The sequence below is a fragment of the Asparagus officinalis genome, chromosome 2 (genome assembly GCF_001876935.1).
Source record: "Asparagus officinalis chromosome 2, Aspof.V1, whole genome shotgun sequence".
Lineage (NCBI taxonomy): Eukaryota > Viridiplantae > Streptophyta > Magnoliopsida > Asparagales > Asparagaceae > Asparagus > Asparagus officinalis.
The window spans coordinates 80835304-80907392 of NC_033795.1; the positions used below are offsets into that span (position 1 = coordinate 80835304).

General features: G+C 36.7%; 5 protein-coding genes and 1 long non-coding RNA gene across 9 annotated transcripts in view; 4 read left to right on the forward strand and 2 right to left on the reverse strand.

Moving 5' to 3' along the window:
* Positions 1-2167, reverse strand: part of LOC109831791 — a 6029-nt gene extending 3862 nt beyond the window's left edge. For all 3 annotated transcript variants that reach the window (XR_002244555.1, XR_002244556.1, XM_020399225.1), the window contains exons 1-2: positions 1968-2167; positions 762-874 (exon numbers count right to left, since the gene is read on the reverse strand). Coding sequence is in view for 1 of the 3 variants with exons in the window: in XM_020399225.1 (XP_020254814.1) it covers positions 762-874; positions 1968-2148 (294 nt within the window). In the remaining 2 variants the exon portion in view is untranslated. The remainder of the gene's footprint in view (positions 1-761; positions 875-1967) is intronic.
* LOC109831403 (probable serine/threonine-protein kinase At1g54610) lies at positions 26279-41671 on the forward strand. The gene is made up of 9 exons (XM_020398729.1): positions 26279-26317; positions 29650-29934; positions 30016-30333; positions 31638-31813; positions 31943-31964; positions 32149-32265; positions 37323-37423; positions 39325-39442; positions 41001-41671. The coding sequence occupies exons 2-9, from the start codon at positions 29764-29766 to the stop codon at positions 41295-41297; spliced, it is 1320 nt and encodes a 439-aa protein (XP_020254318.1). The 5' UTR covers positions 26279-26317; positions 29650-29763; the 3' UTR covers positions 41298-41671.
* On the forward strand, positions 42560-45820 carry LOC109831792 (GDSL esterase/lipase At2g23540-like). Its single transcript, XM_020399226.1, has 5 exons — positions 42560-42895; positions 43555-43685; positions 43774-44022; positions 44636-44891; positions 45288-45820. Exons 1-5 carry the CDS (start codon positions 42571-42573, stop codon positions 45509-45511), a joined length of 1185 nt encoding a protein of 394 aa, XP_020254815.1. The 5' UTR covers positions 42560-42570; the 3' UTR covers positions 45512-45820.
* Positions 46444-51115, forward strand: LOC109829680 (E3 ubiquitin-protein ligase MIEL1-like). Its single transcript, XM_020396724.1, has 10 exons — positions 46444-46616; positions 46696-46783; positions 46884-46922; positions 47418-47450; positions 47531-47690; positions 48052-48134; positions 48210-48301; positions 48430-48502; positions 50544-50582; positions 50754-51115. Exons 1-10 carry the CDS (start codon positions 46567-46569, stop codon positions 50877-50879), a joined length of 783 nt encoding a protein of 260 aa, XP_020252313.1. The 5' UTR covers positions 46444-46566; the 3' UTR covers positions 50880-51115.
* Positions 53572-55182, forward strand: LOC109829682. Its single transcript, XR_002244116.1, has 3 exons — positions 53572-53684; positions 54788-54930; positions 55048-55182. It is a non-coding gene; the product is annotated as an uncharacterized LOC109829682 (long non-coding RNA).
* LOC109831793 (probable chromatin-remodeling complex ATPase chain) lies at positions 57268-68655 on the reverse strand. Of its 2 annotated transcripts, XM_020399227.1 has the most exons (25): positions 68373-68655; positions 67194-67322; positions 66920-67026; positions 66476-66588; positions 65887-65984; positions 65425-65604; positions 65112-65333; positions 64396-64530; positions 64024-64306; positions 63878-63951; positions 63402-63622; positions 63231-63318; positions 63020-63113; positions 62732-62920; positions 62612-62643; positions 62442-62518; positions 62269-62358; positions 62095-62164; positions 60911-60965; positions 60777-60835; positions 60539-60704; positions 60154-60332; positions 59846-60061; positions 58523-58621; positions 57268-57509 (listed from the first exon to the last, which is right to left on the reverse strand). In XM_020399227.1, the coding sequence occupies exons 1-25, from the start codon at positions 68583-68585 to the stop codon at positions 57489-57491; spliced, it is 3210 nt and encodes a 1069-aa protein (XP_020254816.1). In that variant the 5' UTR covers positions 68586-68655; the 3' UTR covers positions 57268-57488. The 2 variants fall into 2 exon arrangements, with proteins under 2 accessions (XP_020254816.1, XP_020254817.1); XM_020399228.1 differs by lacking the exons at positions 66476-66588; positions 66920-67026; positions 68373-68655 and having other exon boundaries at positions 67194-67281.

Sequence of the window (72089 nt, forward strand, 5' to 3'; positions counted from 1 at the left end):
CAAAATATTTGAAGATTATCAAGCAAGAGTAAGGGTAAAAGCAAAAAAATTGGTAAAACAAAACTTCAGGTTTCAAAGAAAATGGCACATCTGCTAAAGGATAAAACCAAAGCTAACTCGAGCTAAGGTAATAGTTTAGCTATGTCATGCTGATAAACTAAAGTTAAATGCAGAGAATCTCAAGTCGTACGATGAACTCATAACATGTGTTCTTTATCTGAGCAACAAATCTCCAGCCCAAAGCACTCTAAGCATTTAATTACCTGCCAGCTGCTTACTGCCTTAACTTGTAGTCTTAATACAGGACTCCAAGCCGTTTAATTATCAACTAGCCACGGTCTTCAACCTTGATTCTCGCAGATAAAGCCTAGACTTGGATAAGAAGCATCAAAGCAAATATAATAAGACTTTGCTAATCACATTTTTTTCCCTCCTAGTGATCGCCAATGACAGCAAAAAAAACACCAATTTAAAATATATAGATCCTTTCCTTATTTTATAATCATCAACAATGTATCTCTCCTTTCACTGTGGTTTATTTTGTTTATTTGACAATACAATCTTTTATCAGGTTATCAACCAAATAATAATCATTATAGAAGGAGACATACGAAAGGAGAATTGTGAGTATGTTCATCTTGTCATCTCGCTATAGTAATTCAATCAGAAAAGGTACAAAATGGAAGGACCACAAATCTTTAAAGAAAAGAAACTAGATCATGCGTGAATATGTTTATAGTGTTAAGAAACTTGTCACAAACCTGCCTCCACTTTTCAGCAACCATTCGACCAAGAACACCTGGTCCTACAATCAGCAAGTCGCTCTCTCCTGTGACGCCAGGGTTTGGACTTTTCAATTCTGCATCAAATGTACCTGCATATGACATAGTATCATTTTAATCCTCTTGCAAATAATCAATTGAAGAGGGTCATGTTCCAGATTAAAATTAAAAAGAAAAAAATTACACAGTTTGCAGAGCAATTAAATTCTATTAGAAGGACAAAAAATCTATTTCACATGCATGCTACTTTATACTCATGGGTTCTTTTCTATATTGTATGACTTTAATCCTATGAATTTAGATTTTCTGTTATGTCCTCCTTTCAACTTAGGTGGAATATAATATTGCTTTCTCTCGGAATCTTTAAAAGTTCCACATAAATGGAGTTCTTTGTTAGCAAAGGATATGCTTGTGAAGTGGTGTCGCTCACAGGAGTTAAACAGAATTATTGCACTCTGCAAAGTAATGCTTTACGGTTAGATTTCCTTATTGACACCCAATCAAACTTTGATGGTTCTCCAACAATATTCAGTTTAGGCAATTAAAAATATTATCAATGTTGTTGCTCACAATTAAGTAGACCACCAAAAACTAGAGAAAATACATGTAAAACAATATTAATAATAAGTCCACCAGTAAGTAAACACCTAGCACCAACTGGACAAATCTAATATTCTCCTTTACAAGATCCAATCAAGGGATTACATTCTTTGTTCTTTTCCTCTTCCACTTTCTACTTCTTCTTTTTTCCCCTCGTGAAAAATGGAAATTAAGATAGAGAAAAACCAGGAAAAAAAAAACTCGAGAGTAAGTGATATCGAAGGCAATAAAACTGATTCATCATTAATTGACATTCCCCACAATGCATCATCCTCTCAAGGATAAAGCGACAGAGAGTCGACGGAGACGGTTGTTGTTATGTTATTCCAGAGAGGGGCTGCAACTAAAAATTTCAGGATAAAATTTTGCTGTTCCCATAATCCAACGACCCACAAATGGGCGTTCACACAAAATCCTAATCTCTAACACAACCCCACAAAGCCCAAGGCGGGGTTCCCCCAAAATCCAATCTTTAACATGCCCAAGTTCCCAAAATCCAACCTTTGGCCAAAATTCCTCCTAAATAATCAACCACCACATGAAAAATCGTCAAATTGGAGATAAAAAAAAAAGCGGGGCGCTGACCTTTGAGGGAGGGAGAGGAGGAGGAGGGCAGCACCATCGAGGCGAGGCCACGTTGACGCAGCGTCGATCGGAAGCCAACGGGGCCCTTTTCGAAGAATGGAAGGGATCGAGGGTTTCTTGGAGACTGAAGAGAGGGGGAGTGGAAGGGTCTAGGGATTGGTGAGGAGATTACGACTACCATCGAGAGGGATGTGGACGAATGCGGGCGGTTTGAAGATAAAACGGGGATATTTGTACTTGGAATATTTGCACATTGGTACGTACAATGTTATTAAATTAAATTTAAGGGGTGTAATTTTGATTAAACTACCACAATATAAAAAAAAGTTTTCTTTCAATATACACCCCAAAATCCATCGTTTGCAAATTTATCGCTTAATCTACGTAATTTGCTAATATTCTCTACATCTTTCACATTGGTTTTTTTACTACCCTCAGTTTACGGCATCATCAGCTAGGGGGCTGTTTGGTTGGGTTTAAAAAAAATCTATCTAATCTAATCTAATCTAATACTAGTATTTAGACCCGTGCAAAGCACGGTTCCTAAAATTTTTTTTTGTAAATATTGAACATGTTATCAAAATAAAGCATTCTGCTTTAGATATGAAGTATAGTGGTGGAACTAAACCGAATAATTAATAAATAGTTTGATTATTATTTGTCCAGATATTCGATCGAGTTCGATTCGATAACTACTTCAATTAGTATTTAAGGCTAGGGTGTAAATATGGGCCTGAATTTTAGGCCGGTGTAGGGATTTTCATGTTTCTTCAATTAAAGATCAATTAGTGGATTCAATTAAAGATCAAATAACTACTCAAAACTGAAACAAAAATAGCACAATAAGGTCAATTATTTCAATGCATAAAAGTGTGAAAATATTTATCTAAAAATTAAATTTGAAAAGTGAAATAAAGTTACCGTTTCATAACTGTGATGAACTGAATTGACCCTCCGATACGATCCTATCAATCATCATCTCTGACATAATCAATCTCCAATCTCTAACCCACAAACAAACAAAACCCATTAAAACTTAGCAACCAAATCTTCATTAAAAAAGCAAAAAAGATTACCTAAATCAAATTTAAACATAAGGATTAGGGATATGATCAGAGTCAGGCACTATTAAGATTAAATATATCAAATTTAATCATTATAAATAGAAATTATAATCTTTACCATGCTAAAAGAAGTAACTAAATAATCCAAAAACCAACAATCTGAGGCGCAAAAAAATAAAATTTAGATCAAATTCATCACCATGATATATATATATATATATATATCAATCAATTCCTCTAGAAACATTGATATTAAAATATAAGTTTTTAAAGGATTTTTCATGTTGCTATGCCGTAATATTCTACTTTTATGTTTTGACACCTCCCACCCCTTCAAAGACTGAACCTCACACATTCAAGTTGAAATGGGAGGAGAGCATCTCATAAAGTCTTAGCCAGTTTCTCCAACAATTCATCAACCTGCTCATCAGTATACCATCCCTGACTAAAAGGTTCCCTCTGATCTCAGAAGCATTCTTGAAACCTTTTGGCCACAGACAGCATCTTGGGAGGTATATCAGCTCAACCCCCGATATCATCCTCAAGCATCTCAACAGCAGTTCATGATCCTTAATATTGCAGGCCATCGTCATTCGGATGTCTTGGCTCTCAATTTCACGAAATGGGACAGGCTGAAATAATCAAGAAGAGAAAAGATGAGACCTTTCTTAAACCCTAATTCAACGCAAAAAAGCAAAGGTAGGGAGAGACCGAAGAGAGACATGCTTCAATTCTCTAAAGCACTCGAGTCCTCCAGGGAAAGTGAAATCATTTAGAGGTTGAGGAGTGACGGAGAATTCAGTGGGAGAACAGATCTCGGTGACGATGAGGAAGCGAACCGCCACCGCCGGCGGAGGACGGTGAGGAGGATTGGAGTTGTTTATGGGATCAGGATCCTCTTTGGACGATGAGAGGGTAGGGCTGGGGATATTACGACAGCGGAAGAGGCGCCATGGGTCATCGTCGGAGCGCTCGGTCGCTCGCATGTGCTTCTCGAGGGTGGCGAGGCGGTTGGCCTCAGCTCTCTGACGGTGCTCCTCCGTGATTTCCACGAGCGTTCATCGATCTCAATTTTTGATTTTTTTTTTTTTGATTTTCTGAATCTTTATCTGAAGAAATATGGAGAGAGAAAGAGAGAGAATGGTGGAGAGTGTCAAAAAAGTGTACGGTTAAAGAATAGTATAACTTAATTTTTTTTAATTATAGTGCAATTAAATAACTTTGTAAAATGTTTATATATAATTTATTAAATAATCTATACTACATATAAAAGAGGATTCAAGTGTTAAAACTTTTGAATTCCTTTTTTGCCTCTCTGATTTAGATATTTTCCAATCTTATCTTTAATTAATTGCACAAAAAGTCTCAATCCTCATTCAATACATATAAATAACATGCTCAATATAATAAATAAAAATATTATAGTAAATGTAGGACATATGGATAATTGATATGATACATATGTCAAATTAATACTACTACATGTTTCATTTGCAAATAATGTGTCAACTTAAAATGCCATTAGTGCATGCATTATGCATACTTGAATCATGAGTTACATTTAAATTGTAGTCTTTATTTTAGGAGCAGCTAGTGTTATACCCGCGCCATGCTGCAGAAATATTTAAAAAATTAGTCTACTTCCATATTTTTTGAGTTGGATAGACTTTACTTTATTTGCTCTAAATGCTCGAGCAATATGTGAAAAATTAAAGATGCTAAAAAAATAAAAATAATTGAAACATAATTGGACATATCTAAATAATATATATATATATATCATTCTCCCTTTAAAAGAGGGAGTACTAGAAAAACTTTCTCTACCCCAAAATATCCTTCATCTTTCATTAATTTAACAAAGTTATCCTTTCTTTATTTAATTTTATTAAGAAGAATGATTCATGAAGAAATATGTATTTAATTATTAAATTAATTGTACACAATTGTTGGTTATAGGGTTGATTAAATGTGACCATTTATCTTCTCTTATATATACTAATGTACCATCTTTTCTTATTAAATTGCCCGGTTGTAATCATAATTAGATATTAATGTTAAAGTAGAAGGTTGACTATTTATAATAGCTAACAATCAGTTCTTTCACTGCACTTAGCTCCCCCTCTCATTTTTTGTCACCGCTTCAAATTATTTTTCCGCAACGAGCTTTCCATTCTTTCTTCTTTTTTATTAATTCCGCCGCTTCAATTCCTCTTCCAAATGAAAATCATTTCCAACCTTACAACTTCTGTTCAAAATATTAACATAACTCTCACTTCCTTTTTCTATAATAAAACTATGTCCGAAGCCATTGTAGACAATCATATTTCTTGAGAAGAAGCGCCCTGGCATCAACCCTATTTGAAAGCTGTGATAAGGTAATTGACCACCTCCTATTTCATTTGATCTTAAATTTTTTGTTGTTCTTTAGATATGTTTTGATTCGATTGTAATAATTTAGTTTTCTTAAACACTTTAAGTTTTAATTACTCACAATTTGATTTGTATGATGATTGAAATTTTAATGTGAATCCAACATTTTTACTTAATTGAGATTCTCTATTATTTGGTGCATGCTTCCGACTTTTCTCTCTCAAAAAGCATTCAAAAGGTCAGTTCTTTTTCGCTCCTTCCATTTCCATTTCTCTTCTTGCTGAAATTCTTTTTGCTACAGTTTCATTGTTGACTGCGATTCATTTCTTGATAGTAGCAAGTGTTGAACCTATGTTGAAGTTGCCTTACACGGGTGGAAATAACACCTCTAGACCAAGTATAACACAAGATTACATTAAAAAAGCTGTCATCTTGTCATGATTCAGTTGATTTGTAGTGCCTACAGTGGAGTGAGGTTTTGATTTTTTACCTAATGTATTTTCTTTCTTCACTTTTTAGGTGAAATGAAGATTTTTTTTCATGGAGTATAAATGTATTATTATTGGTTTCAAGTTTATTATATGAACACCAAGGGGAGAAATGTTTAGGGATCTATGTTTTTCCTCGAGTATAAATGTACTATTGTTGGCTTTCAAGTGTATTATTTGGCTTTCAAGGTGGATTTTTTTCATGTTAAGTTTCTTGGTAATGTGATAGTACTTTAATTGACTAGGACATATTTGTATATTTATTGAACATTATTAATATTTCCTATAAATAGGGTCACGGTAGGGATTCAAGTGGTAATATTTATATTTGGGAGAGATTATCGTTAACGCTGCTGGCTGAAATGGATGGCCTAGAGCAGACAACAGTAAACCTCATCTCATTTATTTTCTTAATTAGGAAGCAAGAAAATTATTAATTATGAACTGTCTTTGATCAATTTTGTTCTAAAGACCCCGTTGATATGTAGGGAATTATTGTATTGGTTGCTGCACATCATCCATAGGCATTTAAGCATCCTAGACACTTTGATTTGGTATGTATTCATCTTACATGGTCACATGCTAATAGTTGAATTAATGTTAACTAAAAGTATGACTTATGCAATTTAGCCTTTTAGTTCAAAAGTTTCAGAATGTTCTTGGTTTATTTGCTTTCATCAAAGCAGGATCAATTTTTTTAACGAATACCTACGGACACTCATTAGGTAACGACAGATCGATATAGAAAAAAGAATAGCAAGTGAGTCTCCCTTTGATTTCCTCTAATTTCTCTCATTACCTCCTCTCTCTCTCTCTCTCTCTCTCTCTCTCTCTCTCTCATGGTTCTTTATGAATATGCCCCCTATTTACAACACAATAAAGTGTGCACTTCATCCATTTAATTTCCTAAAATCAATGATCTCTTTCCAAATTTGATAGTGTTACTTGTAGATATACACCATATATTATCAGTAAATTTTGGATGGACCCCTTGTAGACTATTGTTGTAGTAGGAATTCTAATGATACTCGCGCAATGTGAGTGTTGCTATGACTTGCATCGTTAGGTCGCCACGTGTGGTGAAGCCCAACCTAACCCCAATTTAAGCCTATTAGAAAAGTAAACCACACCCCACCCTTTTACTTTTAGGGTGAGTGTCCGAAGACAATCCATAAAGGTGAATGTCCTTAGACTTTTTGTTTCTGCAGGTAGACCTCCTAACTAAAACTATTTTTGACGCTTTTACCTTCAAAAATAAGCATTTTTTATTTTTTATTTTTCTTTGGACAAATAGATATTTAGATGGTAAAAGAGTCAAAAATTTACTATAGGATATTTATTTGCGATTAGGCAATAGTACAAGGGATCTAACTACAATTAAATCAATTGAAACATTAGCAAGCTTAATCTATAAAATTGTTGATGTCTAGACTGTACAAATAATTTGTATTTTCAACAAATAACCTATGATGATATACATTTTCATTATGTCTTAGGTGTTGTACGCTGCCACCACCGGACAAAGAAGAACGTTGTGAAATTCTATCCACATAAAGAAAATGAGTTATATATATATTGGCTATTTATGGTTTGTTTTTAAACTATTTTTGCTTAATATTCCTGATCCTTTTTTCCTCAACTTTTACTATTAACAACACACATTTCACTCTTTCGCATTCATATTTGTTGTTAGTTTTTGTTTTCAAAAGTATAATATGGATTTTTCTACTTTCAGTATGTGAAGGTAGGCAAAGAACACTTCTAAGACCCCTTATGGTGTATATATATATATATATATATATATATATATATATATATATATAATCTTGACAACATTGATATACTATCTTCAGGCATTATGTCATGGATATATCCTACATAATTTGCATCCAACTTCCACTACTGCCATTCACTACGTTTTGATGACAAACCTAATTTTTCATAACTTAAAAGAATATTCTGTGACCTTTTTATTCGCGAGGATAAGGTATTTTGGTAACTCATATTGTTCCTGTTGACGAGGAATTTTGTGCTGATGGCTGGTTTAGATATCTGTAATTCTCAAGCAAGACGTTGAATGATATTGAAGTATCATCAATCACAAATTGCTATCACTCCTCCACGACCTCTTGTAAGTCTTGCATATATAGGCTTAATTTCTGGTAGATAGATTTTCATTTGTTTTGATTTCTTTTTTCTCTATCATAACAACACCTTGCTCATTTTTTATCTTCTATATAGGGTTCTGGAGCATGACCTAGACCTGTGTTGGCACCAGCTCTTGGTAATGTCAAAAGACAATTTGGTAGTTGATTTTGCTAACTATTCATTTGGGAGTCTTCTGTTAAGTTTGTTACATCTATTTATGTCGTAGAATACATCCTGTTTCACTTTTTTTATTAAAAAATTTCCTTTTTCATGCTTGCTCCAGTACATGTTCTATCTATTTTCAGACCAAGTGCTTCTGTGCCACTCAGTTATTGTGTTTCATTAACATGGTCATTTGTTCATAGATCTAATATAGATAAAATGTGTTTATAATATCTTTATTTTTTGAACTACTGCCAAAAATACCTTTCCCAGACTAGCAATTACTAAACTTCGTACTTGAAAACTTTAATTTAGGTGGTAAAGAAGGGAGAACAAGTGGCTGCTTAGCATACCCTTCTCGTCGCCGTGCATCGGGACAAGTCGTAAATGCAGGCAGCTTACTAAAAAAACACGGGTAGCAAATGATTCAAAAGAAGCTTTGGTGAGTCGATAGTTCAATATGTTATTGTTTCTTACCTGTGATAAGTCAGCTTCAATGGATCTATGCGACATCTGAATTTTATTCTAATAAGAAACTTATTGGAGCCCAATTTGAGAGTGAACTCTACAGGAGAAATATCAAATAAAGTTGATCCATATCTGTAAAAAAAATATGAAATTCTTTTTAGTTATAGTATTATGGTTTTTCTCCTTTGGTTTCATCTGCAATTGATTTTATTAATGATAGAAGTGTTATCTTAAGAGTATGAATCTTTGGTTCTTTGCTTTCTCAAAAATTCTTGCTCTATACTATCTTCGTAGTTTTTTTAGCATCTTACAATTTACTTTGATTCGATGAATTTCATAGACATGTAATCAAAAAATCTCACGCTCCTAATAGGCATAAGTAGCTTACCGCTCGAAAAAAATTAGAACCATTAAAGCTCAAAATATCCAATGATAAAGAGAGATACTTATAGTATCTCTACTATTTGTTGCATGACTATTATTTGTTTTGAGGAGAGAGAAACAAGTAAGACTAAAGCAAAAAATTGATGCCACTATTTTAGTAACATTTATATTGGATTATTATGATAAAATAGGTCGTCTACTGTCATATGTATATAGATAGCATTGGTTGATTGAAACTCAATGTTGTATATCAAATAAAATTCTTTTATAAAATTATTCATTGTTTTCTATTGTTAAGGATGCAAACAATCTATTATCACCAAGTTGATACATAAATGTAATTTCATTATTCAATCCTTTTGAATTTTTAAATTCTATCCATATGTTTGACACATGGTTTAAATTAAATAAATCTTAATGAAATGAATCAATAATAAAAGAATAAATTAAAAATTTACCACGTGCATTGCACGTGCAATCCAAATAGTACTATTATAAAAGTGGGTTGGGATGTTAAAATATTTCTTCCCAAAGTGCCCTCAAATTTATGTTAAAACATATACATACATAACATAACACATACATAAAACATACAAATTTATGTTAAAACGCATACATACAAAACATAACACATAACACATACATAATAAAACATAATGATAATTATTATTTATAGGTAACACTTAATGACGGTTTCATAGATACATGCCTATGTTACAATTTATTATTCGTAAATTTTTTGCAGTAACGCTTGCCGAATTAATGTCATCATGTTTCAATTAAACCTCCATTTCATGTGTAACCACTTTCATATGTAATAAATGTCATCAATTACAATTGATGTCATAATATAGTGCCCATTTCATGTGTAACCACTTTCATATGTAATAAATGTCATCAATTACAATTGATGTCATAATATAGTGCAACATTAATGTCATAATAAAGTGGACATCAATTACAATTGATGTCATAATATAGTGCAACATTAATGTCATAATAAAGTGGACATTTGATACATGCCAACGGGCCCGTGGGCCCACGGCTTGCACGTGCCAATGGGCCCGTGGGCCCGGGGTGTGACACAGAATCAGCTCGTGGATATCATGACCAAGTCGTTAGCCCGGACCTACTTCGAGTTCCTGTAGTCCAAGCTGCAAACCGTTTCACGCCCTTAGCTTGCGGGGGCGTATTGAAGATATTTATAGGTCATTATGTGGTGATAATTAGTGCATATTAGATAATATCTTTAGATATTTAGATAGATATTAGATACAATCTTTAGAGATTTAGATACATACTTTCCGTATCTTGTAACCTCGATATATATACATACTCTCCATGTATATTGATTAGTTGTGAAATACAAAGATTATTATTCTCTAAAATAAGATAGTATCAAAGCAATCCAAGTTCAAATCCCACTAGCTACGAATATTAATCGGATTTTCTAAAAATTAACACTGCTGCGCGAGTCCAATTTTAGTCCATAAAAAAGGACATTCAACCTGCGGGCGCATATCAGAATTAATATAAAACTATAACTTTTGACCCTCATCATACCTTTAAAATTTTAGTGTAATGATTAGAGGGACTTAATTTAAGAGTCATCACCAAACATGTTTTGTTATGTTTGAGAAAACATATACAGTTGGTGAAGTATTATTAATCTTAAAAATAAGGGTATTATGCACTAAAAATTATGTGTTGTAGGCGTCTAAAAATACTTATAGATATCCAAATACAACTCAAAGCAAAGAGAATACAATGAATGTCATTATCTAAGTTAGAGGGGATTATCCAAAGCCAAAAGAAGCAAAGGAACAGGTGAAACAACATAGAAGAACAAAATGAAGACCCGCAACAGCGAGCACTAACGCGCATAGGCGCGGCATTGGAAGGTGTGGTGCAAGCCATGTTGGATGCTTTGTTCATGAAAATGCAATTTTTGCCTTTCTGAATAGTCCCACATTGGAAAATGAGATGAATAGTATAGGGTATATAATGGTTCTCTCCTTATTGGGCTTTGAATAGTATTTTGGGTTTTGTGGGCTTTGCATATCTACCTCACACAAGCGCGCACGCCTCGCTCGCCCCGCCGCACCGCACACGCACACATTTTTGCTTCTCAAACTTTTATTTTTGCACGTTTTACACGTTTGTAACAGTTGCATGCGGGTAACGGAAGCAAGATTTGTGCGTAACAGTCCCTTAGATTCAGCGGGGGTTACACCTCTCCTCACATATATAAGCAGACTTGGAGCTCATTCAGAGACACACCAAAGAAGAGAAGAACTTCTAAGCTCTCTTCTTTCTCTACTCTCATTTCTCCAAGAAATTTCGGCTACATATTTATATTTATATTTTGGGCAACCATTTTTGTCTGAGCATAAGCTCTGTGACTCACGCCTGAGTGCAGAGGCCGGCCGATTCCGGGGTTTTTACCGCTAGGGGAGAGGGGACAAATTACGTCAGGGCGATAGGTGGGTCCTTAATCTTCTAGGGCAGTGACATCACGACTGCTCACGATCAGGCCTGAATTTTCTAACTCTTTAATTTGGATTTTATATTATTATATTCCTGTTTTGACAGCAATCTAGAAGATTAAACCAAAATTTCTTGCTGTTTATTTTAAACAAAAAAAATTTAAAAAAAAATTACTGTTCATCGGGATTACTGTTCACCCGAATCTTCATTGTAATTACTTGTTGTATTAGTTAATTGTTTTAATTTGTTACATCTAAATTAGTTTAAAATAATAATAATAATAATAATTCTTTGCTGTTTCTGTACTTAATTTCTGCATCTGTCACTTTTCATATATATAGTAAAGAAACAAAAAATCTTTAAGTGAACCGGTTCAAGTTTCTTGGATTAGTTGGTGTCTAAGGCAAGGTTTAAGGGTTGCGTCAAGCGCTCTGCAAGAAACGAGGTACTTAATAGATCTTTGATCAACCTCTAGTACTATCCTTACCTGGCCAAACTACTCGAGTAAAACTTTTATCTTTTCACTTTCAGAGTTTTTTGATTTAAAGCAGGTTTAATTAAGTTTCTGGTCTAGTAATATTGACAAAATCCTTTATTATATCAGATTCCATCTACCTAGACTAGTAAACTTGAATTGGACTTATGGCAATTCCTGATCATTCAAAAAATGTCAAACCTGAGAAGTTCACCGGTGTTAAGTATAAATGGTGGGCTAGTCAGATGAAATACTGGCTCACTATCTTAGGTCTTTTATCTGCTATTGATACTTCTGAGTCATCTACTAGTGGTTCTCAACCTTTGACTCCTGATCCTGCTCAACCTGCTCCTTCCACTTCTGGTTCTGGTGCTAGCTCCTTTTCTAGCTCTATGAAACCAGAAGAAATCAACTATCATTATTGTCATAGGATTCTTAGTGCACTTACGGACAACCTTTATGACATATATTATGAGTTCAAAAGTGCAAAAGACATATGAAATGCTCTTGAAGCAGAATATGGCTATGATGATGCCGGAATTCTGCGTTTCACCTCCTCCTCCTTCAATAAGTTCATGATGGTTGATGACAAGCCCATTGATGAACAAATTCATGAATTCCTAGATTTCCTCCGTCATCTCCAATCAAAAGGAAACACTTTTACTGACGATTATAAAGTTTCCTGTTTGATTGATAAACTCCCTCCCTCATGGTCTAGATTTGCTGGAGATCTCCGACACAAGCAAGGAGATCTAACCTTAACTGAAGCCCTCAAGGCTATTCGTATTGAAGACCAGCATAGGCAAAATTCCACAACCAAGAGTGAATCAAAAGCTAAAGTAAACTTGGTAGAGGATAAGCCTAAATCTAGGAATTTCAAACCCAAATGGAAGAAATTCAAGAAAAACAAACAATCTTTTAACAAATCCTCCTTCAAATCAAATCCCAATTCTTCCAGCCATAAGTCTGATGAGAAGTTCTGCTTTGTCTGTGGTAGAACCAACCACATGGCTCACAACTGTTTCTTTTGGAAGAAGGAACCGGCCAAACCTGCCCCTAAAGGAAATGGATCCAACAAAGTTAATATGATTGAAATGAATCCAACCTCCTTCAGGTTAGCCTCTTCATCTCATCTTGTAAATTCTCTAACTTCTTCCACTGATTAGTATTTGGATTCCGGAGCAAATATCCACGTCTGTAATGACAGCTCTTGGTTTTCAAATTATCAGGAATCACGTGGAGGAAGCATAAGCTTAGCAGATGACTCCACTAAATCAATAATAGAAAGTGGACGTATAGAGCTCACCATGACTTCTGGAAAATCTCTTCATCTGCAAGGCGTTTATCATGTTCCTTCTCTCCGTTGCAATTTGATTAGTGAATCTCTTCTTCTTAGAGCTGGTTATAGGATTGTAAAAGAATCCAACAAATTTGTGATTACAAAGAGTAATGTTTTCATAGGAAAAGGTTTTATCTGTAATGGCATTTTCAAACTCAATGTAATCAATTCCAGTTCTAATGAAATTTTTGAGTCTTCGACTGAATATTGCCAAGAACACAGTATTATTCATGAGGTTACTGCTCCCTATACACCACAGTCTAACGGGGTAGCTGAACGAAAGAATAGAACCCTAATGGACATGATGAACTGTATGTTACTCAGTTCAGGAGCACCTGAAAATCTCTGGGGTGAAGCTCTTCTTTCTGCTTGCTTCATTCTCAATAGGATTCCCCAGAAAAATTATGATACAACTCTTTATGAATATTGGAAGGGGAGATCTCCTAATCTGAATTTCTTCCGGGTTTGGGGTTGCTTGGCTAAAGTAGCTATTCCCAAACCTAAGAAGAGAAAAATTGGTTCTAAGACTGTAGATGCTGCTTTTATTGGATATGAACTAGATAGCAATGTTAACAGATTTCTAGTCATTAACTCTGAAATCAGTGACATATCCAACAATACCATCATTGAAGCAAGAGATGCAGTCTACTTTGAAAACATCTTTCCTTTCAAATCTAAAATCTCAGAAAATCCCCGATCATCTCTTCCTTCTGATCTACCATCTTCCAGTTCTTCTCAACTTTTTGATATTGAACCTCGAAGAAGCAAAAGAGGTAGAATCGAAAAGGATTTTGGAGAAGACTTCCTAACCTTTCTTGTTGAAGGTGATCCAAGCTCATTCCAAGAAGCAATGGATTCACCTGAATCTCCTTTCTGGAAAGAAACCATTGATAATGAGATTAAATCTATCATGGAAAAACATACTTGGATACTCACCGAATTACCTCCAGGTTGTAAACATATTGGTTGTAAGTGGATATTCAAGAAGAAACTCAGAGCTGATGGTTCCACAGATAAATTTAAAGGTAGATTATTAGCTAAAGGCTATACTCAACAAAAGGGCATTGATTATTTTGATACATATTCTCCTGTAGCCCGAATCTCAACTATCCGAGTATTATTAGCCTTTGCTGCTATCCATATGCACCAACCTGAAGGCTTCATTACCAAGACTGCTTTCCTGAATGGTGATTTAGATGAAGAAATCTATATGCACCAACCTGAAGGCCTCATTGCCAAGGGTCAGGAAAACAAAGTCTGTAAGCTTGTTAAATCTTTGTATGGTCTTAAACAAGCTCCTAAACAATGGCACCAGAAATTTGACAACGTCATTGCACAATATGGCTTCACTGTGAATGAATACGATAAATGTGTCTATTCTAAAGTGATAAACAATGACTATGTCATTCTCTGTCTCTATGTTGATGATATCCTTATCTTTGGAACAACACTTGAATTAATTTCAAAGGTTAAGGATTATCTTTCCAAAAACTTTGATATGAAAGACTTAGGTCTTGCAGACATGATACTTGGAATGAAAATCTCTAGAGACACTAGAGGAATATCTTTGAGTCTTTCCCATAGCATTGATAAAATGCTAATCAAATTCAACTTTCATAACTCTAAACTTGTTTCCACACCTTATGATTCTTCTATATCCTTGAAGAAGAATGAAGGTGAACCTGTCTCCCAGCTAAAATATTCTCAGATGATTGGATCTCTTCTTTATATATCCAACCGAACCAGACCAACCTGTCTCCCAGCTAAAATATTCTCAGATGATTGGATCTCTTCTTTATATATCCAACCGAACCAGACCCGATATAGCTTATGCTGTAGGAAGACTGAATCGGTATACTAGCAACCCTAGCAAAGATCATTGGACTGCCTTAGAAAGAGTATTCAAATATCTGAAAGGCACAATTGACTATTGCTTGACTTACACTGGTTATCCTGATGCTATAGAAGGGTATAGTGACGCCAACTGGGTCACAGATTCCAACAGTGTAAAGTCTACATCTGGATATGTATTTCTTTTTGGTGGTGCTGCTGTATCCTGGAAATTATGTAAGCAAACAGTAATTGCCAGGAGCACCATGGAATCTGAGCTGATTGCTCTTGATACTACTTGCACAGAAGCCGAATGGTTAAAAGATCTTCTATCTGAACTTCCTTTGGTCCCTAAACCCTCTCCTCCTATTTCCATTCACTCTGATTCTAGATCTACCATAGAGCTTCTAAAGCAAGTACATGTAAATAAAAAACATAACAGACATATTCAAATAAGATATAAGTCTGTACAACGCCTGTTAGGCAAAGTTGTGATCTTGGACTTTGTAAAGTCTGAGAAAAATCTTGCTGACCCTTTGACTAAGGGATTATCCAGGAATGTGGTTCTGGATTCATCGAGGGAGATTGGGTTAAGCCTATAAATGAGGTCACTGACAGCGGCAACTCAACCCTTATGTGGAGACGTAGTCCCAATGTCGGTTCAATGTGGTAGAAACAAGCTGGACAAGTGACTCTCGTGTGGAGCATCGACCTAGATATATTTATATATCATTATATAGCATTTACTACTACCACTTCTCTATGATGACGATGCTCTTATGATACAGCTGGCTAGGCTGAGTTTTACTCTTAATAAGTCCAACGTGTATATTGTGGGGGGTATTAAATAAACAGCTGTAGTACCCTTTGAGGATTGGGGGGGGGGCAGGGCTGACCCCTGGAAAACTCTCATGAGTCGTTTTTTGTGAGCATGGCCTTTAACGCTCAACCCGCTTAGCTCAATAGATGAAAACGTATTGTGTGTGTGTTTTTATCAATACCTGATCCAAGGGGCCTAATTCAAGGCCTAGTCCATTATGTCCCTCAGGTGGCGATGAACTCACTAAGGAAAGGTTTAAAGCCGAAAGCTACCTCTCCCGAATTCACGATACGAAAGGTTGCTCAACCTACATTTATTTTGTGATTTATTTATTGATTTATTATTTTGAATTTTCAGTCAATATTGCCTTTTGGGGGGGGGGACCGTTGGATGCTTTGTTCATGAAAAGGCAATTTTTACCTTTGTGAATGTTTGCGTCAAAAGTTGGTTTTGTCATGGAATTCATTATATCTTCAGTCGATTACAATAAATTCAAAAGAAATAGCATTTTTATAAGACTTCTTTTACACAACAAAATGAAAATTACAACTCTTGAGAAACAAACGCAGGATCGTTGTTTGGATCACTGCTTGCGTGGGATCTTTGCCTGTGCCGGGGGTGCGTTAGCCCGTGGACCACCAAATCACAGATTCTGATCGAATCGTGAGGGGTTTATGATTCTGACTTCGTTTATCGAAGTGAGAACTTGAAACGATATCTTATCAAGGTAAGATAGTCGTTCTTCTTAAAATCAAGTCAAAGCCTGAATATCAAGGAGTTGCCAGAAGCTCGAGTACTCTGCCCTCTCTGCTCTGGAATCAGCCTATGGATGCTCTTTGATCAGCCTTGGATCTCTGCTGGAAGCCCCCTCAAAGAAATCACCTCGGGGGTATTTATAACCTCTGTATGAATAGTGCTCGCGAGACAGCTGACCAAGATGGGAATTTGAGACGATCCTAACTGTTTAAAGGTTTGATCGTTCAATTTGTGGACCTCTCGTTCATGGAACGAATCGAGAGGGGATTTTGGCTTTGGTCCTAACTGTTTAAAGGTTTGACCAAGATGGGAATTTGAGACGATCCTAACTGTTTAAAGGTTTGATCGTTCAATTTGTGGACCTCTCGTTCATGGAACGAATCGAGAGGGGATTTTGGCTTTGGTCCTAACTGTTTAAAGGTTTGACCAAGATGGGAATTTGAGACGATCCTAACTGTTTAAAGGTTTGATCGTTCAATTTGTGGACCTCTCGTTCATGGAACGAATCGAGAGGGGATTTTGGCTTTGGTCCTAACTGTTTAAAGGTTTGACCAAGATGGGAATTTGAGACGATCCTAACTGTTTAAAGGTTTGATCGTTCAATTTGTGGACCTCTCGTTCATGGAACGAATCGAGAGGGGATTTTGGCTTTGGTCCTAACTGTTTAAAGGTTTGACCAAGATGGGAATTTGAGACGATCCTAACTGTTTAAAGGTTTGATCGTTCAATTTGTGGACCTCTCGTTCATGGAACGAATCGAGAGGGGATTTTGGCTTTGGTCCTAACTGTTTAAAGGTTTGACCAAGATGGGAATTTGAGACGATCCTAACTGTTTAAAGGTTTGATCGTTCAATTTGTGGACCTCTCGTTCATGGAACGAATCGAGAGGGGATTTTGGCTTTGGTCCTAACTGTTTAAAGGTTTGACCAAGATGGGAATTTGAGACGATCCTAACTGTTTAAAGGTTTGATCGTTCAATTTGTGGACCTCTCGTTCATGGAACGAATCGAGAGGGGATTTTGGCTTTGGTCCTAACTGTTTAAAGGTTTGACCAAGATGGGAATTTGAGACGATCCTAACTGTTTAAAGGTTTGATCGTTCAATTTGTGGACCTCTCGTTCATGGAACGAATCGAGAGGGGATTTTGGCTTTGGTCCTAACTGTTTAAAGGTTTGACCAAGATGGGAATTTGAGACGATCCTAACTGTTTAAAGGTTTGATCGTTCAATTTGTGGACCTCTCGTTCATGGAACGAATCGAGAGGGGATTTTGGCTTTGGTCCTAACTGTTTAAAGGTTTGACCAAGATGGGAATTTGAGACGATCCTAACTGTTTAAAGGTTTGATCGTTCAATTTGTGGACCTCTCGTTCATGGAACGAATCGAGAGGGGATTTTGGCTTTGGTCCTAACTGTTTAAAGGTTTGACCAAGATGGGAATTTGAGACGATCCTAACTGTTTAAAGGTTTGATCGTTCAATTTGTGGACCTCTCGTTCATGGAACGAATCGAGAGGGGATTTTGGCTTTGGTCCTAACTGTTTAAAGGTTTGACCAAGATGGGAATTTGAGACGATCCTAACTGTTTAAAGGTTTGATCGTTCAATTTGTGGACCTCTCGTTCATGGAACGAATCGAGAGGGGATTTTGGCTTTGGTCCTAACTGTTTAAAGGTTTGACCAAGATGGGAATTTGAGACGATCCTAACTGTTTAAAGGTTTGATCGTTCAATTTGTGGACCTCTCGTTCATGGAACGAATCGAGAGGGGATTTTGGCTTTGGTCCTAACTGTTTAAAGGTTTGACCAAGATGGGAATTTGAGACGATCCTAACTGTTTAAAGGTTTGATCGTTCAATTTGTGGACCTCTCGTTCATGGAACGAATCGAGAGGGGATTTTGGCTTTGGTCCTAACTGTTTAAAGGTTTGACCAAGATGGGAATTTGAGACGATCCTAACTGTTTAAAGGTTTGATCGTTCAATTTGTGGACCTCTCGTTCATGGAACGAATCGAGAGGGGATTTTGGCTTTGGTCCTAACTGTTTAAAGGTTTGACCAAGATGGGAATTTGAGACGATCCTAACTGTTTAAAGGTTTGATCGTTCAATTTGTGGACCTCTCGTTCATGGAACGAATCGAGAGGGGATTTTGGCTTTGGTCCTAACTGTTTAAAGGTTTGACCAAGATGGGAATTTGAGACGATCCTAACTGTTTAAAGGTTTGATCGTTCAATTTGTGGACCTCTCGTTCATGGAACGAATCGAGAGGGGATTTTGGCTTTGGTCCTAACTGTTTAAAGGTTTGACCAAAATGGGAATTTTGTGAGGGAAGATTGATCTAAAGAGGTGATCGAATCTCATCTCAGCAAAAGAGTATTCGGAAGTCATAGTAGGAGTTTAGTGTTTATCACTTTGTTCATAATGATCGGGGTTATCCCTAAGAATATTACATTTAACATTCTTCCGGGAACTTCCCGTTACATGAATTATCCACCCCCAGCTTTCTTTGCAAAACTGGGTGTAACGAGGAGTACGTTATCCTCAGTCGCATGTTCGGGTTATCCTTAAGAATATAAGATTCTCCAGGAACTTCCCGTTATATAAATCATCCACCCCAGCTTCCCTTGCGAAACCGGGTTTAACATTGTACTCAGTTGGATAATCGAGAAGCAGTTTATACTCATATGCTCTTTGGAGTGTGGGGAAACAGTTTATACTCGTGCACCCACTGGAGTTATATGGTCGTCTTTACTCGACTTCTTTCGCCGTTATGACGCCGGAGGCTTGGATCTTGTTTTTGAGTCCAAAGCAAATCTCGGTGGGATGAAGAACCCTTCTGTGGTACGCACAGTAGTTTGGATCCGTAATCCTCTTAGCTCCATCCTGATCTTTAATAGGTGGTAGTTCGATTTTGTCATTGGCGAGGAGGTATTCCAAGATGGCTGGAGCTTCATCATCTTCGAAAGAATATTCCTTTTGAAACCTCGGATCGAGAGTCGCATTCTCAACGATTGCAGATGTCATTGGTTGGCCTCTCTCAGCTTTCTTTCTTTTAAGAAAGTGTTCAGCTTGTTCACCCCGAGATTTTAACTCCTTCCAAGTTGTGGATGGCACGACCCCCAGAGCTTCCAGGACATCGATGGAGAGGTTATTGTGGCATGTTTGCAGGATGAACTCCTCTGTAATAGGATCTCTGCAATTCATTGCTTTGCCACGGAAGCGCTTGACAAAATCGTCGACTGGCTCTCCGTCTTTTTGCTTCTCATCTAAAAGGGTTCCGACTGACACTTCGGTATCATCATCGAAGAAGTTGCTGAGGAACAAACTTTCCATGTCCTCCCAGCAACTGATGCTCCCTGGCTTGAGCCGTCGGTACCAATCGAAAGCGGACCCACGAAGGGTGCCAACGAATGACCGAACCATTAAAGCCTCGTTTCCAGAAATCATGCCTAAATGAGACTTAAAATAAATCAAGTGTTGAATAGGCGAGCTCTTCCCCTCAAACGGTGTGAAGTTAACCAGATTGAATTTGGCTGGGTATGGTATTGAATCCCATTCTCTTGGATAGGGACACGGAATACCTGTCTTTTTCCCTTCTTGAGCCGTCATCAAAGCGTTGATTTTGTTTTCAAGCTCTTTCATTTTCTCGTCCTCGTCTATGTCTTCATTCGAAGGACGTCGAGGAGAATGAGTTAGACCACCCCCTGTGAGAGGTGCCATTGAACCACTCCCAATATCGTTATTGGGAGAATGTGTTAAACCACCCCCAGCGTTATTGTCATTAGGAGATGTATCAGCCATAATGACTTCATCCACTTCTGGATCACTGTCATCTGGCGACTGGATTCAGCTCGCTGACTGGACTCAGGAGGTTGAGGCCGTTGAGTTAGCACTTCTCTCATTTGTTGGATAGCTAGCTCCATCTCTGTCTTCATCTCAGCTCTGATTTCTTCACGTTGCTTCGCTAGAGCTTCTTGAAGCATTTGAGCAAATTGATCAGAGGTGATCGTGAGTACTTCTCTGGTTTGTCCTGTGCTAGACATTGTATCATCAGAAGCGATTGCAGAACAAGTGTCCGAGAATTCATCCTCCGAGGACATTCCTTCTTGCATTCTCTTGTAGTCTCTGCGTCTGATGGCTCCTAATTGGAGTCGAGACATCCTTTGAGCAATTCTTGGATTGACTCTTCCTCTCGGGGAAAAGTCAGGATTTGAGTCACTTGAATGCCGCTTAGACTTTCTTTTATCAGCCACGTTGATGGTGACTTCAGGGAATTCATCATCTTGGGCAGCTGATTTTCTCTCGCGGAAATGTCTCGGCTTAGGCTTCGACGATACAGAGACTCTTCGTGGGATGGCTTCTCGTTTGAAACAGTCACATTCTGATAATGCTGCTTTAACGAGTCGCGCACAGGAACAACGAGAGTTTATCTCTCGAATAACTCTCTTTCGGAAATTATTCACAACCCTAACTTGATAATACGATTCATCGGTATGATTGCCAAAAAATCGTATCGTCTGTTGGCATGACCTCCCAGGTATGACGATATCATTTATTTTCTTAGGAGCTTTATCAGTGAAGTCATCTTGGAGTTATGGAAAGATCAGTACCCAGTTAAGAGATTCTTAGATTAAAAATCCAAAAGAAGGTAACTTCTATAAAGATTTAAGCAAAATGAACTATTGAAACAGACGGGGGTTTCTAAATGGAAGGTCGGCTAGTGATGTCGGGTTATCCACAACTTAAGAAGGATTTATCGGATGAGGCATATCGTACATCTAGACACATCGAAAATGTACAAAGAGTTGAAAGGACGTGTTAACGGAGCGGCGTGCGTAAGGAGATTTTGAAATATGTAGCTAAATGTTCTACCTTCTAATAAGTGAAGGCAGTACGTCAGAGACCAGCTAGAACCCTACAGCCTTTACCCATTCCAGAGTGAAAGTGGGAAGATATATCTATGAATTTCATTAAAGGGATGCTAAGATCAAAGAAAGAAAATGAATCTTTTGGATGATAATTGATTCGTTGATGTAGTCGGTGAAATTTTGCTGTGAAAACGACTTGTACAGTGGAGATGTATGCAAAGATATTTGTCCAGGAAATAGTATGATTTCATGAAAGTTGGTTTTGTCATGGAATTCATTATATCTTCAGTCGATTACAATAAATTCAAAAGAAATAGCCTTTTTATAAGACTTCTTTTACACAACAAAATGAAAATTATAACTCTTGGGAAACAAACGCAGGATCGTTGTTTGGATCACTGCTTGCGTGGGATCTTTGCCTGTGCCGGGGGTGCGTTAGCCCGTGGACCACCAAATCACAGATTCTGATCGAATCGTGAGGGGTTTATGATTCTGACTTCGTTTATCGAAGTGAGAACTTGAAACGATATCTTATCAAGGTAAGATAGTCGTTCTTCTTGAAATCAAGTCAAAGCCTGAATATCAAGGAGTTGCCAGAAGCTCGAGTACTCTGCCCTCTCTGCTCTGGAATTAGCCTATGGATGCTCTCTGATCAGCCTTGGATCTCTGCTGGAAACCCCCCTCAAAGAAATCACCTCGGGGGTATTTATAACCTCTGTATGAACAGTGCTCGCGAGACAGCGTTTGCTGTCTCGGCGGGCGAGACAGCGTTTGCTGTCTCGCTGGCCGAGACAGTGTTTGCTGTCTCGCCCAGCGAGACAGTAAATTTGCTGTCTCGCCCAGCGAGACAGTAAATACTGTCTGACAGTTTCTCGCTGTAACTGCCTTCCCACGTTTTAAACTCCGTTATTCTGGTGGTTATCAACGTGATTCTCGCCCACGATACTCCCCACGTTCTTGAACAGTTGGTGGCCACGTATCGGCGGTTATAAAGGCGAGACAGTAAATTCTGTCTCGCACGGCGAGACAGTAAATACTGTCTCGCGGGGGCGAGACAGTGAAAACTGTCTCGCGTGGGCGAGACAGTAAAAGTCTGTCTCGCCAGGCGAGACAGTAAAGACTGTCTTGCCTGCGAGACAGTCTATACTTGTGTTCTTTTTTTTGACATTTTGGATGACTTCCTTTTGAACTGTGTTTGGATACCTTTGAGCATTTTTTGACGCCTACAGTGAATAGTCCCACATTAGAAAATAAGATGAATAGTATAGGGTATATAATGGTTCTCTCCTTATTAGGCTTTGAATAGTATTTTGGGTTTTGTGGGCTTTGCATATCTACCTCACACACGCGCGCGCACGCACGCATGCCATGCCTCGCTCGCCCTCACGTCGCACCGCACATATTTTTGCTTCTCAAGCTTTTATTTTTGCACGTTTTACACGTTTGTAACGGCTGCATGCGGGTAACGGAAGCAAGATTTGTGCGTAACGGTCCCTTGGATTCAGTGGGGGTTACACCTCTCCTCACCTATATAAGCAAGCTTGGAGCTCATTCAGAGACACACCAACAAAGAGAAGAACTTCTAAGCTCTCTCTTCTTTCTCTACTCTCATTTCTCCAAGAAATTTTGGCTACATATTTATATTTATATTTTGGGCAACCGTTTTCGTCTGAGCATAAGCTCTGTGACTCACGCCCGAGTGCAGAGGCCGATTGATTCCGGGGGTTTTTACAGCTAGGGGAGATGGGACAAATTGCGCCAGGGCGATAGGCGGGTCCTTAATCTTATAGGGCAGTGACATCACGACTGCTCCCGACCAGGCCTGAATTTTCTAACTCTTTAATTTGGATTTTATATTATTATATTCCTATTTTGACAGAAAACCAACAGAGTGTCTCGCCTATGGGAAGTTGTAGAGATCTTCTCTAGCTTTCCAACGCATCTTGGATCACCTAATTCCGAGATCGGACGATGAAGTTAGAGCCAAAATAACCGAGACAACACAAACTGTCTCGGAGGTGTGCGACAGTCACGAAAATATGAGATAGTTACGACTATCTCACACCAAATCTGAAGAAGGTGAAAAGACAAAAGTTGTATATCTCTTCGTCATCTTTCCAACGCATCTTGGATCATCTGATTCCGAGATCGGACGAGGAAGTTAGAGCCAAAATACCCGAGACAACACAAACTGTCTCGGAGGTGCATGATAGTCGCAGCAATGCGCGACAGTTACGATAGTCTCGCACCAAATATGAAGAAGGTCAAAAGAAAAAAGTTATAGATCTCTTCGTCAGCTTCCTAATGCATCTTGGATCACCTCATTCTGAGATCAGACGAGGAAGTTAGAGCTAAAATACCAAAGACAACACAAACTGTCTCGGAGGTGCGCGATAGTCACGGCAATGCACGACAATTATGAAGGTCTCACACCAAATCTGAAGAAGGTCGAAAGAAAAAAGTTGTATATCTCTTCGTCATCTTTCCAATGCATCTTGGATCACCTGATTCCGAGATCGGATGAGGAAGTTAGTGCCAAAATACCCGAGATAACACAAACTGTCTCAGAGGTGCAGGACAGTCGCGGCAATGCACGACAGTTACAACTGTCTCGCATCAAATCTGAAGAAGGTCAAAAGATAAAAGTTGTATATCTCTTCGTCAGCTTTCTAACGCATCTTGGATCACCTGATTATGAGATCAGACGAGGAAGTTAGAGCCAAAATACCCGAGACAGTACAAATTGTCTCGGAAGTGCGAGACAGTTGCAACTGTCTCGGAACTGCGAGACAGTTACAACTGAAAACGTATTTTTTGATAGTTTCCTTGAGTTTTGTATGGTCCACATGGCTTATTAACTGCTGGGGATCACCTATGAACGTGGGAGAAGCAGTTATAAGTAAGAATCATGCCCATAACCGCAGGAATGATGACATTTAAAAGCGGGAGAAGCGGTTACAAAAAAAAGAGGAAGGGAGCTGAGCATTTTGGAGCAGAGCAATTGGGCAGAGATTTTCAAAAGGCTTGGGCGAATTTCAAGAGTTCATCTCCTTTCAACAATTCGGAGGTTCCTTAAGATCTAAGCTTTGACTTGATCTTGAGAAGAGTGTTCATCTTACTTCGATAAGATATTCACCGAAACTATTCTTGCTTCTAAACGAAGGAAGAATCCCCAAAGCCTTCACGATTCAATCAGAATTCGTGATTCGGTGGTCCACGGGCTAACGCACCCCCGGCACATGCAAAGATCCCGCGCAAGCAGCGATCCAAACAACGATCCTGCGTTTGTTTCTAAGGAGCTTGTAATTTGATTTTTGTTGTAAAGAGTAGTTTTACAAAGTACGAAGCTCACTCTTTTATATTCATTGTAATCGATAAACAATTATAATGAATTCTACATCAGAACTTGTTCCTAACACAAACATGTGCTATAGTGTATTATTGCACGAGGATCCTAGGCTGTAGCCCGAGTTAAATTTCCGACCCCAACCAACTACAAGTTTTAGAGAATTCGAACCATGAACCATTGAGTAAATTTTACCAAATTCATTAATCCACAAAGCCATAATTAATGAAGTAAGCAAACTACGCACGCTTACAAACCAAACCTAGTAACCTAACTTAAAAGTAATCTAAACCAATATGCTGACCTAAACAAGAAAAGAATATGCTTTTGTGATTTCCCCCTGATGACTCGCTTATTACAAAAGTCCAAATAGATATAAACACTATTATGTTTGGTCTATTATTATTTTTATTTGAGCTACCACTCACATCATCAATCTCTAACTAGAAAATGATGTTCCTTCTCTATGTCTTTCTTTATTATTTCTTTATTATTAGTCTATAACATAGTTGAAATTGCATAATGAACCATTAATCAAACAAAGATTCGCACGTCGCACGGAAGCAAGAAGGACTAATTTGTAATGACTTATAAGATTCGGGGATCTAATAGCAAATTTGATATTTGCCACCCACCCCCCCAAAAAAAAACAAAAAAAAATCTCGAGACAAAAGTGAAAAAATAAATAAATCATGATCTTAACCATATCATCACATCGGTCAGCTCGAGTCCAATCCCACTCCACGTTTTGACCACCAAGCTTTGCCACCCAACTCATACTGGGTCCCACGGCCCGTCTCTGGGTGACAAACCGCGCAAATGTCCTCGTCTTTAAATTCCATTCGGCCAAATTCCTCTCTGACGGGCAATGCGGGCCTCGTTCCGCTCCTCGGTCCAACTTATCGCAGAAAATAGCGAGAAAACTTCGATTCAAGCTCCGACGAAACGCTAATCACCTAGGGGTTCGCAACTCGATGACCTCGTCGGAGTAACCTAATGGCTGTGTCCTCGGCAAAGGCGGGGCGGAGGGTCGCGGCCCGGACGTCCCCGTCACGCTGGGGTGGGGCGGAGCGATCGCCACGTGCGTCAGCCGGAGATCGCAAGTCATCGGTTGCGATCATCGAGGCCGGAGGGTGGACTGCCGGATGGCGTTGGCGGTGTGGACGAGGCGGGCGGAGAGCCGGAGGAGGCGCGAGTTGGGGAGGCTACGTGAGGAATATAGCGGCACGTGAGGCGGAGGCAGGGTGGGCGGCGGGGTGGCCGGCGGTGGTTGTCGGCTGTCGCGCGGAGAGGCGATCTAGAGGGGTGGACCCCCGCGTCGAGGCCGATTCCTCGAGAAAGCTGGACAAGGTTAAGAGATCAAGAAACGTTTGGTTATTGATTGAGGAGTTGGAGTCTCTAGAGTGGGAATTAAGTGAGTTTTAGAGGTGAGACCCTGTTTGTTGTAAGTTACGTTGTCATTTTTATTATTCTGATTACTGAAAGAAAGGCCTCAAATGGTTAAGCCACAAAAAAAAAAAGAACAATGATTTTTCATATATGGTCATTGCAGATTGCAAACTTAAAAAAAAACTTTTATTGGGATACCAGGGAATTGGAGTCTATAGAGTGGGAGTTAAGTGAGATTTAGAGTTGAGATATTACTTAGTTTAATTCATTTTGTCATCGTTTATTATTTAAATTAGCAAAGTTGACTGTTAGGAAGTTGGTAGCGCTAATTGGAAGGAAAAGGCCTTAAAATGAAAAGACACAACTTTTGTTTTGTTTTTGTTTTGGGGGTGGGGGGTGGGGGGGGGGGATTCAATGGTTTTGTTATTCACGAATAGATATTGTATTGTCGCTTTTTGTCTTTTTGGAAAAGTTTGTGGATTATTTTTTTATTTTATCTTTGGTTATTTTAGGTTGCAAACCTACCCTAATATGAGTAATTGAGTATTAATCTGTTGAGTGTTTTTGGGTTATCTCTGTGATGTATACTTTATACACTTTATATGAGTGACAGTTCTTTGTTCGATTGGTAGTGTTTTTAAGTAACATTCTCTTGATTTGGAAGCTGTGGGGTTTTTTAGAGTTGAAAGAGGTGAAAATGTCCACATCTTTTTGGTATAGTTGACATTAGTTGCCAATCTTATCCATTTGCGGACAGTAGGATACTTGTATTTTTTAGAAGTTGGTTCGACTTTGGATAGATATTGGCTGTGATTTTCAGTCTTAAATTCAGAAAACCAAACTCTTGAGCTCTCTTACCTACGATCTGCTATCCACCAATGTCAAAAACCGAGGAAGATCACATATACGTACTTAATTGATCCTGAAAGAAGTGGAGTGTTAACAGCTGAAAATAAGTGACTTGACAAGCTCATCGAGGGAACCAAACAAAGTTTGATGCTGTTTTCTATGCATATATGTACTTTTATTTTTCTCAAATTCATAGCGTACATGGAAAGGAAGAAGAAGACAATCGGTGATTGTGGTGAGAGGCATTCTTGTGATTCCTTTTCTAGGCTAACCCTTAAAAAACCCTAAAACTTGGCATTTGAAACTTATGCTCTCTTCATTCCTTCTATCCTTGTTAGATATAAAATTGTATGAAGATCATACCTAATATAGTTACTTGATTATAAAGGGAGATAATTTTGAGCATAAAATTTGATGCGTATAAATTTGATTGTTTGGGAAGCTAAGAACAACAAACAAAATTTATCAGGAATTCGACTCTAATCCGTATGTAACTTATTACTTATGTATTATGAAATTTCACTTGACCACTTGAGATGTTGGGATAGATTGCTAACTTAAGATTATCTATAACTATGGTATTTTAAGTTTGAAAAATAATGTTTAATCTATGCAATTTATCTCTTCTAGACACATAAACTCATGAGTTCATAGAAATTCTTGTTAAATTAGAAAATGTTAACCTTGAAATTTGATTTTTTTTTCAATTTTCTGATTTCCCCCTTCGTTTAGAGTGGAGACCGTATGGAAGTAGAATTTGGATAGGTCATAGTGATGTGGGCTTGAAATAGAACAAGTTCATTATAAGAAAGTAACTAGAATAAGCATGTCAGCATATCTGGAATTCTATTTATAGTTGGAATTTTCAATTTGATGACTTAGGAATTTATAGTTTCTACAGGTCACTGAACTTATAGCTTTTGGAGTCATTTAGGCTCCGTTAGGATACCATGGTGTTTTACTTCTTTTCATGGTGTTTTTGCCAAAAACAAAACACCATGCGTTTGAAAACCATGATGTTTTTAGAGCTAAATCATCCTCAAACCAAAATACAACACTTATTTCAAAACACATTTTAGTTGTTTTAAGTTTGGTGTTTTAGTTTTGAGTTTGAGAATGTGTTAATATAATATCTAACATAATATATTAAATATAATTAATATAGATTTATTATCAACATGCTTATTATATTGTACTATACTATACTATATTATAGTTAATTTAATATATTAGTAATATTTATTAAATAATATAAAAATATAATAATAAAATATCTTATATAATAATATAATAACATATTAAATACCATGGGGTTTTAGAATATGTAGATCAAGTTCATCGCAGCGGATCATCCACAATGTAGCTCAATCATGTGATTTTAGGCCGTGTCCTTAGATGATCATCTAAGGCGTCACCTTAGCAACACTTTTCCCTTATTTATATCATAAATACTAATATATTATTAAAGTACTATTAATAAACTCTAATATATTAAAAACTATATTATATTATATATTAAAATATTTATGATATATTAATTTATTAATAACATACTAGTAATAACATAATTTATTAATAATATTATATATTATATTATATGAATAATAGTATAATATTATATGAATAATAGTATAATATAATATTATATTATAATAGTATAATATTATATTAATAATAAAATAACATTATTATAAAAATATTAATATAATATACAACAATAACAAATTGATATACCAAAATAATTAAATATATAATTATTTAAAAATAATATGTAATAATATAACTCATTAAAGTACAATATAATATTATAATACATTATACAATATTATATTGCATTACATTTAATACTTACATTTAATACTTATAATACTATAATAATGTAAACTAAATATTATAACATTTTATTTACAATATATTTTATTGTAATTAATATATAATATATTAATAATATGTTTAATACTAATGTTATAATGGGTCAAACTAGTGTTGACAAAAAATACTTAACATGGTGATTTTAAAACATTTTAAGGGAAAAACACAACACCATGGTGTTTTTTTACAAAAACACAACAAGCAAAACACCATGGTATCCAAACGAAGCCAGTTTTTCCTTCAAAACAAGTTAGTAATACAAATATCAAGGTTTTACTTGACAAACAAAAGCAGTTTAAGCTAGCTTTAAGTACATATTAGCAACTTTTTTTCCTGCCCAGCCTTTTAGGAAAGTTTTTTCAGGACAAGGTGTCTGTATGAGTTGACAAGATTCAAATATGAATTAAATCATAATTTTCTAAATTTGTCTTAAAAGTGTTATAATGGAAATATTTCAACTGTAAGTTCTAGATAAATAAACACCAATAACTAGTTATTGTAGCTTCTGCTCTGTGCAGCTAAATAGTCACTTGTGCATATTATTTGTTAAATTAAGTGTTTCTGCTGTATAGATTGGACAAGGAACTTATAGCAACGTCTACAAAGCGAGGGACTCATTAACAGGAAAAATTGTGGCACTGAAGAAGGTCCGGTTTGATAACTTGGAACCTGAAAGTGTGAAATTCATGGCACGAGAAATCCTCATATTGAGACGGTTAGATCATCCCAATGTGATAAAATTAGAGGGGTTAGTCACATCAAGAATGTCTTGTAGCTTGTACTTGGTGTTTGAGTACATGGAACATGATCTTGCTGGTCTTGCAGCCAGCCCAGCAATCAAGTTCACTGAGCCTCAGGTTGAATTTAAATGTATCAAACTTTTTTTTGTTTTGGAGAAATGCAGCTTGTATTAATATTTCAAATTACGTCTTGAACAGGTCAAATGCTATATGAACCAGTTGTTATCGGGCCTTGAGCACTGTCATAATAGAGGGGTGCTGCACCGTGACATCAAGGGATCAAATCTTTTAATCGACAATAGTGGAATGCTTAAGATTGGAGATTTTGGGTTGGCTTCGTTCTTTGATCCGAACCACAAGCATCCAATGACTAGTCGGGTAGTCACACTTTGGTACCGACCCCCTGAACTTTTGTTGGGGGCCACTGATTATGGTGTTGGCGTGGATCTTTGGAGTGCAGGGTGTATTCTGGCAGAACTTTTGGCTGGAAAACCTATCATGCCTGGCCGGACTGAGGTGACTGCAAATTCTTGTTTTTTTTGCTGTGACATGGACATGATGTTTCTATTTTTAAATGTCTGTTTGCTTTCAATAAACTGTTTCTTGTTTCTTTTCTGAGTTCAGCCCATTCCGTGAAGGATTGTAGGTGGGTAGAGGAAAGTAGTATTGGCTACAGCACCGAGAATATTGTTTGTGCAGTTTTAACATCTTGTTTGAGGACTTTCTTTCGTAATACCATTTATATATGTTGTTCCTTAGGGTGTGTTTGTCAACAAAAATGGGACCAAGTTTGAACTTGGTCCTGTTTGGGATGAAATGTGTTTGTGAAAAACTGGGCCACCTAAGCCAAAAAAGGCCACTTCTATTCTTTCTTGATCCAGCTCCCCCGTGGATACAAAAAGAACCAGTTCTTCACAAAACTGGGCCAAGACTGATCCTGGCCCAGTTTTGAGAAGATTGCCAAACTGACCCTTAGCGTATATGAATTAGTTCCTAGTTTGCCCGAGAAAATTCGGCTTGATCTGATTCTGGGTGGGTCCAACTTGTGCTGATCGAGGCCTTTATCATATGCATCTAAGTTCTGCTGGATTTTTAATCTCTTACATGATTCATAGTTTTGCATATGACTTCAAATGAAAACTTAAACTCCTAGCCATTACAAAGAGGTCAAATGTAAAATTATTAGCAATTGCGTTCTCATCTTTATCAGCCTCTGCAGCCTGTGGAATCTGACTGCTTTAACTATCTTGGGCTTTAGCTTTAACCCACAGCACGAATTGTTTGAGTCAAGATCATACACATGGCCAGTTAGGCAGACCCTGTTCGAGCCCAGTTGGAGCATAACTGCTTAGGGCTTTGTTTATCCATGGCTATTCGATGGTGGTTTATGCCATCAGGCATCAGTAGTGGTTTTATTTCTCTGTGTAAGATGAATGTGGATGATTCTTTCATCTTTGCTTCTCTTGGTTCAACTTTTGCTTAGGGCTTTGTATAATCCATGGTCATTCAATGGTGGTTTATACTATCTGTAGTGGATTTATTTCTTTATTTCTGAGTAAGATGAATGTGGACGATTCATCCGTCTTTATATATGTTGGTTCAACTTCCGCTACTCATATGCATTAGATATATTTCATTTAAAATCAGCTCTTAGGATGTGACCACTTGTTGGTAAGGAAACCAACGCTGTTAGAAGACTATCTTCTGTTTGTGTAGATTGTTGCTGAATGTTTCTTTCTTGCATCAATATAAGATGGAAAGCACATACATGAATACTGCTACATATTAGCTTAGCTCTAATGAGTGTTCTTGTCTAGTAGGTTGAACAGCTGCATAAGATCTTTAAGCTATGTGGTTCTCCTTCAGAGGAGTATTGGAAGAAATCGAAGTTGCCACATGCAACAATATTTAAGCCTCAGCAGCCCTACAAGCGTTGCATAGTGGAGACATTCAAAGATTTTCCACCGTCATCATTGCCATTGATTGAAGGAGTGAAGTAAGTTTTGTGTTGTCAGAACATTTTGATCTTATTACTATTTTACATTTGTTTACTGGAATATATTTATCTTCAGGCTTGACTTTACTTCTAGTATACTTAATATATTTTTGTTAAAGTTTCATATAGGTTTCCCTTAAATTCATGTCGGGTTTGTGTTTCCATTTATATTTACACCTAATGATTATATTGCAACCAAGGCATATCCGCACCTGCTGATCTACAGTAGGTTCTGCATTACTTTAGGTGAATGCCTCCAGCTTACCTCAGTCTATGAAGCATTTGATCCCTGAACATGATTGTGACTGGCGAGGTGTGGGCTCACCATGTCATAGAGTTTCCGAGGGAATGTTGCTGAGCTTGGACTTTTGCGTCTCATAAATGCTCTTATCACCAATTTTGGGATATTTCTGGAAAGAAAAACAAGTGTCCTACGTTGGGTTGCAAATAATGTAATTATGGATGCATTTGTTATTTCTTGTTTATTCTCTTATCTTCCACTTTTATATGATGGGGCTTCCTGGTATACTTTTGTAAGAGTAGGACAACATAACCCTTTTCCGCTTCAATTTCATAAGAAATAGATTGAGTCATTTTGTAAGATATAACTTTTAAATAATTTATCCTTGTGAATGTAGTTGCATTTATTTATCACTTTTTTTAGATGTTAGTCCCTAAAATCATTAGTGTTTTGATATTAACCCCTCAAATTTTCGTATTTTGATATTAGTCCCCAAACTACCTTAATATGCTAATATTAGTCCCTCTAGTTAGTTGGTGTTAAAATGGGTGCCCCCCCTCATCCTCTTCCTTCTCCCCAAGGCCTGCTCCACTCACGATGAATCCTCTTCTCCACTGGGCCCGCTCCATCACGGCCCTCCCTGTCGCCATTGGCGTCATTGCCCTCAATAACCGCCTCCTCGATGCCGTCTCCCTCGTGCATGCCCTCAAACACCTCAGTTCGAGAGGTAGAGAGGGAGGGTTTATTTGTAGGCCTTATTTATTTTCTGCCAAAGTGATGAGCTTTTTAATCTATGAATTATAGGTTTATAATATTCAGGGGAAAAAAAGAAAAAAAGAAAAAAAAGAAAAAGGAAAAAGAAAAAAAAGAAAAAGGAAAAAGAAAAAAAGAAAAAAAAGAAGGAACTTAAATAAAATACACAGAAGTTGTTTACCTAAAGTTTTTTCAGATGGTGCAAATAGTATCTACCGCGGCTCAATTGATTGCAATCTTGTGGATTGACCATTTTTTATAAGGATTGAAAAATTGTAGAAACAAATGGAATTTGCCATAAAATTTTGAATTTGATAAACAAATGGCGTCTACTGAATGTTATTGAATAAATCATGGAGTCAACCATAACGAGATGGAGAAATTTTTAAAACCAACCATTTTTAAAATTTAATGGGCAAAATGGACCTATATTGAAAATTATTAGCAAAACCGACCCTTTTCTTTTGAAAAGGGTCGGTTTTGCAGCTGAGTGTCTTTTACGAAGTGCACGGGACTAGCAGTCCCGTGCATTTCATTGAGAAACAAAGTGCACGGGACTGCTAGTCCCGTGCACTTGGTGTTCAGCAGCGGCTACCCTCTCTGGCTGCATTTCAAGTATTTCCTGTGCAAAATGGACTCATATTTTGGTGTGTAACGTGTTGTCCAGTCTATGCCATCACCACGCCTTTTGTTGAAGTATGCGTTTAGTCTATAGAATGTTCTCGCAACCAAAGATTATATTGGCATAGCTCGTGCTCCTTTAAGAACGCCGTTAAAGATCTCAGAGCAATTAGTTGTCATCATGCAAAACCGCACACCCTCATCCTTATATAATGCCCACCGATTTTCGAATTAGGGCTTCAAGTTATTTTTAATCCAATTATGTGCATCTAATGACAAAGACTTGATTTTCTCCCTGCAATGTTCGTACACTAATGTGTCGGTTGCACACCCGGCTTGCCACAAAAGATTTTGCAAATTAATCTCACCGTGTTTTTTCTTGAAATTATCTCTTATATGCCTTAAACAGTATCGATGGTGATGTGGTGCACTAAAACCCTCATATAACGCCCTTATAATTCCTTTCATCCTATCCGAAATAAAGGTAATTATTCTTGGTGCACGGACACTTGGAATCCACTTGTATATAAGTTCAAAAAACCACTTCCAACTAGACGTATCCTCCACCTCCACGACTGCAAATGCTAGAGGAAATAACCCGCCATTTGCATCTACACCGGTCGCTACAAGAAGCACGCCTTTGTACTTTTCATATAAATGTGTACCATCAATGCTCAATAACGGACGACAAAAAGTGAAGTCCTTAATAGCAGGACCAAATGCCCAAAACACGCGAGTGAACCTCTCCATACCCGGTGCAATCTCTTCGGATAATATTTCGTATTCAGTACCCGGATTATTTCGTTTGATAGCTTCAAGATACTGTGGAAGTAATTCATATGATTTTTTCCAATCTCCAAAAATTTTAGACAACGCTTTCCTCCTTGCATCATATGCCTTATATTTAGATATCTTAATCCCCCGCATGTCATATACCCTCTGAAATATCTGACCTGCATTCAGATCAAGTTCAGCTCTAACTTCAGGCATAATTAGCTTACATATATAAGAAGAAGATGCAGAATAATCATCGACATCCACCGACGGGTTGCAACATGTATGAAGTCCGCAATATCTACATATTACAAATTGCCCATTTGATGATTTTCTCACAGCGGCATTTAGCAACCAAGGACATTTTTTATTTCTCTCATCTTGCTCATTTGCGTTCTCTACTTCATTCTTATCGTTAAAGAAGCATTTCACATTGTAGTTTGTTGCATTAGTTTTTACCGGCTTGAATTTGACCCGATTCTTGATGGACCATTCTCGGATTGCAAAGATCAGTGCCTCCTTGCTCTCGAATAGATCCCCTTTTTTAAAAGTGAAGTCCTCGGGTCGTTGTAAATTTGGACAAACATCAACAAATCCAGCTTGAGAAGTATTTATCCAATCCTCATTATGAAACTCGTCGGACAACGGATCTTCAGCTTCCACATAATCATTGTTATCGTTAAATTGCTTCATCCAACGGGCATCATCATCGATTCCAGCTGCCACATGCATGCTATCAATTTGCACGCCATCTTCTTCAATATGATCTGAATCATCATCTGCTTCATCTTCTATAATTGCTCCGACTGGTGGGTAACCCGTAACATGACCTGAAGCGTCGTTAAATATATTAGTTGACGTCCCACCGATAGAATACTCACTTAAATGTTGTGGTTGAGACCATGGCTCTTGACTTGGAGATGTCATAAAACCAATCGACTCGTTGTCTAAGTCAAGCATCCGAGAAAACTCTCCTTGAGGTCGTGAAACTTGGGCAAATTCCTAAATCAGATACTTCTCAATAAACAACTCAATTGACGTTTGCTTCTCGACTAATTGTTTCATGTCATTCAATTCCTCATCTTTGGTAATCTCCACGGCAATAGTTCTACTCTCATTTATCGGACAGTTGAAGAACACCCTAATTGTATATTCTTCTTTCTTAATTTTAGTAACTCTGTGTATTTCCCTAGTCATTCCATCAAAATTACACGACTTATATAGCATGAACATTTTCCGAGAACCTCCATCATACATAGACAAATTATTCACTCCGACGCCGAGGCTCCCATTAAAGAAACAAATAATGGGTATGGAGTTCGTCATCGAAACTGAAAATACACAGTCCATCATATGCAAATAATCTATTAATATCTGAATAAATCAACATTAAATTTATTACCTTAATCAATCCCAAATAATGGCTAAACCCTAATTATTATTCATCATATGTAAATAATTGTTAAACCCTAACTCCCAAATCACATTATTCATCCTATTGCACAAAATAAAATCTAATTCTACCCAATTCTAGCAAAATTAACAGCAAAATTAACAGCCAAAACATTATTTCCCCAATTCTAGCAAAATTTGATGAATATCCCTCTAAAAAATAATTGCTAAACCCTCTCATATGTAAATAATTGCTAAACTAAACCCTAACTCCCAAATCACACATTATTCACCCAATTCTAGCAAAATTTGATGAATATCCCTCTCAAAAATTAACAGCAAAATTAAAAAAAAAACACACCTGAGCGGCGACTGCAAATGGCGGGGGTCGATAGTGTCGGCGGCGCGACGAGGTCGGAGGGCTAGGGGTAGGCGGCGACTGCAAATGGCGGAGGTCGAAGTCGAAGGCTAGGGTTTTTGGGAGGGGGGTCGAGGTTAGGTTTTTTTTTTTTCGGGGGAGAGCTCACGAAAAGAGAACGACAGAACGAAAGAAAGAACGAAAGAAATGGGGGGCTGGTGGGGTAGGCGGACTGCACGGGACTACTAGTCCCGTGCAGCTCCAAAAATTGCAAAACCAACCTTTTTCGGTCGGTTTTGCTAATTATTTTATGAAACGGTCGATTTTGCCCAATAAAGTTGAAAAAAGGGCTTTTTTAAAAATTTGTCCTAACGAGATTGCATGGAAGTCTTACCTTCTTCTCATTCTTCCCCTCAAATATTATTACAAAGGCCTGTTTCAGGCATCTCACTTCCAACATTTATTTGGTAATTCTCTTTGCAATATTTGAATTTTGATGATAAAGTTTAGTTTGCTACAGATTTAAAAGAGGTTGCCCAAGATGTGTAGGGCCTCAAATAAGATATTCATTGCTATTTTAAAAGGGCAAAAGCAGAATACGAACATAATGGATAGAGTGAAAATATGTGATGGATGCATGTCAACTTTTAGTTTTCAGGAGGATGAATATAGAGAAATCAAATGATGGAGAACACTATGAAAGTTGGAATGGCCATACCTGATTCACAGTTATTGGCCATACAAGCTATCTTGACGTGTAGCATTTGTTGTTCAGATCATCACTTTAGTAGTAATGAAAATAAAAATAGTGGCCGGGTATATTAAATATAAAAGATCTTTTTTCCCTGTACACGGGGATAGAAATGAATCATACAGAAGCATATAGTGCTGTGATAGTGGTCTTATTGCCATTATTCGTTGAGGAAAAACAATATTGTATTCTGTTCTGATAGAAAATTCGTAAGCATTCTGCATTCTACACCTGCTTTTCATGGTCATCTCTTTTTATCTGCTCTATATTCTCACAGGTAAATCATACTCTAAAACTTGAGTTACCTTGTCTACATTTTCAATAATGCTACACAAAACTACGTCAGATTTTTTTGGAAACTATAGTTTGGCTGCTTATGTAGGCCATTCTTGCTTCTGAATCACATTAAATTTAAGAGTAAATCGCTCACCTAATATTGCATTCATATTCTGTTACATCATAGTTGAGATAAAGTGCACATAAATGTCAATCGGTATAGACCGAAACAAGTTCTGCTGTCATATATTCTGTTTGGGTATATTGATTTGTCATATCTAGCTGTCTTCATGTTCAAGTCCAAATATGGTACCTTCATGACATATTACTTTTTCTTTTGAAGTTTTTTACCACTCCACCTTATGCATGTGAGCCCTCAAGTCTTCCGCAATATCCACCAAGCAAGGAGATGGATGCTAAATTGAGGGATGAAGAGGCTAGAAGGTTTGTGATTGTAACTTTTTGATATCTTTTATATACATGATTTTGTTCTATTTCATTGATGCTGATGGCTTTGAACTTTCTCATGGCATACAAAGTTGTTCTCTATGCAATTAGGGTTCCTTTGTCTTTCTGTTTAGTATGATCTTACTGCAGAATTTGATGTTTCGTTGTATCAAATGCGAAATGTTGTTTTGTCCTTAAGAAGAGTATATATTGTTACCGTCTCTGTGGACTCATTGTGACATTTTGTAGCATGAAGATAGGCATCCTTAATAATTTTAAATTCAGTGAGAATGCCATGAGAATCTACCGGTTGATGCATAAAGTTACTTGACACATAGTCATCAAGGCGTTTTTAAACTTCTACCAGTTCTGGTCACTTTATTCTGTAAGTCCTGTCACAATTGTTAGCCAACAAAGTAACAATTAACAGAGAACTGGATACCTGCATTTGGCAATTGCTAATTATTTTTATGTGGGGAACTAGTGGTAACTTGAGCAATTGACTCATTATGTTGTGCCTCATTCTAGCTAAAGAAGTTTCAACTTTTTGTTCAACTTCTGACTTACTATATTGAGGTACAATGATCAGTTGGTAGTCGTTTGCTGACAAAGCTGCTGTCAGCAAGTTTCATCTTGGAATCACTGATTATTGTGAGCTAGCTATCTTCCGCTGAGGTTTTAGCCTATTCTCCAACTTAATAGCCGTATAATCCTATGCTGTTGACTATACATGTTTGGAGAGAATAGTCAAGCAGTTTGAAGATCAGCTAAATAATAGTTGTGTAAAATTACTGGTAAGCTGGTTGAATGAAAGACTGACAATTATCGCTAGTTGCCATGCATCACACCCAGCAAATGGTTCAGCCTAAGTTTGGGCATTAGGCATTGTTGTAAGAAGCCTGCTAAACCGCAGATTAAGCCCCTGCTTCGGTATAGCGCTTTTGCGAAGTTTTAGCCCTTGCTTCAAGAATTAGAAGTTTTTGACACTGTAATATAATCTTCATTTGCTAATATTTATTGTTCTCATTAAACTTGTAGAACCAATTACTTTTTTGACTTCTTATGCTTCTTAATTTCTGATATTGGTCCAATTTGCTTCTTTTTTTTTATTGCCTTATTTTTTTTTGTTACGGAAAAAAGCCTTGGCCCTTTTTTCGCTTAAGCTTCCTAAAGCTGCCCTGTCCTGACGCTTCACTCCCATTTCCGCTTTCCACAACTTGCAAATTACTTAAAAGCATTCCTACGTATTATGGCATTTTTTGTAATTTGTATAGTTACATAGTTAGAGGGATGGTTCTTATGCAAAAGTGGTAAGGAAGAAGGCGGAGTTACATAGATAAATGTTCCCCCACGAGCATTCACACCATTCTGCATTTTTTTACCTGTATCCCTTAAGCCTCTGTAGAAACTTAACCGTTCTAATCCTTTGAAGTTAGGTAAATCACGTTAGTGGACTGCTATTACTGCCGCATTGGTTAACCAAATGACAGCTATCCGACTGAAAGAAATTGGTTGAACTCTCAATCTGCTAGAATAACTTTAATCTATTCTCACTTTGTCAGCGATAAGAGAAAGACAAAGGTTAATATATGTCTTTGTTCCTGATAAAGAATATCATAGTGTTTCTAGTATCCTAGCTGACCCATTCTACTTCTTTCAACCCTTCCATCTCATGGCTCAATGACCTTTTTGAAAAGATATTTCTCTTACAGAAAGTAGGGGCATTTAGTTTGTGGGCAAGTGCTGTCATTTGTACCCGTTGGGATTCATTTCACTTCCTAAGCTCTTCTTTTATGCGGGTGCCATGGTGCTTACCATAGATGTACTGGTTTTCTTATTAAGACTAATTCATATATTTACATGTGTTGGCTTATCTAGATCAATATTTGCGAGTGTAGGTTGAGAACTGCGGGCAGAGCCCATGGTGATGGAACAAAGAAGACACGCACACGTGATCGAGCTCCTAGGGCAGTTCCTGCTCCTGTAGCTAATGCAGAACTCCAAGCAAACCTTGATGTAAGTAGACCACTCTCTCATCAACTGTACCTTCATTAAGATTGTTTCTTATAGAAATCAGGCTACGTTATCGTGCAACTGCAGCAGAACCATTACACGTAGTATATTTTTCCTGTGTGACTGGAGCCTTTATTAATCATCTGCAGAATGACAGAAAGTTTAACAAATTCACTCCATATTGTTATCAACTCAAGATTTGACGGAGAGTCACCTAGTAAATCCATGTTCAACTTGAGTGGGGTATCTGATCTACAGTCCATAGACATCACTTGCACTGTGCTCACATTTAATATAATGCAACTATATTTAGTATGAATTTACAAAGCTATGGTATACAACGTGCATACCATTTCTGCAGAAACCATGTGAATAAACACATCATTAATTCCATGCTGGAGAAATCTGCTGTTGCTTCAAAACAGAATACTAGTGCATACTTATGCTCTTATAATGCTGGTGTGCTTCAGGCTCTACCTGTAATAATAAGTTTAGAAACTACTACTGTCACGCCCCTAGCCTGTGAGCCCGTTGGCACGATATAATTCATAGGACCCACTAAGTGCAACGCGTTGTTTGGCTCAAACCACTGCCAGATGGTCAATGTTACACTTGACTCTCAGGAACCATCATTTAAAGCATTCAAAATTTCACATTCCCACCGCTGTGGGACTAAAGCTAGTAGGATATCACAATGACCCTACCTTACACATGCAACATCCTCATCCTGACATGACAACTGGCATATCTCAGCATCACCGCTAGGTGATGTGGACTCTAGAGGTGACTCCTACGGTCTCTAGAGGTGGCTCTCACCGCGCCCACGTGGTGTAGGACTTAACCTTGCATAACACTTGGCTTCATTCTTAGCTCTGACGGGCTCTAGATGTGGGACTAAAGTTAGTGGGATATCACAATCATCTTATCTTATATGTGCGACGTCCTCGTCGCGTCATGATAATTGACATATCTCAGTATCATCGCTAGGTGACATGGACTCTAGAGGTGGTTCTTATGGGCTCTAGAAGTGGCTCCCACTGCGCCCACGTGTAGTACCTAGCCCCACATGACACTTAGCTCCACACTTCCGGATGACAAACTTCTTTGATACCATTTGTCACGTCTCCGGCCCGCGAGCCCATTGGTGTGATGTAAGTTTTGTGAGACCACTGAGTGGAACGCGTAATTTAGCTTAAACCACTGCCAAAATTGACTTGTCAATGTTACACTTGACTCTCAAGACTCATCATTTAAACCATTCAATTTTCCACGTTCCCACCGATGTGGGACTAACGCTAGTGGGATATCACAACTACTTCTGTTGTAAATTATAGATCTTCCACCTATCCATGTTACAATGATTAAACATCATGAAATGGATTCATTTGCAAGTTCTTTTTGGCCAACCCTTTTTCTGCTAAATAAGCAAAACAAACTTATTGCTTTATTTATATAAATGTAATATACTATACAAGGTTTCGAAATCATTCTTTCTTCCTTGTAGCTTAGACGTAAAGAAGCTGATTAATTTCCTTTTTGTCTTCTTTTAAAAATTTAACAGCGTAGGCGCCTCATTACACATGCTAATGCCAAAAGCAAGAGCGAAAAATTCCCTCCCCCTCACCAAGATGGAGCTCTTGGTTACCCATTAGGTTCATCACATCACATGGACCCGGCATTTGATCCTCCTGATCCTTCCTCATTCTCCACGGTGTTCCCCTACCAAAAAGGACAGAGTGTAGCTACTTGGTCCGGTCCATTGATAGATCCCTTAGCTGTTGGCAATCCAAAGCGAAAAAAGCAACAAAATTCAGGGTTTATTCGCACAAAAGATAAGAGCAGTTCCCGTGTCAGATAGAAGGAAATTACGCAAGCTATTTCGGTTTGAACGTAACCAGATTCATATTCTGAGGCAAAACTCGTTTATTGGATGGAGAGATGGAAGATAGAATTGTCGGTTTTATTTTACGTTGTAATTTCCTTTCCTTCTCTATTCTATTTTTTTTGTATGATTGGCTCTTATAAAGTCGTAGGCTATAGAGGGTACTTTGTCACTGTGTATATTAAATTCCCCCCCCCGTCCATTTCTTCTTTTGTCGAGATACTGAATGCTGTTTAGGGTAGCAATAGGTAATAACAAAGTGTACTGAAGTCTTGTAGCCAATTTATAAGTTCTTTTGTAAACATTACCGAGACAACTTCGGCTCTTGTATGGGACTCATGCCTTGAAAATGTTTGTTATTGATCAATTAGTTTCTCATGTGAAAATCCTGACTCAATTTTGAGTAACATGTGAGCAAACAGCATGCTAAACTATTGAAACCATCATATAATTGCATGGTCTAGGATTATGTGGAAGATGATAATAGCATTGATAAATTTCAAGCTTTCAGGTGAACTGTTACAACTACCCAGCTGTGTGTGTTCACCTATACCCCAACTAAAAGCACTTGGAAACGTATAGGGTTTTAATCAGAATCTCATTGAACTAAACTGGTGATTAACGACTAAAGCCCCTTTAATTGAGGGCATCTGTAAAATTTGATGACCAACCATTTTGAACTCTGGCCCCAGTCCTGCAGTTAGGTTGCCAAAAAAAAAAAAAGAGAGATGCAATCCAGTTGGCATTCTTTCTCACAAAAATGATAACCCAAAACATTCCGTTTTCATTTTCTTTCTTACTTTTCTTGGAGATTTATATCAACACCTCATCAATAAATTCAAAGTTGGAATGTATTAGGAAAAGCATCTAGAAGTAACTATGTTAATTATTTTCCAAAAAATATACGACATGTGTTAAGCCCCTGATAAGCAAATGACATCATTTGCAAGCCAAACAACTAAGCAACCTGCTGCCTAACTGTCTATCTTTGAGACTTTTTACTTCTTTACGTTCATGACTCGTTTTACCACAAAAATCAACACAAATTATTTACAAAGGCATTTCTGACCAAAGTTTTGATCATCCCCCCACTAGTTATCTTCTACAGTTTGTACTCTTAATATGCAACCGAAATCCACCTAAACTTGAAACTTCATCCTCTATTTCTTGAGTGGGGTCTTTAATTATGCGTCCAAAGAGCCAACCAAGAATCCAAACAAGCACATGTTTGAATAGCAGTTAAGTGTGGATGAACCCCCAGACCAACTTTCAAATATATATAAACTCTGTGCACAACTTCAAGAGGATTACTCTTAGCAGAGTTCAGAGTGCTAAGGAAATGGCGTTAGTACTGCTTTTCGTGCTCTGCACTCTGGTCGGAGTCATAAGATGCGATGAGAATGCAACGTCGGCTTCTTTTGTGTTTGGAGACTCTCTGGTTGATGCTGGGAATAATAATTGGTTACCGACGTTGTCAAAGGCTGATATACAGCCGAATGGGATAGATTTTACAGCCTCTGGTGGCCAGCCTACTGGGAGATATACTAATGGGAGGACTATTGCTGATATCGTTGGTATGCATGCTCTTTTTTCCTCTCTTTTTATGTTGATGATTATGAGCTAATATGAGTAGCTTTCATGCGTGTACATTTTTTGCATGTAAGACTAGGACAGAAAATATATATGAGAATTAGTACATAAACTAATTACAGGGTTATACAAATCTTTTCTTCATAAAAGAAAAAGCTGAACGCTAATCTTTGGAGCTATGTTTGTTGTGTTTCGGTCTATGAAGTACTTCGAGTAGTACTGAATTTGATGCATACTTTTCTCTTGGGTTTCATGGTAGAAATTAATATTCATAAAAACTTTCTTTTTTTTATTTATATATTTCCATACACTGATGGAGAAGAAATCAGAATGAGTAAAGAGACTATGAAGATACAGTGCCAGTAAGCATAAACTTCAAATATCAGAAGAAAACAATGGAAAACATCTCATACTGTAGTGTTATACCGCAATTTCTATAGGTTATTCAGAAAGTTTTGTTCTCAGATATAAATTTCATGCCTTTCTAGTACATGTATAATTTCTATTTAGCGATTAAGAAAACAGCATAACATAGACCAAACAAATGCATCAATTCATCTGTAAATGTAAAAAACCATATGAGGTTTAAATTAAACAAAATATTTTCAAATTTTCCTGAGTTTTAATTTTTTTGCATGTGTAGGTGAGATGTTGGGGCAAAAGGGATATGCACAACCATTTCTAGACCCGAATACAACAGGACCAATTATACTCCAAGGAGTGAACTATGCATCAGGCGGTGGAGGAATTCTGAATGGCACAGGGAGAATTTTTGTATGCATCAATCTAATTCCTGTTTCTATTTACATAAAATTTTCAATCATAATCATTATTAATATATAATTCCCATGTTTTGTCTCAGATCAATAGGCTTGGGATGGACATTCAAGTTGATTACTTCAATATCACAAGAAAACAGATTGATGGATTGTTGGGAAAGGACAAAGCTAGAGATTATGTAACGAGGAAGGCGATTTTCTCGGTAACTATAGGAGCAAATGATTTCCTCAATAATTATCTACTGCCAGTCCTGTCTACAGGAGAGAGGATATCTGAGACTCCTGATGGTTTTGTTGATCAGCTCATCTCCACCCTGAGGGGTCAACTAAATGTAATTTTCTTAACCTTTTCTACTCAACTTTTAGAAAAATAAATAAATATCCGTATTAGCTTAAAGTCAAATTACTCTTAGGTATCCTACAACCAGAGATGCAAACAAACACGAATATTTGCAGATATATCTGTATCCATATCAGATTGGATACTGATACAGATATTAAGAATCCATATTTTGACCAGATACAAAATGAATATAGATATCTATTTGTTATGTACATGGATTTAGATAGTGATGTCTGATTATATCCATATAGATTAGACAATTCAAGTTATGTTTGTCTTTGATTGGTAAATTTGAAGTAAATATTGGTGTTCTAGAGATCAAATCCTAGGGTTTTAGGTATATACGATTCGTATTGTCATGTCCTACATACTTTTGAGTTTTATATGCTTCTGTCATATCTGATATATATGTATTTTTTTCCTTCAATCTAACCTGATCGGATTTCGAGCGATATGGATACATGTTTTCCTTATGCATATGTATTAATAAAGAGATACATATATGACAAATGTCATATCTGATCCGTATCCCATCTGTTTGCACCTCTACTTCAAACATATTAATATGATTATTCCTCATGTATGTTTTTTCCCCAATACAGAGGCTTTACTCACTTGATGCAAGAAAATTTGTGGTGGGAAATGTGGGGCCAATTGGATGCATCCCATATCAGAAAACTATAAATCAGCTTCAGGCAAATCAATGTGTGGGCTTAGCAGATAAACTAGCAAGGCAATACAATGGCAGGTTAAGAGATCTGCTCACTGAATTGAATGAAAATCTGCCTGGAGCAAAGTTTGTGCTTGCTAATGTCTATGATCTCGTCATGGAGCTCATTGCTAATTACCAGAAATACGGTCAGTATCCTTTTCTCTTTGGCTCGCAATAAAACTCATGTGTACTAATCTCCTGCTACACTGAAACTTCAAAGTTGTTAGCGGTATATAATATATGCACAGTGAGATCCTAATATACCATCAATCCTAATGCCCGTACGAGCTGGCTTGCTACTAGTCTTGTACTATCTAAACATTTTAATACCGATGTCATCACTTCGGCTCCGCACTAGACTAGTCTCTGATAGCACTACATCAAACCCCTCAATACCGTCTACACGACTACAAATCATTGGCCTGACTCTGATACCACTTACTAAAGTTCCTTCCATTGAGCCAAAACTTCAAAGTTATGATGAGGAATAAAGGGTTAATACTTTTTGCACTCTTGACTCTTTAATCTTAAAAAATTTGCAGGATTTCAAACGTCAAGTAAAGCTTGTTGTGGCAACGGAGGACAATTTGCAGGTATAATACCGTGTGGTCCCGCTTCAAGCTTGTGTGATGATCGTTCGAAATACGTATTTTGGGATCCCTATCATCCAAGCGAGGCTGCAAATCTTATAATTGCGAAAAAATTAGTAGATGGAGAGGTGAAGTACATATCTCCCATGAACCTCCGACAACTTAGAGATATCTAAGTTTGAGATCATATTGTTCCAAAGTGTTCATACATCATGTTTATCAGAGTATGTAGCATGATGTATATGGAGTTAGTTTTGTGGGTTTCAGAATGTTTATGTTTGTAAAAGGGTTTTTTTAGAGGGTTTATAAAACATGGGTTGCTGGGTTTATTGGTTTATCTAGTTCCAGAATGCGACATGACTGCAAATTGTAACTTGATAGCGCTACATTCATATGTGTAAATGCAAAAGTACAGGTTGTAGCTTGGACTTTGACCTGAAATACTTAATGAGCAATTGAACGATATTGTGACATAAGATTTTTTTTGAATGGTTGAAAAGCATTTTAAAGCATGTATACGGCTCATATTTAAAGGCGGTTGAGGGTTTAGTTTCTTCATCGAACAATTAATAATATACCGAATCTTATTACAATCTTATTTGACAAAATGAGCTACTAAGAGATATCGGTAGAGTAAATGTATATTGCTCCTATATGGCAAACAGAGTGAATTCTTGATAGTTCATTTTGAAAGATTAGTCGTTGACGTACACGGTATACTTGTATACATAGAGAGATGTTTCTTTGAGGTCTATCATTCGCGGTGATGGTTTTATCTGCTCTAATTTTTTTGAAACCCCATGCTAAAAAAGCAAAAAATATTTGATGATATTGGTGCGTAACATTAAAGATGCATAGAAAAACATATCTATCATTACATTAGCACATTAATCCCAAAATCTATTCCACTATACAAATAGAAGAACTCAAGATTCATTATTCATGCTACAGTAAATACCACAACAGCATTTACTATATCATTTACTGAAGCGAATAGGAAACTGGACACAGATTTTTTGAAACTATTACTGTAGCACACTGGGATATTGTAGTATATTCAAAACTGTAGACGACTAGTAACATTAAAGACCCAATCCGCATCTCCCTTTTATTATCCACCCTCCAAAATAACACAAAAGCACCCTAAACCTCCTAAAATTTTCATGGACCCCCTCCATTAATACTCTGCTTCTCCATCCTCCCTCCTCCATCTCGCTCTCCTCGGTCTATCATGGATTCCACCCCCGAATCTCGCCTCGATTTCGGAAAGCTCGAGTTTGGGTAGAATTTTGATCAAAATGCCGATTCTTTCGTAATTTTTTTTGGTATTTTCCGTTATTTTTTGGGAGGGTTTTCGTAGGTGCAATCATTATAGGAGGAGATGCAAGATCCGAGCCCCTTGCTGCAACGAGATTTTCGGATGCCGCCATTGCCACAATGAATCCGACGTGAGTTTCTTGTTTTTTTGGCGGGAAAAAGATGGCGTCTTTTGTTTTCTTGATCCCCTTGGTCCTTTGTTCTTGATGGTTGGTTTTGTACTGGGTTTAGGTTGATGGGCACACGCTCTGCCGGCACGATGTTCAGAAGGTGAGATTGATTTTGAATCTTTAATTTTACCACCTTGATTTTGTATTGATTTTGAAATTGGAGGCGACCCCCTCAGTTCTTGAGGGAGAGGGGGTGTTTCTTGCAAACCATCTTTCTAAAAATGGGCAATCTGATTTAAGGGGTACTAAGTGCAAGTGAAGGTGTGCATGAGGGGGTTTATGTGTGCATGAGGGGGGTTATGTGCAATTTGCTCTTGCTTTGCAATACCTCAAAAGTTATGATAAAAGGAATATTTTCTAGGATATTCTTGATTTTTGCTCTCGCTTCCATCATTCAAAAGCTGATTAAGTTTTAGGGTGCTTTGGCTCAATGTGGGAGGATTAGAAGGTAAAATTGCAAATATTGAGATTTGGGAGTTAAAGATTTCAAATATAATTGATTTGGAAGGTATATATGTATCTTTTTTATTTCTTAAATTTGGGTTTGATGTGTTATTATTTGTTCTCAAGTTTTTTATTTCTTGTGATTTTTTAGGTGATTTGTTTGGTCTGCGATACTGAACAGCGGGTAAAATTTCTGAATTATCTTTGTTTATTTGAAATTCTTTTTCCTTCTGGGAATTATTGTAAGAGTTGGGGTGATTTTAGGTTACCAAAGTTTGTACAAAGTGTGGTGTAAACATGGGGGAGTATTTCTGTGAAATCTGCAAATTTTACGACGACACTGAGAAAGGGCAGTTTCACTGTGATGATTGCGGTATTTGTCGAGTTGGAGGGCAGGATAATTTCTTCCATTGCGAAATGTGTGGTATGTGCCTCTCTCTTGATAAATATTTGGATTTGTTTGCTTTTCTTGATAAATGTTTGAATTTGTTTGCTTTTCTTGATAATTGTTTTCTATTAATGACGAACTAGACTTCTATTAGAACAATGAATAGTTATCTACATTTATTGCTGACATCTTGTTTTCCTTTTTGTTGACGTTGTATATACATGTTTTTTTTGTCTTTTTGTTGAGCTCATTGTTCTATCTGATTGTACTCAAGTGCATGTGGGATGGAATAGATGAAATTCATGGCACTTCGTTATCTACATTTTATGGATACATCTTCTTTAGTCGAAATTTTCTGTTAATCTACATATCTTTGTCCATTTGAAATTATCTATAGGTTCCTGCTACTCAAATTCTCTACGAGGTAAGCATACATGTGTGGAGAACTCAATGAAACAGAATTGCCCCATATGTGCTGAGGTACAGTTTCGTGATATTCTTTCACATTCTACATTTGAAATCTGAAACATCATAATGTTAGATTCTATGTCGCAGTATCTTTTTGACTCGTTAAAAGTGACAAGTGTTTTGAAATGTGGGCACACAATGCACTCTGAATGTCTGGCCGGAATGTTGAATCATCATCAGTAAGCCTCATCCCCCCACTAAACTGTAGTACCTACTAATTTGACACCCAATCCAATTTGATTTTGGTGTTTAAGAAGGGAAATTTTATATGTTATTAATGTTCTTTTTGTTTTTCTTTCTTTTGCAGTAGATACACATGTCCAATGTGCTCCAAGTCCGTGGTAGATATGGCAAGGCATTGGAGAAAGCTCGATCAAGAGGTAAACACTTCTTACCTTTCGACATACTGAGGCTTTGTGTTCTTAACTCATGCTTATCAATATCTAATAAGAAGTATTGGGATGATCAAGAGTTGTAGGTATCAGTAGCTTTACTAGTTCAAATGCTTGTATGAGTTTTGAATGCAAAATATGTTTCTATTATAATACATCCATAGACAGCTCAAACTGAAAACCTGAGTCATTGGAAGGATGAAACAGGATGGGTGCAGTTGATAAGAAAGAAAATTCGCACACGTCAGCATATAACTAAAATACGAATACATAAGTATAATACTTGCATATTTTGTCTAGATTTATGTGTGCTTGACACCTATCAATAATTTTATTTGTTATTAGTCATATGAAAGAAAACTTATATTAGCAAAATGATCTACATATTGAAGGTTTTTGAGGTAAACATAAGCTCATTAGGATTTGTGGATGTAAAAATGAATGAAGGTGTATATTATATTTAGGTATACTGAACACCCCAACTTCAAACATGAAGGAAATATCTTTTTCTTTTGCTTGATAGCATTGGAGAAGTTTGAAATCTGACCTCATCGAACCAAAACCAAAAGGTATATAGTTCAGTAGAAACTGATCAAACTCTTGAAATTTCACTTAGTAGTACTCCAAACACATGGAAGGAGTACCTTAATGGTTCACATTGATGGATAAATCTGTTTGCCTTAATCTCATTTGGCTTTTGATTTCATGCTTTTGATGCTTGATGCTGAATGTTTAGGATTTGTAATATTTCCCTTGGAGATCATGACCGGAAAGGAATATAATATTCTACTTAAGAGGCAATGCTAGTCATCAGGAGAAACTATGTACAAATTCAATTTTCTTAAGAAATATTTTTATAAAGAGTACTGATAAATGTAACTCTTATTGTCCAATTGCAAGATGGTAGGTTTATCAAATTTGGATTTTGGAGAGTGTACATACAAAATTTTTGCTCGCAGTTTCCCACTCATTCTAGATGTTAATTGCCAACTATTGAATAGTTCTGTTGTGGATGGGAGGATGAGCTTAAGAAGAAAGGTGACTTGTACTTTCATACATGAAAAACAACTCTGCCTGCTATACATGGTCCGATCCTACTAATGCTTTCAGCAATTTTGTTTTAGATTATTCCAAATCGAATAATATACTTCGCACCCCCTCCTCCCGCAGAAAAAAAGAAGAAGAAAAAACCACCAACCACTAAAAAAAAAGAAAAGCAAATAATATTCATGTTCCCTTTGGAACTGTAGAGTGTAAGAGATAGGAACTTTCACAAAAGACCTGAAGTTTGATTATTGGCCAATATACTAATACCATGGAGTCATCTGCGCATGATATGGTTTAATATGCATGCATGCATGCAGTAGAAGGTAGTTTGATGTTATATTAATTCAGAGAAACTAAAGTGGAATGTGCTTCATTTAGAGATTTTACAACAATGTTCTATTCTCTCTCTCTTTGTGGCTTGGCTTGGCTTTCTTCAATTCATAAGGGAACTTGATAAATTGCCAATAAACTATAATCTCTCTTTTTTTTTTTGCTTGGCTTGGCTTGGCTTTTTCTTCAATTCGTAAGGGAACTTGATAAATTGCCAATAAACTATAACTATACTTTTGTGTATGTCATATGCACATACTTAGATGTTTAAATAAATAGATGCCATCTCCATCTTTTCTTTAAAACCGTCTAGTGTCATTCTTTTACCTAGAAACCAACGTAGTATAATCTATATTTGGAAAGCAATAAGCTAAGAAGTGAAAAATTATACTCTAGTTTTGTCGCAAGCACACAATCTTGGAAAGAATTGCCACATGCATAGTTGCGTATTTTAGTTGTGTAAATACACTCCTGAGGTTCTTCCAATCAAAAAGCTCTGTACTTGAAAGTTCCTTGCTGTGATTGCTTATCCAAACTTACCAGCTGATTTGAATTTTCAGTTTAGAGCACATTCGATTTTCTTCTTAACCACAAATGTAGATATCCTTCTCTCTCCGCCACTCTTTAACATTTTTTCTTTCATTTCTTCCAGATACGCACTATGATAATGCCCCTGAGTTATCGGTTCAAGGTCAGTGCATCACCAATTTCCTTTTAAATTGCATCACATCGATGAGGTTATGGATAAGTACAAGTATGAAGTAGCTTTTTGATCAGCTACCCAATTGTGTCCTCCATTAGATCAACGACATTATCATTTTTGTTGCATTCTCTGTGAACATAAAATCCTCTATTTCTACAGGTACAGATCCGATGTCATCAATGCGAAAATACCACTGAACGTATGTTTCATATCCTCGGTCATAAGTGTGGCAGCTGCAGTTCCTACAACACCCGAATAATTTCTCAACCTCCAGCGCTCCGTTAATGGTTCATCTTTATGCGCAACTGACAATCAAGGAGAAAACTTTGCTGAACCATGGTACATGTACTTATGTGCTATAGCTATAATACAACTCAGGAAAATATTTTGGAGGGGTCTGTTGATTTTTATCTCTCTCAACTTGCAGTTTCCGATGATACGATATGTTTCCTTGTTAATTTTTTTTCTTTGAACTAGCAGTTTTCTTGATTAATAGAACTGTTGTCTTTTACTGATTTGTTATTCTGGGAGCTCTACAGATTTATCATTTAACCCATTATTGGATGATTGGATGCATTGCATGGGAAAGTAAAGCTAGAAGAAAGCATATATACCAAGTAACTAACTAACTTCGGTCCAAAACATTGTTAGTTCTCATCTGACTAAACTTAAATATTGAAGCTCATAGCAAGCACCAGATAGTAATCAGCAGCATCACCCGTCTGAGCGTGCTTGGAGAGTACCCTAAGTTAACGTGCATGGCATAACACTAAGCACGCTACCTAAAAAATTAATGAATAGTGAGCGACGCACATTATTATTATTATTATTATTATTTTCATTTAATTTCCATGCGTGTACTTAAAGAAGCTCTGGCCTTGCTTAACTATGAAGTATCGAGCAAAGAACACCGTAAGCTGTCAATTGCATGCCGATCTGAGCGAGCGTAGAGAAAAGCGTCAACTACCAACCATGCTAGGAAAAGCGTAGGAAGATGGAGACGGAAGAGAGAGAGAGATCAAATCGGAGCTGGGGTTTTAAGGAAAAGTCAGGGCAAGAAGAACGAACGATCGATGTAGGTATTTACGATGCGGCGGCTCTGTAGGAATAAAAAGTTTGCTGGAAATGGTGGTCTAGTACAAACAGGGGCAGCCCCAATGGGTGGTAGGAACCTTTGGGGCTCGTTTTATCAGCCCCAACCAGGGGCGGACCCATGTTAGTTCAAAGTGGTTCATATGAACCACCTCAAATTTCAGAAAACCCTATATATTATATATATCTCAGATACTAACAAGTAGAACTTACAACCTAGTGGATAAGCAGTAACAGTTAAGGTTGTTTGTTTAAATGTAAGGTTCTGGGTTCGAATCCCAGATTTGGGTTTTATTGTTTATATTTGTTTTCATTGCTTATTTTCTTTAACTCAATTGGACATTTGGTTTTCGAATCCCGAATTTTGATTATTTTGTTTAATTCATTGCTTAGCTAAGGTTGTTTATTTTTGGATTTGGTTTTCATTCTTGGATAAAATTTTATTTTTCTCATAATCTTTTTTAAATTTACATGAATATTCATTGTATTAGTTAATTTTATGATTTTCTTTCATAATTTTTTCTCTCTATTAACTTTTTTCCTATTATTTTCTTGTCTTTTAAAAATTTATTTTACTAAGAAAGTAATAGAAAACATTAAATACACATAACTTTGAAAATTCTTGCAACAAACATATCTATAGCTTTGCTAGTTCTCTCAGCTACAAACTTCGGCCTTGACCCTGTCTATATACTATTTCCAAAAAAAATTAATATGTATTTTGAACCACCGCTGCTAACTTTGTAGATCCGCCACTGGCCCCAACGGGTGGTAGACAACCTCTTGCAGTTCGTTTATGTAGTGAAGGATCAGACTAATATTTGTCATTTTTAACTTGCTTATAAGCAATATGCAATGCATATCAAATAGAACTCTTTTTAAGTTTAGACAAGTGATTTTTTACCTCTTGTTGCGCAAGTGATTAGATAATTCCATGTCATGGAGGCCTCAACTTTTGCATAGTTTTTTCCAAAAATATTGCATGTACTTTGTGATAGCCAATGCAATTGCTAGCGTCCAAAAATGTTCAAAAAATGTGGAGAGACGTCTCCTGCTAAGAGGCTACTAATCTGTAACCTGCTTTTCATTAATGCCTAACAATTTATTGGCTAATTATGGTAAGAGAAACATTACATTCTGCTAAGTTAGGCTTTTTGGAAAGCAAATTGCACATCCTGATTGTTGTGGCAAGAAACTGGTTAATGTGGCTTTTCACCCCTTATATATCAAGAAACTGGTTAATGTGGCTTTTCACCCCTTATATATGAAGTTTTAGTCAAATAGAATTGGTCCACTTGATGCATTGTGGTGGTAACTATATATAGCTATAACTTGTTGCATAAATTGCAATTGTCATTTTTAAGAAAATATATGCGACTATCTGACTTGGATTGTATGGTTTACTAGCTTATTAATTTCCATTTTACAGATGAACCAATGGAATAGTATGCCAATGTTATAAGTCTCATGGGTGATGATTGTAGTGGCTTGAAATAAACTTTGATGCAAAATGTAACATCTATGGGCATGCTATCAGTATATTGAAGCTTATGATATCAGTATATTGAAGCTTATTAAAGTAATATTAGTATTCCTTTTGTGACTTGAGGTGCAAGTCTAGTTCCACAAATACTCATGGAGAACAATCAGGTATTGCATGTGATATCTTCTCTATCTCAAGGTTCAAATGGCGTCTTTCTTGCTGCTTCTTGCATGGATCACAAGTATTCCAATTCTAGCACGATTCCAATTCTTGCAAAATTCCAACACATTATTGAATTGTGCTTAACATCTTGTTCTCTTCTATCAGGATTTACTAGCTTCTTTGATTCTTTAGCATGACAGTTTAGAGTAAACTAACAGTTTTTCCCCTTTCCCTAGTGGCAAGACCATTGAACTTGATGATGTCACTTTTCATCAGTGTGTAAATCTGATGAGGTTCAACTCAGAAAAGACAGTCAGCTTTGTGCCTCTGGATGGTGAATTTGAATTGATGAAGTAAATCTTTCAACCTTTCTTACAATTAAGATTGCTTTTGTGCTAGTGTCGCATCATGCTTTGATGAAGTAAATTTGTCAATGTGGACAGTTTTTTTGATTGCCTGTTATGTTAAATAAGGTTAACTTAGTTTGTTCGTGTTATGTTGGATTTTAGCGTACATTTTGTAACCAAGGCATAATTTGTTTTGAGTTTCTACAAAAAAATATATGGCATAGAAATACAAACTATGAAGAGTTGGGCCATTTTTGGAGTAATGAGATTGAGTATTTGAGTGAGGTTGATTGCATAACTTCGAGTGGGATGCTTAGTGTATAGTGTTTGGCTCCTGTTACCGTTGAGGTGAAAAATTGGCCTTCTAGTTTTTTGTTCTACTAAGTTCCATTTGCAAAAGAATAAGAATAACTAGACTAGCTAGTTTAATTAAATTTAATTTAGATTAGTTCAGTTGACAATTTGAAAAAACTGTTCATGGTAATTCTCTATTAATGCAAGTTGGAATAGTTCAGTTAACAAAGACGAGAAATTGAATATTGGAGTATCACCTCATCCTGCGTACATGTTGCATGGCCTGACATTAATGCATAGAAGATGAAAGAACTAGATTTACTTAGATATGTATATTTTGATTAGGACTAACCAAATTGATCTAACCACTCATTTTACTATCAACAAAGCAACTAACGACATTTAACTAGCACCCCTCAACTAATTTAGTGGCACCTAGCTCACCTGTATTGTCATTTTTAGAAGGATAAATTACAGATAACACCACTCTTCACATATAATTTTATGAAGCATGAACCTTCCATGATACTAATGATTTAACATGTAGTTTGCGTCTCTATTTGTCCTGCTAGAGAAACATGCACATGGATGATTTAACATTCTGCTCCTGTTTTTTTTTTTTGGTTAAATGCCCAGATTGAAATTGGGATAATCCTGATTTCTTTTAAATTTGATATTTATTTCTAGCTGTCATGGTGATTTCATGTTGACATATTTTATTAATTTGTTATTTTGCTAAGACCTAATTTCTTCTTCAGTTGATACCAGTTTCTCTACTTACATTTTTAATTTGATCTTACTGTGTTACTTTATAGGTAAAGAGTGTCTTTGGTGCTAAAATGTTTGCACTGGGAGTTGCAGTGAAGGTTCCAGTACCAAAACAAACAGCAAAGACAAGTTTCCAGGTGACATCAGGCAAAACCAAATATAAAGCTGCTATTGATTGTATTGTCTGGAAGTAAGTCCTGTTACTTCTCCTCGTTTCTTTCTGATTACAGCAGTAGGCAAGAGCTGAGTGCTTTTCTTCTTTCTTGATTTTATTATGTACCTCTTATATATGTTTTTTTTCCAGCAGTAGGCAAAGCCAAACAAGCTATTCAAAGTGTTTTCACCAGTAGGCAAGAGCTGAGTGCTTTTCTTCTTTCTTGATTTTATTATGTACCTCTTATATATGTTTTTTTTCAGCAGTAGGCAAAGCCAAACAAGCTATTCAAAGTGTTTTCAGCAGTAGGCAAGAACTGAGTATTTGTGCATAACATTTTTGGCTATTTTTTCTTTTTTTATTTATCTAACAGTCCTAACTGTTGTAACCGTTGGGGCAAATATTAGCCCCAACGGTTCTAACCGTTGGGGCAAATATTTTGCCCCAACGGTTAGAAACGTTGGGGCAAATATTTTGCCTCAACGGTTAGAAACGTTAGGGCAAGTTTAACAACCATTGGGGCTGGCTTAGCCCCAATGCGATTTGTCCTAACGGTCCTTTTTTTAGTCCCAACGGTTCTAACCGTTGAGGTCATGATTTGCCTAACGGTTACAACGGTTAGGACAGCCCTATTTTGGGGCAAATAATTATTGACTCGCTTTGAGAAAAGGTTTTAACGAGGGACTGTCATTTTTGTGTTAAAGCTGGCATGAAGCAGAAGACGCTACTTTTTGTTATTATTATTGTTTATTTATTCATTTATTTTACCTCTGGAAGGTGGATTTCTTTCTTTTTTCTTTTTCTGACAATGTTGGTTATTCATTTACTACTACATTACATTTTGGCTAAATATCATAAAACCCTCCCATAACTGTGGATGATTACCAGAAAACCTCATTAACTTTCAAAGTATTAGAAAACACTCCTTAAATTTAGAGGTTAGCAAAAACCCTTTAACATTCAGATTTCATCAAAAAAATAATCCTAATTTAGAGGGATTTTCTGAAAGAATCTGGAAGTTAAGTTGGGGTTTCTAATGAAATGTAAATGTTAATTGGGGTTTTGTGATAATCCCTATACTTAAGGTGATTTTTCCTGATATTTTGAAAGTTAAAGGGGGTTTTCTGATGATCATCCAAAATTAAGGGGCTTTTCTAATATTTAGCCTTAAATTTTTGCAGTTGCTCAATTAAGGATGTTCTTATAAGAAATAAAGGAAAGCAGCTAATTTACTTTAAACAGAATAAAACTGATACTGTTAATAAAAAATATTTTTAAAAAAAAAGCTGTGAGCCTTCGAGGCGTCAACTTTGATAGTTGGGGTGTGATATGCCTTCGGTCAGGTAGGCTCGTCGGTCACCCGGCCCGGCCCATTGGCCGCGTGCCTACCCAAATAGGTGCTGATGGGCCATGCTAAAACCCTACCTACACATTAAAGCCTTACAAAAAGACATTTGGTCGTCTACACGTTACACGGTACCACACAATGTTTGAATACAACTAACAACAACAACAACAACAGAGTCTTATTCCAAGTTTTTAGGGCCATCTATATATCCTGCACTTGAACTTAGGCATGCTGAAGTGCCGAAGGCTATCACCACTACCTAAAACTTTAGCATGTTAGTCTAGACTATAAATACAACCAAGTACAGAAGGAAATAAACCCAACAAATACTCAACATCTCTGCTAAAAATTATGGTATACAAGATCCCAGATGCACACGAAACAATATAGACATAAAACAAGATAAAATGCTAATCCCTCACACGAGGATATACCGAAGAACAAAATGCCTCGATACTAAATTAGAGCCTAGGCGAGCAAGCAAAAGACAAGTCTCAACATGATTAACTACTGGAGGATTTTCCTCTAGCAAGAAAGTGGGGGGAAAACACAACCAGATCCTTAAAATGGACGATAAGCACTTAGAACGAAAAGAATGGAATAAGACAAAAGATGTGCATAATCAACGGGAAGGCGATATGGATCGTGATACAGAATAATAGTTACATACATAAGATAATATAAATAGAGATGATCATACAACCACACTGTCATGTACATACTATCAAATAGTACAGATGAGTTACCTACTGTGTGCCCCCGATAACATACACATCGCTTCTATAAAAATAAATAAATAGCAACAATGTTTGCGCCTGACAGCACAACCTAAAGGATTTTCTACAAGCATGAGTGTGCGCAAGACAGCCCGAAACAAAGAAGAATAAGAGCCTAGGAAAGTTTAAAGTAAACCAATTGTAGAAATATCACTGTACACATCACGTCATTGAGCTACCCTGCAAGATATAATCCCACATAGCCAATCTCTCAAATGATTTCAGCACACTCCATGTTCAATGTAAACTCCCCCCCCCCCCCTGCGGACTGTATGGCGCAGGCTAACGAACTGCACCTAAAGAGGGATCAAAATGGAGAATTAAAATATGTAAATAAGGCCCTTTTACCAAAAAAGATGGGCGAAATCATTAACATTCAAGTGCACAGAGTGCGTTCTCAGCATGAAAAATCCGTAGAACTTTTCCAAAACCCTTCTAGGGCCAAAGATGTTGGTCGCGACTCCTGGGGATCATCTTTTCCTCCTGCCTCCCTGCATTGAATGAAAAATTTAACCCCGAATATCAGCAATTAAAATTAGGTGTTTTCTTTTCCACCAATTACTATGATGATCATCAGTCAAACAATCAAAATTGCAACTTAAAAGTTCAACCAGTCATATATAAGAACATTACAAGGGAAATGTGCATGCAAAGCATAAGGAAAAATCATGATTACACCTAAATATACTAGTTAGAATTAAAACGGTCCTAGTGGCTTTCCTTTGGACTACTGAAACATAAACATTATGAACATAATCGAACAGGCCTCATGTTCCAAAGAATTTACAATGTATTTGCTACATCAATGTCTATTTGAGGGAGGAAATATTTTTGTATCTTCAAAAAGAAGCAACCATTCAAACAGTAAATGAGTTCTGAGTAGACATTAAGAGGTGTAACGGACCAATGTTCATTACAGTATACAGTGAATATATATTTCATACACCCATATCGCTATTTGTTGATAGCTCAGTTTATTTGGAAACAAATATGCAACTAGCAAACCTTTTAATGATAATTGTAAATACTAATACAGCAAGCATCATATACAAAGTACTATCAATCTGCATGTAATGTAACATATATGCTCAAGCTCAGATGGGTCATCATCATTATACAGGGTCTTGATGACTATATCAAAGATGGGGTCATGGGGCTCAGTTTGGCACATTTAATAACTGGTAAAATGATCAAAGTGAATATAGCTAATGCATTCACAATAGCACATCAAATTGGCCAAGTTTGAGACTAGAAATCCAGATTCCAATCTATTCAAGGGAATGGAATATAATAACAGATGGCCATGATTTGAAGTTTGACGGGCTTAACATCAACCAAAGAAAATACTCAATGACTTGTTTCACACCCAAGATAGATTGCACCCGAAGCTCTATTGAAAGATAAGGTATATTTTAATCTATAATGAAATTAATTCAAATTGTGATTTGTAATGAAGTCATTGGAATCTATCTTTTATAATTGACAAAAAAAAAAAGAAATTTACCGAGCTTAGATAATCATCCATAGATGATTGCTTTCTCCTCTTGAATGAGGCCTCCGTAGCTGGGGACCTTGGTATTGAGCGTTTTGAAGGGGTTGAATTCTACAGCCAGTAAGAATAAAGTGAGAAAATGTTCATAATAGCAACTGCTTAGATAAAACCTAAAAATATACAAAATCACAGGCATAAGACTCAAGATATAAAGGCAAATAAGTTAAAACGGAAAAAAAGAGCGATAAAAAAATATTAAAATGACTTCAACCAAGGTTTAAGCTTTGACGTACAGGCTGACAAAGATATGTATTCACCATATTTTGCTGATGTTAAGCATGTCGATCCAATCAAAGCCAAACTGATTTATACTCGCCGATATCAGGATATAATGAGTAATTAACGAACAACAACTAATAAAGATTATGATATAAGGTTCTAGGTCCTAAAGTTTGATTTAATAGTGCAATATTCTACAAATCATAATAACGTCAACCCAATAAACCGGAACTGATTGATACTTATCGATATTGACCAACAAGGACCAATACATGTCGATATTATTAACTAATAAAAACAAATACGATTTATCGTCCAAGATTTGAACTTTGACGTACTAAATTTTGATTTGATAGTCCTATGCTGGAGAAGCCATTAAACAGAAAGCCTGTAATTATTCGACTTATTGCATGTGCCGATAATAATGATTTGGAACTGCCAAAATGATTGGAACCCTTGAATCCTTGATACCAATATCCAAATGGACTGCAATTATGACAAATCCGTGATCTCAAACCTTGAATCCAACATAACAGCTTCTGGTATGCCATAGACATATATCTAAACAACGTTCTGTTTTTACTTCCGCAGAAATTTACTCTAGAGATCCATGTTTGAATTATTAATATGGATGCGAAGGTACTGGGCCCTAAAAATTAGCTTAAGTTCAAACTTGCCCCTACAATATGTACATTCGACCTAAGGGGGCCCACTTGTCAGCTTTTGAGAGAGTACTGACTTGGATACCCCAAATATGACACAAAGGGGCTAAACATAGGTAGGACTCACATTATTAAGATTTATACACCAAACATTCATTATAACAAACTAATACCAAAGCTACTTCTAGGAGCCGCCATCCTAAAATCCGGAAAAGGGCCTTAAAATCAAGAAAAACAGGAGCCTACGCCACAAGTTCGACATAGAGGCTTTGTTGTTATTGCTGTTGTTTGTTGAATAGAAAAACTGTAGTATATCCACCCTAACACTACCAATCACAGATCAGGGTGACAGTATGCATCCAAAATATTAAAAAATGAGTATAAAGATTTGGACCTTGGCATGCTTTTTATCCTTCCGAGCTTGTCTCTCTCGCTCATCATATTCTTGATTTTCTTTTTCTACCAACCGAATAAGTGTGTCGCAGCGCCTAGCTAATTCTTGGGTCGTGCGTGACTTCACAAACCAGTCAAAGCGAAACAAAGGTGACATCCGGAAAGCTGCTTTCAACTCATCCCAGTTTCCATAACCCAATTTGTGAACCATGCATAACTGAAAATAGTAATCGACATGTTAACTTTCATCAACAGTAACCAAAAATTAAGAAACTATCATCCGTTACAGTGATTAACATGTAGCAATACCATGAACCGATCACATTCTTCATTGTACAACTTCCCTTTGTTCTGCCCATATTGAATCTTTAACTCTAACCATGGATTCTTGTAGCGATCCAACTTCTTCCCAATTGCTTTCATTATCTCATCTTTACGTGATATCCTTGCCTCTCCTCTTTCAATATTCTTCATTATTCTGTCATATTCTGAAGGCACAATGAGACAAGAGGCAGAAGGGGAGGGCATCAGCCTCAAGAAGATAAATTAGATAAAGTAACCAGTTCAAGTGTTGACTCCAAAAGTATACTTACAGACAACAAGAGAAAGAGTCTCTAGAAACTAGAAAACAGGTTCACTATAAATAGATTAAGGTCCCTGCTTCCATGAAAAGAATGGATTCAGAATTATTTACCATTCAACTCCTTGTATCTTGCTTTGAAAACTTTAGCATATCTTTCAACCTCCTCTTCTGTTTTCCCTTCCATCTCAGAAGCTATACTTTTTATGTCATTACGCCCATACTTCTCACAGGCCCTAATGAATGTATTGAAGTCTCTTCTTGTCCACGATGAGAAACCCTGAAAGGACGGAAAATTATAGGAGTATTGTCAGGAAGTCGAAAATTTTTATTTCTCAAGTTACAATCTCACCTCTTCTAACAACTGTTCTTTTTCTTCTTGCTCCTCCGCAGTCAAGGGATCTCCCAACTCTAAATAAAATTACAGCCATTAGAATGTAAAACAGTAAGATAATAATAAAAACATCTCTGAAATGGGTGAATTACCTTCAGATTCATCGCCTTCAATTGTATCCTTTGATTGATTCTTCTGATGAACTTGCTGAACAAAATAAAAAAATTTAGAAAGAAAATCAAAGTATCCACTGTAAGATCAAATATAATCATCCAAACATAATTTGGAGAACAAAAAGAAGGCAGATCAATAGTTTGAAGAGTGATAGTGCCAATGCAGTTTCACTAAGAACTCGAGAACACAAAGATGAATGCACTGCTATATGAATGCATTTCTCCTAAAATCTAAAATAATTTTTCTTTGCGTGCAAACAAGTTCGGTGAGTTTGATGCTCCTAAAGTGAATTAAGTCAAAAGAGCCTGTAGCTTTGGACAATTGAGTTCAAGCATTCTGATGCTAAAAGAACAAGCAGATAATTGTTTTGTGCACAACAATACCAGTAAACTAAAGCTGCTTCATTATTTATTCATTATGCAGGATTCCTTGTTTTAATTCTTTTGAGGTCATAAAGTTTGATTCTAGGAAGATAGGTACACACCCAATGTACCTAGTTGAAACCTGCTTTTATGGGACAATTCTTATGCTACAATTACTCTTTACAACTTTTATAACTATGAATATAGTAACAATTGAGTTTTTCTTCTACACGAAGGAATACTTCAGTTCGATGAAATTCCAAATTGGTAAAGTGATAATATACAAACAAAAGCACTATCATATCATGAGAAAAGAACTCTTAACATTTCTGTTAACAGAGCATTTTTCATGATCCTTGCAACTTCCAAGAATTGCTCATGATATATGATTATAGTTAATTTGCAACTCCATGGGGGCATGAGGATCAGTTAAGAGTTGCATACAAAGATTTCACTATCAGATTTCTTCAGAACGAAAGAACTACTTAGGCTCAGCTGGACCCCATATTTTTCATGTAACAGGACACCAGCACAGCTGACTCATTTTAGTTCATAAAGAGTCTACGCCCACTACCCATTTTTTCTTTCAACCAGAACTAGTGATACCATCTACTCTGATGCTTCCAATTTGTCACCAAGCGCAGTATTTTTAACAGAAAAGAAGAATCAAGCTTACTGCAACAAGCAACTTCAGGGTAACCAACCAATTTACAGGTTAGAAAAGAAAATCAAGGGCATGGGTGTTCCAAGAAGAAAATGAACAAATCTGACTATGAATAAGATTTCATGCCAATACTTACCATGAGATACCGCACTTCTTTTTCATACAGCTCATTCAATCTCTGGGTGTTAAAAAACTGGAAATCATGCCTGGAAAACGTAGCACAAGTTACCCTCCAATCCATGTTCATCATAACAGTGAAAATATTTAAACAGTAAAGGAAAACTAAAATGGTTTCCAAATAAAAACTTACAAATGAGGCATGCGAGGAATACGTGGCTCCCTTGGCTTCGCTGGACCACCTTGGCGTAATGCTTGCTTAAAATAGTCAGATTCCGAATAACTACCAAGTGAAGCGCAGGAAATAGGTTCAGAAGGGTTATAGAAAACGACCAAGGCAACCAATGGTCACTATTATAGACTTACTTGCGTTTTCGTTCCCTTCTGGGTGGCTCAATCCAATTCTCACTAACAATTTTCTTAAAGTCCACCTTGTTTTCATCCTTTTGTACAAGTCAGAAATAACCAGTCAGCAATAACTATCTAAAATATATGACATTAGTCAAGAGTTAATGTATGCATAATAACACTATTACCTTTTCATCATCAAAATCATATAATTCAGCATCTGAAAAAAAAGGTGTAATATATTATGAAGCTGAAGTTTAGTTTGACCAACAATGAAAGAAAGGAATATACATTAGGAATATACATACTGTCATCCATTTTAAATTTGATGGCATCTTCTGTGAACTTCTTCATTTTTGCATCAAGTTCAGCTGTTGCCTCTTCTCCTTTAGCTATGATACGGTCAATATCTTCATCTGTTATTGTGCTATCCTTGGAACTGAAAACCATTTCAGCACCAAACCTCACCATTTGCAGCAATTCATCTTTATTAACAGCTATATATAAAAGGCATAACCTGAATTAGTATTGAGTAAATTATAGATACACTCCTAGATATTGACTAAATAATACATAGAAAATCATAAAATGCTTACTCTTTTGCTCGGCCAATCTGCCTTGTTGAATAACTAAAGCATCAAGAGCAAGCTTCTTATATGCCCTCTCAATAACTTTTTCCTCAATGGTGTACTGCAGTATCAAGGGGAAAATGATAGTAACATACAAGAGATTAAAATGACAGTAACATACAAGAGATTTCACATAAACATAAGAAGAGTTAATAAACTTCATTTAGTAGAGCTGAACCTCAGTGCAAAACCGGAACACTTGAACTTCTTTCTTTTGACCAATTCTATGTGCACGATCTTGGGCTTGCAGATCAACTTGCGGATTCCTGAGATTAATAACAATAGGACACCATACTTAGAACTGTGCTAAATAGTAAAACGACCAAAAAATACAGAAAAAGTAGCCTACCAATCACTGTCATAAAGAATGACCACATCGGCAGTGGCAAGGTTAATCCCCAGCCCCCCTGCTCTTGTTGAAAGCAAGAAAATGAATTTTTCACTTCCTGGCTGATTGAAAGCTTCAATCGAAGCATCACGATCTTCCCCACCAGTATTCCCATCAATACGGCAATACTTATATCCACGAAACATGAGGTAGTCTTCCAAGATATCCAGCAGTCTGGTCATCTGCGTTGCAGCAATGCTAACTATTGATTAGCAGCGAAACAAAGATAAATAAAAATATTTTTTAAGAACTATATAGAGCAGGAAGAAAACTGGAAAAGTTATGGAAGAAGACTTAGAACAAGTAAAGAAGGGCTCATTTTATACAGAGCAACCAGCTCCCGGTAAAAGATCCTATCTTGATTGTCTCAGTGCACATACAAGTCAAAGAATCCCACAAGTTATTCATTTAGAAAGAAATAAAAGTGAGAGCAATACCTGTGAAAATATTAGAACTCTTGAATCCCTATCTTTAAGCTTTGGAAGCAATTTATCCAGCAGAACCATTTTTCCTGCACAGAGATGGTTGTGGTCAAAATAAGGCTGCAACAAAATCAATATGACATGACATCAACTTAAGTTACCTGCATTTGTAATTAGGTGATCTCCTGTAGTGTATGGTGGACCAGGTTCAGCACCTTGGAACAAATACGGATGATTACAACACTTACGCAGCTGCATGGCAATGTTCAAAAGGCGCTTACGCTCCCCACCAGCATTTACAACTTCCAAATCTTTCTGAAGCAAAGCACGGTAGTACTGCTTCTGCATCTGGGACATTCCTACTTTAAGTATAGTCTCCTTCTTTGGAGGCAGTCCCTTTTCAACATCAGATTTAAGCCTTCGGAGAAGGAACGGGCGAAGCACCTTCAAGATAAGCAAAAGCACATGAGTACTTTGTAGCTGACTTCTTAACATAGAAAACTCGGAATGCATAAAAGGTCTGTGAAGTTCACCTTATGAAGCTGTTGAACAACCTCCTGCTGATCATTCTCTCCAGAAATTTGAAACCATTCATCAAATGTTTCAGCAGAACTGAATATCTCAGGTAGTAAGAAATTGAGAAGAGACCACAATTCATGAAGATTGTTCTGCAAATTACAAGGATTGTCAATTAATGTTTTATTTGCAGGGGAGATGGTTAGCGCTTCTACACTGATTGCCTAATGGGGTAAACTCAGTTGCTGCTGGAGTGAAAAGTTTGTGGAATGAAGGAATGGTATTATTCAAATATTATAATACAGACTATGCAGGTACAAGATGATGTTATTTTCATTTTTGTTGTATGCATTGTATATCAAGATCCATTAGTTTACACCAAATAGAATATCACGTGTAAAGGTACTAATGCTTCTTGAAGTAAAAGAATACACCAGCAGAAACATATTTGCTGAATCTTAACTTCTCACATAAACCAAATGAGAAAAGAAGACATCCAAAAGACACATGCTTGATAAAGAAAATTAATCAGGAAAGTCTCCATGAATTTATGTCAAAGCTGTCACGAAAAATGAAGAATCAGTACAGGTATGGAGTAATTCTGACCACATGATAAAAACAACTTCTTAATAGAGAATCTCGTCCAGCTGTATGACATTGTATAGTATGACTGTATGAAATTATAAAGAATCTCGTCCAAGTATGTCACATTTTGTGGAATGAACAATATTACCTGAAGAGGTGTGCCCGTGATAAGAAGACGATAATTGGTATTGTAGAGTCTCATTGTTTTGGATAGGAGGGAATTCTCATTCTTTATCCGATGGGCCTCATCAATAATTATATAGCGCCAACTAAAGCGCCTTAGTGCAGATTTCTCTTTGATGGCCATTTCAAAACTAGTTACACAAACATCAAACTTTCCAGGAACTAATAAGTTCTCACGTATATGTTGCTGCAAAATAAGTGACACCACATGTCATACAACATTCCTTTTCATCGTCATGAAGAAAATGAGCATAGGTAGGAGAGAAAATTGAACTTACCCTCTCATCAGGGTTCCCTAAAAACTTTATAGCACGTAAAACTGGACAGAAGCGGCGAATCTCATTCATCCAGTTTCCAAGAGTGGATTTAGGTGCAACAACCATGTGAGGCCCAGTAATTCCCCTGAACTCGTGTAAATATCCAAGCAGGGAGATTGTTTGCAAAGTTTTACCAAGACCCTATACAATTATTAGGCAAAGGAAATTCATAAAAGGTTATTGAAAAAAATATGCAGCTGAAAGAACAATTAACCTCACGATTTACCAACTCCTTAACAGGGCTTAAGCAAAACTAGTATAGGACCCTATATAATTTTTAGGCAAAGGAAACCATAAGATGATATTGAAAGATATGCAATGGAAGAAGAAAAAATTAACTAACCTCACAATTTATCAACTCCTTAACAAGCCTTAAGCAAACCAATTAACTAACCTATATTTTACGCATGTACCATGACTTACCATCTCATCAGCAAGAATGCCATTGATGCCATTTTCATATAATCGTATTAACCAATTTAATCCAGCAAGTTGATAGTCTCTCATCTTCCCCTGTATACCTGCAACGTAAGTGTAACATTATCAAGGCGTAATTTTTTTATTTCTCAGCAAAAATAAGAGACCTCTTCTCTACCCACATGAACTGTTCAGATTTTTTTAGTTATGGAAAAATTCGAAGAAACCTTAATTGAACAGTTGTCACCAGTAAGTAGGCATCAAGTAAAATCAATATGCAAAAACTTGGGACAAGAGAATGCAAGTCAAGGCTGCATTTGCCCCAAACATATGAACCTAACAAATTGCTAGATTTTGATTTTTGACATCAATGTTTCATCTGTTTTATGTTTGGATATGATACTCAAAACTAGATAATTTGTCGGTTCAGGGGCAGTATTGATAACCAAAACACTCATAAAAAACCTGCACTGCGTGGCACCTGACCAGCCCACATATATAACACTTGAACCGCATGGAGAAGTGAAAAAAATTGTTCTCGCACACACAAATAAGTTGAACCAATCAGCTACTAGCATTACAGAGTAGCACTTACAAGATGGTTGCAGCAGCAGACGAGTCCCTCCCGTACCAGCCAAACCATCTTCTTCCTCCTTGAGATATTCTTCATCTTCTTCCTCCTCAGTAAGTTTGGATGCATGGCGGCCCCTACGCAAGTGTAAAAAGTTACATACAAACATCACATGAAAACATCTACCCAGATTATAACATGTAACTGTTACTATCAAAACAAATAAGCACCCCTATGAGAGAAACTAAAATGTCATTTTGCATATTCATCTACAGTAATAAACCAAAAAAACATGGGCTCCGTGAGTAAAATACACCCGATTAGGTAGATATATCAAATAAATTCACATTGTAATTGTTAAAACTCAAACATGACCATGCATATCACAACCGTTAAGAAAAACAAAAGGATAAGCATCTGTGGAGAACCATTTCACTTCTTGTAATCTGTATACATAAACATACTTACTTCCCTTTCGACTTCTTTTCTCCACCAGATTGATTGCCTTTTGCAAAATGGGCAAATATCTCAGTTTGTTGAAGTAGGTATTTCAATCTCCCCTTCCCTTTGTTGTTCTGGCAATACCTCACTGGTTAGTTGATCTTGCATATGGATGATAAAATTGAACAATTTACAAAAGTGCGGAATTTCTTTAAAGCTAGAAGGAAGCTAAGATATGCATTTGCTGGTATATGCAATCAAATATCAAGATAGCTACAATTTAGTGATGTGATCCACAAACCATGTCAGCATCAATGGCAGCATTCTGGGCATCCAATATCTCTTGAATCTTCTTTTTCTTCATTCGTTCCATTTCTCTAAGCCTTGACCTTTCCCGTTTTCCAATTTCATTATTTGAAGGACCCTCGGTCTGCAAGAAAATTATAGACACATATTAAACATTCATACATTTTTCATAAGAAAAAATTTCCATCAACATAGGATAGCCCATGATGGCATCAAGAAAAAGGCACAAAATAATTGACCAACGAGACCCATGATTCAGCCCTCAAATGATGATGCTGAGTTCCGTGCTGGGAAATCATGACCCAGTTGAGGGCCTTACCAAAAATTTTAGACAGTCATTAACACACACCTCTGTAAGATTGAACAAGATTCACGTAACTGACCCGATTCATTTGCTGAATTCGTTACTCAGGTAAGATTTGAATAATCCAATTATATTAGGTCAGGTTTGTGCAGCTGCAATATAATCTAAATTACCAAAAAGGGTTTTTTTTTATTGCAAGGAGCTCAAAATAACTTATTATCCTTGTTCCCGAAAACAAAAACAGAAAAAGAAAAAGAAAAATGTTTAATCTTAAACCAAATAAAATGAACAAATAAAATACAAATAGTTTTTTTTCCTCAATAAATTAGTCTTCTCTGAAGCTGTAATCGATCATTTCCTTCTCAAGCAAGATTTTCTTCACAAATGTGAAACTAATGTCTGTAGCACATATAGTTTTCAAATTTGGCACGTGAAACCTAATCTAACTCTAACTTGAATAAATTTCATTCTAGTGCTCGGAAATAATATTCCAAAGCCTTTGTATGCTCTCCGTCGCTTGTGTAAGAAGCGCAAATAGTCCACCATTCATCATACCTTAGAAACTCCCTTGAAAGATTTCTCTTTTCTTCTTTTTTCGACCTAAAGATTCAAAAAATTTCTCATTTCCTTCTTAAAGCCATATTTTCTCCTGAATTTGCTGGAAAAATCTGTAACCCACATATACATCCTTTCCCCATTCCCCATAAATGACACCAAAGAAAACCTAATCTAGCTCCAATTTTATCATGGAGAACTGCAAACAGTTCCGTATTCATCACACCCTTGAAAACACCTTCAGATCATTTGTCAACGTAAAGGATAAAAAAGGTTAAAAACCCTAGGCATTTCAAATCGCTACCGAATCCTTACCTCCTCCTCATCTTCCTCCTCGCCGGCGGCAATATCATCCTCCGTCGACTGCGACACCTCGTCCTCAGCCGCCGTCCTGGCGACGGCCTCGAGCTCCTCCTCGTCCTCCTCCGGCACCTCCTCCTCCGCCTCGTTCTTCCGCAACTCTTCTCCTTCGATGTCGGAGACCGATCTGTCCGAAGAGAACCCCGACGAATCCGAGGGTTTCGCCATTGCCGGCCAAATTAGGGCTTTTTTTTTTGGTTTTGGGGGAAAGAAAGAGCGGGGAAAATTAGTGGGAGAAAAGCAGCCGGGCTTGTTCAGTAATATATCCCATTATCGGTAGTATTTTCAAATTTAACCCTTAACTCTTGAATATTTGCTACCTTACCCCCAATAAACTAATTTCCCCACTTCCACCAAACTAAAGATGTTACGTTCGGAGATCATTTGACTCAATATGGTAGAATTAGAGTTCATTTTGAAAATGTCTAGATTTAGAAACTTAATTGCACTTAAATGCCCTAAAGTTTACCCGATTTTGCAGTTAAGCCACCTCTTCTTCCAAACCAAACAATAAAATACCCTTAAGTACTTATGTTTTATAGGTAAATACCCAAAATCTTAATATATTCATCGTTAGTATCCTCTTGTATACCTAACATTGCATATTAATGCACCAAATTTGATTTTAGTACCCTCTGTTATGCAAGGTAATAAATAATAATAATGTCTAAATTTTTTTTACCTATATACTTTAGATATATTTTTTTTGTTCGATTTGAAACCATGGGATATTTAAATGCAAGGTCTAGAAAACTAGACATCATTTAAGTGCAACTGGAGTATATGTATACGTTAGAGATGAAAATGATCCGATCCATTATTAGGCTTATATATATTGAGCAGCTATATGGAACTTAACCCATCTCAGTAAACTTGGCCCTTTTATAAGCTTAGATCGGGCTTGGGCCTGGCCCATTCCTTGACTACAGGACTATATGCCGTACTTAGGCTAATTGTAACGTTTGTGTTAAAGGGTTTGATCGTTGTGAGGTGGCCACTCATTTTGTAAAATGGGCTACTAAGAGAGTAAAATAATGTTTGGAAGAGCTTATTTTTTTGGTCAAACTAGTTTTCGAGTTAGTTTTTTAATATCTAATCGTTAATTTGGTTAATCACTAATAAGCTGGCTTATGAATTCCATTTTAAAAAGTTGGCATTCCTTAACTTTTGAAAAATTAGCTTGTAAGCTTTTATAAATAAACTAGTTTGACGAAGTATATAACCATTCTACCCGTACAACTTTTTATAAAAAATTTATTATAAAACCCAAAACCAGCATGACTTATAAGTTCTCTAAAAATAAGCCTTCCCTAAACATCCTCTAAGTGGTGAGACCCACTACTTGCAACAATTATGACGGGCATCATCACATGAATCGGTAGCTTATTTTGCAAAATAAGTCACTATCTCATATCTGTTTTCTCCTATTGTTAATACTTTCGTGTTCAATGGAATGACAAAAGACGAAAAACATCGGCTTTTATCTCTATTTTCTCCTATTGTTAATACTTTCGTGTTCAATGGAATGACAAAAGACGAAAAACATTGGCTTTTATCTTAGATTCATCTATCCATCTACTTACTTGTACACACTAAAACAGCTACCACTAGCTGCATCAATATGTCAAGTAGCATACGTTTTAACCTTTGCTTCCTTTTGAAAAAATGTTTGTTTCTCTAAGGGGCTATTTGGTTCACTTTTTAACTCTAGGGAAAAGTTTTACACCGCCTCCATATAGGATTTTTCGTGGCCACGTTGGATATAAGTTTTCCATCGGTTTTTCCCCCTCTTTGGTTTGCTAGTTTTGAAGAAGGGAAACAAGCAAAAAATCACCGCCACATCGGGGTTTTTTTCTCTCCCCCAATTCCTTCCTCAACCTCTCTTTTTCTTTTCGCAGGACACCATTATCTTTGAATCAAACTATCAAAAATTTAATCAATTCGCTACCAACATATATATCACTTTCCATCTCAGAGACGCAAAGGTCAATTTCCCATACGACACTAAAGCATTATTAACAAAGATTCATTTGCTAAAGAACTAAAAATATTAACAGTGGGTCCCACTGGCTAATTAATCAACTTGAACAGACAAGAGAATTTGCTGATTTCCCATTTTGGAAAAGTGATTAGAGAAGTCACAACTGCTATAGCACACAGGAATCATTTAAACTAATCCTATGCGAACAAAAGGAAAAGTGAGAGTTCTTTGTTTGTGTGACAATGTGACATATAAGTCAGGAGAGAAAAGACAGAAAGAGAGATCTAGCATTTTTTTTTCCCTGTGTGTTTATTGGTGCAAAAAGCTAGTTAGGATATGGGGAACTTCATAAGTCCTATTCTCTTCTCAATGATCTTGGTATAATGAATCTTCGCTTTCCTCCTCACCAGTGGAGGTATGCCACGTAGACAAACCATGTAAATTTTAATGTCTACTTAGGGGCTGTTTGGTTGGTTTCCTAGTAAAAACCAAGAATAGGAAATGGGAGCATGGAAATCTCCCATTTTCTATTTTCAACCATTTTCATCCCTAAAACTTACCCCAACATTTAATAAACTATTATTTTATCATCCAACTTATTTAATAAAATATTATTTTATCATCCAACTCATCTAATAAAATATTATTTTTATCATCCAATATCTAATAAAATATTATTTTTATCATCACATCATCCAACTCATCTCATCTCATCCCATCTCATATTTAAAAATCAATCACATCATCCAATAATATTGTGACAACTCATCTCATCTCCTTAAACTTTCATCTCCACCCATTTTCTCCAAAAAAACAAGGAAATTGATTTCCTTAAGTGTGTGTCACATCATCCAATAATATAATGACAACTCATCTCATCTCATCTATTTTCTTATTTTTAAGAATGAACCAAACACAAGAAAAGAACCTATTATAGGAAATAGGTTTCTTATAATACATTTTCTTTTTTTTTAGCCAACCAAATAACCTGAAAATAAGTTTTCTTAAAAAACCACTCACATCATCCAATAATATGACGACAACTCATCTCATCTCATCTCCTATTCTTTAATTTCCTTCTTTTTTTCCAACCAAACAACCTCAAAATAAAATTTCTAAGAAATAGGTTTCCTATTCTTTGATTTCCCTCTTTTTTTAGACAAACAAACAGCCCCTTATGTCTTGCTTTTCTTTTGATATCTCTGCTTAGGGCTGACCATTTGGACCCGGTCAGAATGCTCATAACGGCTAGTTTGTGTTATTTGACCAAAATACCCCAAAACAGTCAAAAAATGGCCGAATCTTGAGGTTATTTTGATCATTTGCCTAGGGGGATACCTCTATAAATAGATGGGATTTTTATTTGTTTTTCTTATCCAAAACTTATCTAGTTCTCTCTAATATATTCTCTAATACTCGTTTTTGCTTTCTAATTCTTCAATCAAATGGCTTCCTCCTCTGATTATGAAGGGCAAATCTCAATTCCCGATATTGAAATGAGTCCTAATACTCCTACTACAGGAGCTATAGCTACTCCTCCTACTCCTACCGATGTTCATCACGACTCCGGTGGCGACGATTCTGCACCAAGAGCTCCTAAAAGGCCGAGATCCGATGTGTGGAACTTTTTTAAGAAGATAGAAGTCATCAGAGATCAACACGGTAGGCTTCTCACCTAGAAGGCTAAGTGT

What these genes read in the sequence shown, in the direction of transcription:
- LOC109831793 (XM_020399227.1), bottom strand. Translation starts at nt 68,585, where the DNA reads ATGGCGAAACCCTCGGATTCGTCGGGGTTCTCTTCGGACAGATCGGTC. An exon ending in CAGATTGGCCGAGCAAAAGA is followed by an intron (nt 62,921 to 63,019) that starts GTAAGCATTTTA and finishes TTTTATATATAG; the next exon opens with CTGTTAATAAAGATGAATTG. An exon ending in AGGATAAAAAGCATGCCAAG is followed by an intron (nt 58,622 to 59,845) that starts GTCCAAATCTTT and finishes TACTGGCTGTAG; the next exon opens with AATTCAACCCCTTCAAAACG.
- LOC109831403 (XM_020398729.1), top strand. Translation starts at nt 29,764, where the DNA reads ATGGCACGAGAAATCCTCATATTGAGACGGTTAGATCATCCCAATGTG. An exon ending in TACGTTGGGTTGCAAATAAT is followed by an intron (nt 32,266 to 37,322) that starts GTAATTATGGAT and finishes TTTCTTTTGAAG; the next exon opens with TTTTTTACCACTCCACCTTA. An exon ending in AACTCCAAGCAAACCTTGAT is followed by an intron (nt 39,443 to 41,000) that starts GTAAGTAGACCA and finishes AAAATTTAACAG; the next exon opens with CGTAGGCGCCTCATTACACA.
- LOC109829680 (XM_020396724.1), top strand. Translation starts at nt 46,567, where the DNA reads ATGGATTCCACCCCCGAATCTCGCCTCGATTTCGGAAAGCTCGAGTTT. An exon ending in CTTCCATTGCGAAATGTGTG is followed by an intron (nt 47,691 to 48,051) that starts GTATGTGCCTCT and finishes AATTATCTATAG; the next exon opens with GTTCCTGCTACTCAAATTCT. An exon ending in GGAATGTTGAATCATCATCA is followed by an intron (nt 48,302 to 48,429) that starts GTAAGCCTCATC and finishes TTTCTTTTGCAG; the next exon opens with TAGATACACATGTCCAATGT.
- LOC109831792 (XM_020399226.1), top strand. Translation starts at nt 42,571, where the DNA reads ATGAACCCCCAGACCAACTTTCAAATATATATAAACTCTGTGCACAAC. An exon ending in GACTATTGCTGATATCGTTG is followed by an intron (nt 42,896 to 43,554) that starts GTATGCATGCTC and finishes TTGCATGTGTAG; the next exon opens with GTGAGATGTTGGGGCAAAAG. An exon ending in CCCTGAGGGGTCAACTAAAT is followed by an intron (nt 44,023 to 44,635) that starts GTAATTTTCTTA and finishes TCCCCAATACAG; the next exon opens with AGGCTTTACTCACTTGATGC.